Consider the following 70,600-nt stretch of genomic DNA (forward strand, 5'->3'; position numbering starts at 1 on the left):
CCACCTCCCTCTCACACACATATACCCAGCCCGGCCCCAGCCACCTCCCTCTCACACACACATACCCAGCCCTGCCCCAGCCACCTCCCTCTCACACACATATACCCAGCCCGGCCCCAGCCACCTCTCTCTTACACACACACACATACCCAGCCCTGCCCCAGCCACCTCCCTCTCACACACATATACCCAGCCCTGCCCCAGCCACTCCCCCTCACACACACATACCCAGCCCTGCCCCAGCCATCTCCCTCTCACACACATATACCCAGCCCTGCCCCAGCCACCTCCCCCTCACACACACATACCCAGCCCTGCCTCAGCCACCTCCCTCTCACACACATATACCCAGCCCGGCCCCAGCCACCTCCCTCTCACACACACATACCCAGCCCTGCCCCAGCCACCTCCCTCTCACACACATATACCCAGCCCTGCCCCAGCCACCTCCCCCTCACACACATATACCCAGCCCGGCCCCAGCCACCTCCCTCTCACACACACATACCCAGCCCTGCCCCAGCCACCTCCCTCTCACACACATATACCCAGCCCGGCCCCAGCCACCTCCCTCTCACACACACATACCCAGCCCTGCCCCAGCCACCTCCCTCTCACACACATATACCCAGCCCTGCCCCAGCCACCTCCCCCTCACACACACATACCCAGCCTTGCCTCAGCCACCTCCCTCTCAGACTCACACACATATACCCAGCCCGGCCCCAGCCACCTCCCTCTCACACACACATACCCAGCCCTGCCTCAGCCACCTCCCTCTCACAGACTCACACACATATACCCAGCCCGGCCCCAGCCACCTCTCTCTCACACACATATACCCAGCCCGGCTCCAGCCACCTCTCTCTCACACATATACCCAGCCCGGCCCCAGCCACCTCTCTCTCACACATATATACCCAGCCCTGGAGACTAGGACTGACTGGGCATTGTGGTGCCATCAGTGGGGAGAATACATGGTGCAGGGAGCTGTATGAGCTGGTATCCCAGGCCAGGACACAGGAACAGGGCCACTGAGAGGGGGGGGGGGGGGGGGGGGGAAAGCGGGTAGTAATTACCCGAGCCTAGCCTGTTGGAGGGGCCCGGCGGGGGCCCTGGTCTGACACCCCCCCCCATATCTTCCCCCTCCATACCTCACAGGCAGCAGCACACACCTACAGCATGTGCTGTGCTGACAGAAGGCTCAGTATGACAGCTGAGAGCTCATGGCCTGATGTGAGCACAGCACATGCTGTAGGTGTGTGCTGCTGCTTAGGCGTAAAGTTGACCACCCCTTACCCCTCCACATGCCACTTGCCGCCTTCCCCTTACCCCTCCGCATGCCACTTGCCACCGCCGCTGCATTCTTGGCTGGTCCGTGGCTGAGCCGGGACCGCACAGACAAGTAATCAGTGAGTTCCGGACACAGAGGCTGCAGCGGCGTAACCATAGACCGCCGGCGCCCACACTTTCTCAGCGCCGCCCTGCCGCCACGAGGTCTGCGGGGCTATTGTTACGCCACTGGTATAGTGTTTTTCACCCACCTAAACATTCTGGGGGCGTGGTCTAATCGCAGGAGGTGGCCACACCTCCCACGATTAGGCTACACCCCCAAAATTTTACCGGGGCCCAGCATACCTCTCGGTGGCCCTGCACAGGAATACTGCCGGAAGGTAACAGCATGAGACCACAGACATCCGCATCATATCCTACGCCGGAGACCTAGTCAGCGACACACCACCCTGGCTGGGAACTGTTCATGTGATAGTGTACAATGTGTGTTTACAATAAAGGGCATTTGCCATCTAACTACCTGTTTCCCTGAGTGATGAGTAACTGAATGAATGGGTAACACACTACGGCGGTCAGTAAGGTGTGGCTGCACCTGCAGTATGAGGCGCAAAGTACCGATGTTTGCTTGTGAAAACAGAGGCGACTGGCATTTAGGGCTAGGACTCGGAGGCGGTCGGAGATTGCCATTGGAGGTTGCCTGCTTCTGCGACAGGTGCCATAAAATCACCCGATGGTGATGAGGTTGACGTTGGCTTCTTATTCACTTCTTATTCGTGATCCAGCTTCTTATACAGAAAGTGTTCATATTAAAACAATAAATTAAGCAGGATCATTAAATTATTATTGAACAAAATAAAATATCCATGACACAAATCGCAATTATATTTTGCCCGTGCCAATGCGATTTTATCATGAAATAAGCTGGCAAGGGGGCAAAGGTCCCAGATTTCATCATTTTGAATTAGTAGCTGGTGTCCTGCAAGGGTTAAACCCAGGGTTGCCGACTTTCAAAAAATCCTCTCCGGGAGAAGCCCGGAGAGGAATCTTGCATTACGAGTTTTGGGCGCGGGGCTTAACTGTGACGTCATTAAGCCCCGCCCCCATTACGGCAAATAGCTGAAATAACTGATGTCCATGGAGGGGGCGGGGCTAAAATGACACGATTGTGCCGTTTTAGCTCCGCCCCCTCCCCTGAGACCCGCGGATTGCGGCATATAAATGCCGCGATCGGGGGGCTCAGTGGGGGTCCCCCTGATTCCGGGAGGGTTGCCCACCCTTCCGGGGGCCGGGAGGAAGGACCCGATTTTCGGGAGACTCCCGCAAATTCCGGGAGGGTCGGCAACCCTGGTTAAACCGCGTTGGTCAAAAAATATTACACTTGAAACCCGCACAGGGGGGTCACTTACATATGACCCACTTGCAATTTCAGATGTAGTGACCCCCCTGTGCGGGTTTCAAGTGTCATAATGTTTGACCAACGCGGTTTAACCCTTGCAGGACACCAGCTACTTATTCAAAATGATGACATCTGGAACCTATGCCCCCTTGCCAGCGTATTTCATGATAAAATCGCATTGGCGCGGGCAAAATACCATTGACATTTGTGTGACGGATATTTTTTAATTTAATGATCCTGCTTAATTTCATTGTTTTAATATGAACATTTTCTGAATAAGAAGCTGGATCAGGAATGAGCAGTGAATAAGAAGCCAACTTCAGCCTCGTCCGATGGTGGGAGAGAGATCCGATGCGGGTACAGATGGGATTATTAATGCAGCAGCAGGTGTCTGCATGTAACAGATGCCCCCTGCTGCATCACCGTACAGTGCTATCAAGTCTAACCGCACCTGAATGACACACACACCCCCCCCCCCATCCTTGGCTGCAGCACTTGGAAGTTGCTGCCTCAGTAACAGAGCTGCAGGTTACAAGTTAGGGGCTGTCATAAATAGTCACGTCTCCTGTCCAGTGAGTGTCTCCAGGCTGGAGGGAGGGGACGGGGAGTGTTCTGGCCGCTGAGTGGGGTGGAAGGGGGAGAGGGGAGACTGCTGCACTTTGATTCCAGACAGAATACAGTAGCAGTGACTGCAGCATGGCCACTGTCAGCCGCATCTGCAAGGCTGGGACCCATGTGCGCAGGTATGCCGTGGCAGCTGTGACTCTAGGGCCCTTTGGGGGCCCCCTCCCTACATGCACACTACGGTGGGCCTCGCACTCCGCACTTGGGGGTTCCTCGCCGGCCTGCGGAAGCAAGTGCGCAAATCTCCAGTCTCCTCCTGTGCGCAACATCTCAGGCACCGCGTTCAACTTGCCTCCAAGTCCTGAAGATGTTGGCCATCCGGCTGGCATTTGCACCATGATGAAGTTACCCTACCAGGAGTCTCCCGAGGGTCTGGATGCGGCCTTTATTGGGGTCCCGCTGGATACTGGCACCTCTAACCGACCAGGAGCAAGGCAAGGACCATGTAATGCTGCTGCAGCAGAACTGACAGTATGTTCTCTATAGGTCACCCCAAGGGGGGAAGAATATATAGGGGTACATGCTTCACATGCATCAGATCCACTAGTATTCCCTCCACAGGAATATGAGCAAATGTGAAAAAACGGAACCGGACTCCGGAACGTCAGACCTGACAGACTCCATTCATCAAACTCTGCATTTCGGAACTTGTACTGTCTGGTTTGGGGTGCACTGTCGGGTAGGGTAGGGGGGTTTGCCTGTGACAGGTTTCATCAGGGACATGGGGAAGGGGAGATTAATCCTCCCCGGCACGTACACACGCGATTTCACGTAGCACAAATGCCAGGCCCGATTCGGTGGTCCAGTCCGTCCCTGCAGGTGTCACGGGCACCTGGGCACTGCAAGCACTGAAATGTCAAAGATTGATGAACAGATACGGTCCGGAGTTCGGGGTACTGTCCTGTTTCGGTTTTTACCCATACCCTGTAAATTCGTTATTCTGTAGAAAATACCACCATAACACATAACAACAGCGCTTATATATAGCATCTGAAAATGCTGGGTCGACATGGGCAAGGTTTTTCACTGTTTTTCGACCTGAATGTCAGCACGGACACAGTTTGAAGTGCACCGCATCCCCTCGCATCGCTCACGATGGTAGGGCGCTGTGCCTCGCTACGCTTGGCACACTATTTTATTCTCCCACCACATCCTAGTGGATGGTAGGGCATGAAATACCGCCTTGTCGGCACATGTTGACCCAAACAACAGTGAAAAACAGTGAAAAACCTTGCCCATGTCGACCTAAAGCTTGTGTCGACCTAATAATCTGTCGACCTATACCCATGTCGACGTTGTTGCCTGTCAACCTAGTGGTGTCGACCCAATGCCTGTTGACCTAGTTGCTGTAGACATAATGACCGTATCCCATTCAGGATCATGTGGGCAATGCAGCTGTCAGGACTCGGTATGGGGGACCTCCATGTCACATGACTATAGGACGGGGGACTGTTACCCCAATATGCTGAGAACTTTCCCTTACTATCTGCCAGGTTTGGGCCTCGTCACATCAGGGCAGAGTCCGCTATGGTCACTGGATACAACGTGGCCAAACGGGCCGATCCCTTCAACTCGCTCATGGTGGCCGACATCGGCGATGTCAACGTGAATTTATACAACCTGCCGGACAGCTGCCAGAGGATCAGGAAGGCCTACCAGAGGATAATGGCGGCCGGGTGTATACCGCTGACACTGGGTAACAGCACAGCCATTGCGTCCTTCCCTTCCGGCACAGGGAGAGAGATAAAGTACCAACCAGCTTACACAGCCTGTAATGACAGAAGCTGATTACTTGGTACTTTACCTCTCCCCAAAGCTGGAAACCTCTCCCCCATCGTTTGGTCCCAATAGGATGTAGTTATCATTATTTATAGGTGATATACTGTATAATACATGCTGAGAATACCTAATATCAGGGCAAAACCAATTATTTGGGTCACAGTGGAGGCGGTTTCTGATTGGCCATTGGCCCGAGAGCTCCAATTGGCTCCCGGCCTTCTCCATATGTGAAATGTCGGTGGCGCCGTCTCTGTCTGCTTGCCACCCGGTCCGCCAGCTGCAAGTCAGCTGCCAGTGTGGAACCATACCAAGCAGGGGCAAAAACATAACCAATTTTTTTTTTTCTTATACAAGGGGCCGCCCCAAACACCATTAAGCCCCGTCCATAAGGTTCTGATTAACCCACTGGCCAGTCAGCTAAATAAAAGGGATAGCCATCGGTAGTGATATTTAAGTCCTGTTGGAGAAAGTGCGCTATATAAATGATACTTACTTACATCACATAGTATGCTACCATCGATGGTCATTTGCATTATAGCCATCGATGGCAATCGTGTCAAGACCATCCCTACTCGCAACTTTAGCTTCCGCAGATTGGGAAGGGGGCATGACCTTGTGTAAGAAAGGGCGTGGCGTCGGGGTGGTACGGACCTGTTTTTGCCATTTTAGTGGCATGCCCAGCTTCCCCTCAGGTGATTAAAGTTACCCCCAACTGGGTGGGACAGTGGGATAGTGTCTGAACAGCAGGACTGTCCCACTGGTATGAGGACACTCACACAGACAGTCGTCTCTAAGTAAATTCCAGGGAAGAGGGGGCAGCGAGGGTTTTTGCATAAGGGGTGTGGCGACACGATACTGCTACGGTACAGAAAATACACGCCTGGCCTGTACACATATGGGGTGGCAGGCTATGATGGGGCCCCTCAGACCCCCAGCTTGTGCGCTGTAGCTGCAGGGGATGCGAGCGGTTGCAGCTACCGAGCACATACGGAGTCTGAGTGTCTCCATAGCAGCCTCGCCCCCTGGTATAGATGGGGGCGAAGGAGACTTGGTCAAAAAGTGACTGTAGCGCCAACTATTTATAATACTTTCATCTTTGTGTGTTTTGTGTAGGTGGAGACCACACAATCACTTATCCCATCCTGCAAGCTGTAGCTGAGAAGTAAGTATCGCACTGTCGTTCTGTAATAACGGCTTGTCCACATTAATAATCAGGCCCAGGGCTGAATTAAGCCTTGGGGGTGCTCGGCGTATTTAAGACAGAGGGAACCGGTGGATGAGCGAGTGAGAGAGAGAGAGATACAGATCTCCCAACATGAGCCATTCCAGGAAGGACAGAGGCTCTCTACCTGGACTTCACTCTCATTTTATGATTGGCGTCACCTGCGTTGAACTATTTAATTGATAAGAAAGATTTCAACACCAGCGATTGCAATCATAACTTAACCCTTTGAGTGCACACGCTGCGGCGAGAGATGTGCAAAATATACGCTTAAAACACCAGGGCCGAAGTCGAGGAATATGAACCACTTCAGTTACTGCCGGCAAATGATCTGAAGTCGATTTATTGAGGGTTTGTTTAGTATTGCGTCAAAACGAATAGTCGACGCTGGTGTTTTTAGGGCATATTTTGCACCTCCCTCACAGTAACGTTGGCACGGAAAGGGTTAAGCTGGATGTCCAGGTATAGCGCATTGTGACCCTCCTGGAATAGGACATGTTGGGATTTATGGATTAAGCATCTATTAAATTTAAAAAAAACACTTTATTAATGCCCAGCCGGGTAGGAGGTAATCACCCGGGTCTCTTCCAGCTCTCCTCAGGTCATGCAGCACCACCGTTTTCTCCTGAAACCTGATACTCTGCTGTTTCTAGAACACAGGATCTCAAACTCGGTCCTCCGGACCCCACACAGTGCATGTGGACCTTTTAAAATGTGTCAATGAGTAATGAGTGCACCTGCCGGGTGATCTGGAAAACGTGAACTGTGTGGGGTCCTGAGGACTGAGTTTGAGAACCGCTGCTCTAGTATAACATCTGATGGCGTACATGCCCCCCCCCGGCTCTTGGAGAATGTTTGGAAAAATAAAATGTAATTTGCTAATATACAGATTACTGCGAGAAGTAATCGCCCTGCTGCTAGTGATTAAAGGGTCTGATCCCAGCGTCTCAGGAGGTTTACAGAAAACAAACAATGGTTAATCGCTGCGTCTGGAGGGAAAATAGATTTATTTAAAGGATAAAATATCATAGCACTTTGGTCTGTTGTTCCAAACAAAAGGGAAACTTTGATAAGAAGTATGGTAGTGGTACAAATATAACACAATATGACAAATAAAACCACATCTAATGATATATAACAACTAGGTGATTCATCGCGCCCTACGGGCGCTCTTCACACCGGCGTAAGGGGCTACGCCCCTTAATTTGTGAACATTTGTATTGTGAGAAATAGGGTTAGAATTGTATGAAAGATGCCCTGTATTGCAGCTTCTGGCAGTGGGTGAGGGTCCAGCGTGGCAGCACAGGAGTACCGGACGGTGGCCCTGAGTCAGTGTCTCCTCCTACTGGGTGGGAGTTAGGGTGCATGAGAGCAGGAGGCTGGGGTATGAGGCATGATAGGGGCATGTGGGCAACACAGCGTCAGCGATTACCCAGTGGTGGAAGTTACGGTTCAGGAGAGCAGGAAGCTGGGTAGTGATAGGGGTGTGTGGGCATACGGGGGACTAAAGAGGGTGGTGGACACTGTGCAGCTTCTGCCAGTGGGTGAGGGTCCAGCGTGGCAGCACAGAAATACAGGAGTCAGTGTCTCCTCCGACTGGGTGGGAGTTAGGGTGCATGAGAGCAGGAGGCTGGGCGGTAAAGCATGATAGGGGAATGTGGGCAACACAGGGTGAGCGGGTCTCCACTGGCGGAAGTTACGGGGCAGGAGAACAGGAGGCAGGGCAGTGTCCTCCCACATTGATGGCAAAAGTATTCAACATCGGCCATAAACCATCGATTATTTGAAAATCATTGATGGTCAATGGGCATCCCTAGAACTGGAGGAGGGTGGGGGACAGTATGCAGCTCCCGGCAGTGGGTGAGCGTCTCCTCCCACTGGGAGGGAGTGAGCGTGCATGAGAGCAGGAGGCTGTATAATAGTGGTATGTGGGCAAGACATTGATAAAAGTTGTGGCGCTGGTGCAGAGGGCAGTGGGGAAACCTGCAGTGCGGCAGCCAGGGCCGGATTTCCCACCTAGGGGTGGTACCTGCTTGTGGTGGTACAGGATCCCCCATTGTCACGTGGGTACGTGAAATGCGGGAGCGGGGGCCGCTGGGGGGTGGAATTGCCGGAAGGGGGTCTGGGGGGTCTGCAAATTGCGGGAGGGGGGGTGGTGTGTGGGGATCCGCGGTTAGCGGGAGGGGGTCCGCAAATCGTGGGCAGGGGCGCGGGGGGGCTTGAATCGTGGGAAGGGGGGTCCGCAAATTGCGGGAGGGGGGTTGTCGGGGTTAGTGAATTGCGGGAGGGGGGGTTGCGGAGGTCCGTGAATTGCGGGAGGGGCGCGTGGGGTGCCGTGAGTCAAGGGGGGTGGTGCGGGGGTCCGTGAATCACGGGAGGGGTCATGAATCGCAGGAGGGGGGGGTCGTGGGGGGGCTGCGAATCGCAGGAGGGGGGGTGTGGGGGGTTGCCGTGAATTGCATGAGGGGGGCGTGAATCAAGGGAGGGTGGGCGCAGGGGGGTGATGCGGGGGTCCGTGAATCGCGGGAGGGGAGGATGCAGGGGTCCTGCGAATCACGGGAGGGGGCTCGCGGGAGGGGTCGCTGGGGTCCCGCGATTTGCGGGAGGGTCGCGGGGGTCCCGCGTTTCGCGGGAGGGGGTGGTCGCGGAGGTCCAGCGAATCGCGGGAGGGGGTGGTCGGGTCTGGGACGGATATTAGACAGCACTTACATCGACAGCCATTACATCGACACCATTAGTTCGACAGCTCAATAGGTCGACATGGTTTTAGGTCGACATACCATTAGGTCGACATGTCATTATGTCGACATGTCATTATGTCGACAGCTCATTAGGTCGACATGTTTTTAGGTCGACACTGCCATTAGGTCGACAGAGTCTATGTCGACAGTCAAAAGGTCGACATGGGTTTTTTCACTGTTTTTTTGGCCGAAATGTCGACACAGTCGACATGGACACAGTTTGAAGTGTATCCCAGCAGCCGCTCGCTATGCTTCGGGCACGGTGCCTCGCTGCGCTCGGCACACTATTTTATTCTCCCACCACGCCCTAGTGGATAGTAGGGCATGAAATACCACCTGTCGGCACATGTCGGCTCAATAAACAGTGAAAAAACCCATGTCGACCTTTTGACTGTCGACATAGACACTGTCGACCTAATGGCAGTGTCGACCTAAAGAGCTGTCGACCTAATGAGCTGTCGACATAATGACATGTCGACCTAATGGTATGTCGACCTAAAACCATGTCGACCTATTGAGCTGTCGAACTAATGGTGTCGATGTAAGTGCTGTCTAACAATAGTCCGGATACCGGGGTGGTCGCGGGGGTCCCGCGAATCGCGGGAGGGGGGGTCGCGGGGGTCCCGCAAATCGCGGGAGGGGGGTCGCGGGGGTCCCGCGATTCGCGGGAGGCCCCGCGATTCGCGGGAGGCCCCGCGATTCGCGGGAGGGGGGGGTCCCGCAAATCGCGGGAGGGGGGGGTCGCGGGGGGTCCCGCGAATCGCGGGAGGGGGGTCCTGGCAGAGGGTAGGGATGTGCTGGAGTAATGGTGGATGGTGGGCGTGTACTGTAGCCCTGGCTGGGCGGGGGGAGGTGATGTCAAGGGGGTGGAACGTCATACACATGAAAGTGAAACTGTTCTACACAGGAACGTTCTCCACAGGGGTTGAATGACAGATCTGGCTAAATATATAAGAGATAATATGTCGCTTTGTTTGGAACAACAGACCAAAGTGACCAAAACCTGACCATCTCTCATCCTAACCTGTTTATACTCACTTCTTTCCCTTCTGTGTCACCCCTGTCTGTCTAATCCTCCCCTTTAGAATGTAAGCTCTCACGAGCAGGGCCCTCTCTCCTTATGTGCCTTTCTTAGAATATATAAACTTCTGCCACCCTGCTGATTGCTTCAGTGTCCTGTCCCCTGATGCAACTATCCATATTTACCATGTACTTGTCCTAAACTGTCTTGTACTATAATTCGGTATGGGTTTTTGATTATAACTATGCTCTGTAAAGCGCTGCGTAATTTGTGTGCGCTAAATAAGAAACTTAATAAATAAATAAAGTGCTATTCTATTTGAAATAAATAAAAAGATATTTGCACTCCAGACGCAGCCATTAGACATTTTTTTTGTTTTCTTCTTGACAGGGTGTAATGTAGCAGACAGGGTCACATGGTTAATATGCGCAGGGTGTAATGTAGCAGACAGGGTCACATGGTTAGAATGCGCAGGATGTAATGTAGCAGACAGGGTCACATGGTTAATATGCGCAGGATGTAATGTAGCAGACAGGTTCACATGGTTAATATGCGCAGGATGTAATGTAGCAGACAGGGTCACATGGTTAATATGCGCAGGATGTAATGTAGCAGACAGGGTCACATGGTTAGAATGCGCAGGATGTAATGTAGCAGACAGGGTCACATGGTTAATATGCGCAGGATGTAATGTAGCAGACTGGGTCACATGATTAATATGCGCAGGATGCAATGTAGCAGACAGGGTCACATGGTTAATATGCGCAGGATGTAATGTAGCAGACAGGGTCACATGGTTAGAATGCGCAGGATGTAATGTAGCAGACAGGGTCACATGGTTAGAATGCGCAGGATGTAATGTAGCAGACTGGGTCACATGATTAATATGCGCAGGATGCAATGTAGCAGACAGGGTCACATGGTTAATATGCGCAGGATGTAATGTAGCAGACAGGGTCACATGGTTAGAATGCGCAGGATGTAATGTAGCAGACAGGGTCACATGGTTAGAATGCGCAGGATGTAAGGTAGCAGACAGGGTCACATGGTTAGAATGTGCAGGATGTAATGAAGCAGACGGTCACATGCTTAATATGCGCAGGATGTAATGTAGCAGACAGGGTCACATGGTTAATATGCGCAGGGTGTAATGTAGCAGACAGGGTCACATGGTTAATATGCGCAGGATGTAATGTAGCAGACGGTCACATGGTTAATATGCGCAGGATGTAATGTAGCAGACAGGGTCACATGGTAAGAATGTGCAGAATGTAATGTAGCAGACAGGGTCACATGATTAATATGCGCAGGATGTAATGTAGCAGACAGGGTCACATGGTTAGAATGCGCAGAGTGTAATGTAGCAGACAGGGTCACATGGTTAGAATGCGCAGGATGTAATGTAGCAGACAGGGTCACATGATTAATATGCGCAGGATGTAATGTAGCAGACAGGGTCACATGATTAATATGCGCAGGATGTAATGTAGCGGACAGGGTCACATGGTTAATATGCGCAGAATGTAATGTAGCGGACAGGGTCACATGATTAGAATGTGCAGTGTGTAATGTAGCAGACAGGGTCACATGATTAGAATGAGCAGGGTGTAATGTAACAGACAGGGTCACATGATTAGAATGAGCAGGGTGTAATGTAACAGACAGGGTCACATCATGGTTAGAATGTTTAGGGTGTAATGTAGTGGACAGGGTCACATGATTAGAATGTGTAGGGTGTAATGTAGCAGACAGGGTCACATGATTAGAATGTGCAGGGTGTAATGTAACAGGCAGGGTCACATCATGGTTAGAATGTGCAGGGTTTAGCGTAGCGGACAGGGTACCGTGGCTAGAATGCGCAGGATATAATGTAGTGGACATTGTCACATGATTAGAATATGCAGGGTGTAATGTAACAGACAGGGTCACATGGTTAGAATGAGCAGAGTGTAATTTAGCAGACAGGGTCACATGGTTAATATGCACAGTACGTAATGTAGTGGACAGGGTGACATGATTAGAATGAGCAGGATGTGATGTAGCAGACAGGGTCACATGATTAGAATGTGCAGGATGTGATGTAGCAGACAGGGTCACATGATTAGAATGAGCAGGATGTGATGTAGCAGACAGGGTCACATGATTAGAATGTGCAGGATGTAATGTAACAGACAGGGTCACATGGTTAGAATATGCAGGATGTAATGTAACAGACAGGGTCACATGGTTAGAATGTGGCAGAATGTGACAGATGATAGCACAGGACACATTAATGTGCCGGTTCCAGACACGGACCTGTCGGCTTGATACACGTGGATGCCCACACTGACACTGGGGAGTCTGCTCTGGGAGAGAAGATCTATCATGGAACACCGTTCAGACGCTGTGTGGAGGACGGATTGCTGGACTGTAAGCGGGTTGTACAGATTGGGATCCGAGGTTCTGCCTACAGCGCAGACCCTTACAAGTTCTGCAGAGATCAGGTACAATAAAAACTCTTACTTTTGATGACTACTGAATCTATCGTCCTCAGAGAAGTAAATGTTGCTTGCTGTAAGTTTCCATATTTCTGTAAAATACAGTGGCACAGGCATAAACAGAGGTTTTTTGCAATTAGAAATGCTTGAATAATTAGAAGCTAATTTCACCTGGATTGTTTAAGGGCGTTGGTACAAGTGTCTGGAACCGATCGTCCCGTATACTATGATTCCCCAACTTGGTCTTAAATGGCCAAAATTCCTGCCCTGTTACCTACATGGGGGGAGCACAGGCGTAATGCGGCCTGTAGGGGATAATAAAGACATTATGCTGTTGGGGCCCGTAATGCTGGCCGCCAAGGTGACCTCCTGAGGTTGCCACCAAGGACGATGCCCACTACGTATTTTATCAGGGCTGCCATTAAGTTTCAGCATCTTCCTCGTACAGTCAGTGCATGTAACGATGGAACAGCATTTTCGTCATTAAGAACCTTCAAAAGCTGAGACCAAGGTGCCCTACGCACTGCGGGGTCCAGCACCTGACCTCACCGGCCTCTTCTGTCTCGTAGGGGTTCCGTCTTGTCCTTGCGGGGGACTGCTGGTACAAGTCCCTGGTCCCGCTCATGGCCGAAGTGAGGATTCAAATGGGAACACAACCGGTTTACGTCAGCTTTGATATCGATGGGATTGACCCAGCGTTTGCCCCTGGCACAGGAACCCCAGAGATTGGTGGTCTCACAACGCACCAGGTAAGATATAATAAGTGCATTTACGCCATGTCCACTTATGGGTACTAATCCCCAGTATAACAATGAAACGGCCCCCGAGGCCTTAATAAAGCCGGTCTGCCTGGCGCACAGAAAAGCGCATTCAGTTCCCATTATGCAAAGCGCACTGTGCAAATCTTTTAAGCAGCAATTAGATTGCGGGTCCAGATTTAAATGCTCAGTGTCTTACCCCTTTACCTATATTAGACCATCACCTCTGTTCCTGTTGCATGTTCCTCCTTGTTGGTGTGATTACCGCGGATCTGCCGTCTCTATCTACCACTACTGTACATATGAATGGTCTACACTCCATACAATGTATCCAGTCTATGAGCCACTCACTGACCTCCCTGTGCTTCCTGCCATCAGGCTCTGGAGATAATCCGCGGCTGCAGGGGGCTGAGCATCGTGGGCTGTGACCTAGTGGAAGTGGCGCCTGTTTACGATCAGTCTGGTGAGTGGCAGCATCAAGTGAAGGATTCTGGGTAATGGAGCAAATCTGCACTGCTTGGGGAATATTAGTAATCTAACAAACGCATTTCGCAGAGTAAATTCCTGGGATCCGGATGCACCATGTCGACAATGATAAAAGGTCAACACTGATAGGTTGACAATCAAAAGGCCAAAATGAGCTTTTCATGATTTATTGGGACTTTTTCATCCACGAGGACTTTGGTTGGGTGCAGTGAAGTGTGCCAGGCACAGCAGTAGTGGCGCAAGGCACCTGGCCAGCAGCATGGTGGGTAAAGCAAGGGTAGGTGCTACTGTTATTGGGGATCTGCGTGCTCGGGTGAGGACATGATACAAAAAACCATGACAAAGTAATGTTGACCATTTGTCACTGTTGACCTAGACATAGTCTCTGAGCGGTACCATTACTGCTGAGATTTGGACTGTATTAAGAAGCACAAGCTGGGACGGTGGCTCCAGAAAGATGGCGTCCACCAGAGAATCTGTACTTTTTGCATTTCAGGAAACGAGAGCAGTAAGGCCGACTGGTGGTGAGGTTGGGTGGGATCAGCATCTTGCCACTGATGGCTCTTGGTAATCCTGGCCACTCAGAGGTCTTCCACTGCCTGGTATGGACTACTGGGTCAATGGAAGCAGCTCTGTGACACTGTGGTGTTGTAGTTGTTGCAGACGGGTCTTATTACAGCCCAAGCATACGCTGGTGTCAGGAGTAAGGCATGCTGGGATTCTACTTTCTTAGGCACCAGTTCTTGCGATGGACATCACATCACGATGGTTAGCAACCATCTATGTTTTCCACCCGATGGCGGTGGTTTTACAATCTATAGCACATCTTGATGTTTGCTGCCATTGAACATCGGATGGTCCCATCCCCAGGCAGCCACCCTGCAGAGGTTTACCTTGGCACATATGAACTTGATTTCCTATCAAATTCTTTTGAAGCGATGTTCAATTACCCTTATATCGAAAGACTCAATGGAGGATGCCCACCCATGATTTAATGGTGGGCTTCTGATGTCCACCCCTAATCGGAACACACAACTTATAAAACATACTTGGTCCTGTTAATAAATGACTATTTCCCTGTGTTCCAGGTAACACAGCACTGACCGCTGCTAACCTGCTGTTTGAGATGCTGTGCGTACTTCCCAAAGTGAAGTTCTACTGACCGGGACATGACGGAGGCTGAGCAGCAGGGGGCGCCCCATCAGCACTTGTACAGTAACAGACTCTCTGTACTCTGGCCAGGGCACCACAAGGAGATAACCTGCCGGAACATGGATTGTACCAACCAATTATCACACATTAACAATAATCAGACCGTTCTGTAAATAACTTAGGGTGGAATGTAGACAAGTAGTGGCCCATAGAAATAGTAGATTACTATTCCCTAATAAACAATTACACACCCGCCAGTCTGTGTGGTTTCATGAGATCAGGTGTAACTGGTTCTTATGTTAACCATTAGCAATGAGAATCTCAAATTCGGATGCCAGGGTGCCTGCATTGGCACAGCCACAGGCTCTGAGCTTGCAGGGAACACGTGAGACCGCTCTTACCGCTTTATAGAAGCAACACAGGTAGACTGTGGGGATTGCCAGCAATGGTACCCTAACACTGAGCGCTTCACACCTAGGATCTGCCCTTCTAGGGGGAGCTGAAGAATCTGTACCCCAGGGAAAAGCAGTGTCCAACCGTTGCAGCGGGGGAATACTTCAGTCCGTTCCGCCTGTCCAGCAAGCACCAACATATAAAACCTTGCCAAGAGACATATTTGTAGGAGGGCGCACATTTATAACGCGCAGGGGAACCCCCTAGCACTAGCCTTGCATGTACAACCTTATTCACTCCAACCCGTCGTGCCCAGTGCTCCCAGTCCAGAGCCAAAACAAGACACAGACAAGGAGACCTTGCGGTCATGATTGTACGCCCGCCGTCTTACACCCAACATAGAACCATGTATACGTCACACAGTAAAATAGTTTATTTCAGATTCCAATGCAGTAAAATTATCTTTAAAACAGAAAAAAAAAAATATACAAAAAAAATGACCATATAAATTAAATATAAAAAAAAAATACTAATTAAAATAAGTTATTTTCTTTATTTCTACAAAAAAAAAAAGTGCAAACTGACCTGCCAGATATAATCTAACAGTATTTCTGGGGGTTCTCTAAATGAGGAAGGATGTTTGCTTGGGGGGGGGGACTTGTTTTACCCTTTCAGCGGTAAGAAAATATCGTGCAACCATTCCGCCCCCTCTCCGTAACATCGCCCTGCAAGCGGCCATCGTACGGCCCATGCGTGGAAAATGGAGCGGACAGAACGTTTATGTATGATCACTAGACACAGCAGGGGCAGGATGAGACGGGCGGACGCTGGCTGCAACGTCCAGCAAACCTGCAGCTCAGGAGGAGTTTATTAAATAACAATATAAAAATCACCTAGTAGCAGCTTGTTAGCAGCCAGACGAGGAGCTGTGACCATGGAGAAATATCGTACATTACACTAGGGTCCGGCAGTGGGAGGGTAGCTGCCTGTAGTTATATGGCCGGCGTGTTTGATTGCTAAAGACTCTCTCTCAAGAAAAAAAAAACATAACAGAGAACAATAGCACATACATTTTCAAGCACTTGATCCAATCAAAGCAACTGATAAGAGGGGAGTTGCATTCACATCTTCAAGCATTAGATAGGTGGGCACCAATCCCCATCCACAGCACAATGAAGGAAATATTGGCATTCAATGAATAAATATGCTAATTTTAAGTCTGAAATGAAAACCGGACAAGAAGAAATGACTGCAATACCCCAGGCTGGAACATGGCGCTGTGTGTACCGTTAACAGATCCTGAACACAAACCAGCTCCCCCCCATCCCCCACCCAACAAAAATAAAGTCTACATTCAACTCTTGCCGTTATAATTCTGGTAAATCTGTAATAGAACAATAATTTATAGATCTCGGTGCAGCTGTGAGTAAAACCACTAAATACACAAGTGACAAATCCTTCCTTAATGCAAACACGGTGTAGTAGTTGCAGCTCAGTCCCAGCAGGGGGTGCTGCACACTTACCTTCGATTAGTCACTATCTATGGGGACATCTAGACACGTTCTAAGACAGACGCGAGAATGGTCTGAGGTTTGCAATGGCGTAATGATTGCAGAGTTTTTCCTAAATCGTTAAAACCTAGAAATATTAAAATCTGTATGAATGAGCGGCTTCCCGCAGACTTGTGTAGACTTTCGCGGGGCAAAGATTTAGGCAAATAAATCACAAGAGGATGACCCTGCAGTTTTGTTATTGCTAGTCTATAAATGACCCAAAAGAGCCTCTATGGAGTAACGTGATGGGGTGCAGCAATTATCGGCCTGGTGTAGTGATGATGATGGTAATGAGCTCTTAAATCAAGAGTCCTGGTAGCGGGAGGTAAAAGAGTAGAGGAGGAGATTTCAAGGAGCCGCAGGAGGGTGCAGAACCTGTGTACTCCAGCAGGTGGAGTCATGAGGCAGCTTAAAGCTCTGATGCAGTTGAAGACAACTTAAGAGAAAACGCAGGCAGTATCCGGCATAAGTCAATGGCGTTTACGAGAGAGTGCTCACCTTCACACAACAAGGCGAGCCCCCCTCCACAGTCTGTATTTGCCACCCAGAAGGTTTTCGGGAACGCCATGACAGCGTGTGGGCCCCCCCCCTCCGGCAGGACAAACCCCCTAACGTTCACAGTTTAAGTGGGACTAAACGTCCTCTTGAGTTTCAGTCCAGTGAAGGCCAGGAAGGGATGTAGAACCTCTGTAAAGACCCTTCTAAAAGGCGTTCCATCCACAGGGATAGTTTATTTAATTTCTTTTTAATGTGGCCCGCTCCGGAGCCCAGCGACACCTTCCGTAGCGTGTCGCCGCTGGCAGGGCCCAGTTTGATTTCATCCGACAGCTTCTCGTCCTCCAGCGTGGACTGCGCTTTGAAGAGGCAGAAGTATTTCTTGTGTCCGTTCAGCGCCAGCACGTAGCCGGTGTAATCCCGCTCCAAGAAGTGTTCATCGTACTGGTAGGCGATGGTGGCGGCGTCCTGGGCGAACTCCAGGAGATATTCCAGCCACTCCCGATGCTTGTCTAGGTTCAGGAAAGAGAAGTGTAGGGAGCTGCTCCTGTAACACAAGACAACTGGGTCAGGCTTAGTATTTATAAAGCACCAATCGCATCACGCAGCGCCGTACACGGTTTCTAAAATCATCCCACATGTTGTGGGGTGTGGGAGATCATAAAAACTCCACACAGATGGACCCTTTTTTAGGTCAAACCCATGAACCCTAGCATTGAGAGGTAGCGATACTGACAACCGTTAATGTTGGCAAACATTAATTCTAGTTCTAGGTGACAAATAAACTCAGGGACAATGTCACAGAAAGCAGACCTACATCCAACAGGGTACATGCCGAAACTGATGACGAAGCACAACGACTCATGGCTTGTCTAAGGTCAGCCTCCAGTCACATGGTCAGGTCAGCATGACAATGACACGGAATAATGCTACGCTATCCTATGCATGAAGCTTGTTACTTGGGCTATTAAATAATAGTGGCATTGCCATATTTCTGGTTGCACCCACTTCCTTGCTGTAACAAGCAATATCCAGTCTCCTATATCTACATACAGATAGAAGAAGCCATCGGCGAGTCCTGTGTCCCGCACTCACCCTGTAAACGTGTACACTTCCTGGGCAAACCTCTGCAGCAGGCTGGCCTTGGTGGAGCTGGAGAGGATGAGGACTACATTCAGGTGGCCAGGACGCAGCCTGACCAGGTTACTCATATAGTTCACATCCGTTAATTCCGTCACCTCCACAAAGCCTTTCTTGGGGACCCTGCCAGGAAGGGAGAAATCGCATTAATGTACATACAGATTATGGGCAGATCCTTCTCCAACCAGTACCGACTACCTTACATGCTCATTCCCCATGCGCTACTCCCTCCAAGGTGTCCACTCGCCGCGTGCTACTCCCTCCAAGGTGTCCACTCGCCGCGCGCTACTCCCTCCAAGGTGTCCACTCGCCGCGCGCTACTCCCTCCAAGGTGTCCACTCGCCGCGCGCTACTCCCTCCAAGGTGTCCACTCGCCATGCGCTACTCCCTCCAAGGTGTCCACTCGCCGCGCGCTACTCACTCCAAGGTGTCCACTCGCCGCGCGCTACTCCCTCCAAGGTGTCCACTCGCCGCGCGCTACTCCCTCCAAGGTGTCCACTCGCCGCGCGCTACTCCCTCCAAGGTGTCCACTCGCCGCGCGCTACTCCCTCCAAGGTGTCCACTCGCCGCGCGCTACTCCCTCCAAGGTGTCCACTCGCCGCGCGCTACTCCCTCCAAGGTGTCCACTCGCCGCGCGCTACTCCCTCCAAGGTGTCCACTCGCCGCGCGCTACTCCCTCCAAGGTGTCCACTCGCCGCGCGCTACTCCCTCCAAGGTGTCCACTCGCCGCGCGCTACTCCCTCCAAGGTGTCCACTCGCCGCGCGCTACTCCCTCCAAGGTGTCCACTCGCCGCGCGCTACTCCCTCCAAGGTGTCCACTCGCCGCGCGCTACTCCCTCCAAGGTGTCCACTCGCCGCGCGCTACTCCCTCCAAGGTGTCCACTCGCCATGCGCTACTCCCTCCAAGGTGTCCACTCGCCATGCGCTACTCCCTCCAAGGTGTCCACTCGCCATGCGCTACTCCCTCCAAGGTGTCCACTCGCCATGCGCTACTCCCTCCAAGGTGTCCACTCGCCATGCGCTACTCCCTCCAAGGTGTCCACTCGCCATGCGCTACTCTCTCCAAGGTGTCCACTCGCCGTGCGCTACTCCCTCCAAGGTGTCCACTCGCCATGCGCTACTCCCTCCAAGGTGTCCACTCGCCATGCGCTTCTCCCTCCAAGGTGTCCACTGCCCATGCGCTACTCCCTCCAAGGTGTGCGACCACCTAAGCTGTCTATTGCCCAACCCATAATTCCTCCGGGATGTGTGACTCCCTTACATGCTATTTCCCCACCTGCTCCTCTCGCTCAGGTGTGCACCCACCTTACCTGTCCATTCCTACCCACACTACACCTCCCAATGTGTGTAACCACCTGTCCATTCCCCTCCAGCTCCTCCCCCCCCCGCTCACCTGGTACTCTCCTTGGTGTAGTTGGCCTCGGAGTTCTTCTCCTTGTCACTATGATCTTCTTTTTCTGATGCCGCAGAATCTCTCTCATCGCTGGAGTCGCTGCACGGAGACCAGGTACACAATCATCAGCAACGTCTATATACCCCACGTAATTTACCCCACCAACTGTATTCCACATATCATCGTGTCCGTGACCGCCATTTACCTGAACGCCTGCACTATGACTGTCCCGAAGAGGATGAAGAGAGCGGAGAAGATCAGAGAGAGCAGAGGCATCATCTCCCTCCTGTAAAGACAGAGACACGTCATATACCAGACTCCCCGCCGGAGCCACCAGCAGCGCCCCCCCCCCCCCCCCCCCCCCAGTGTGACACCTACCAGTTATTATGGAGAACACTCTCCCACACATCAGACCAGTAGTCAATCGCAGTGTACACCCAGCGCAGGAAGAACACCTGAAAACAAGGAGTGCAGCTTGTCAGGAACATTTACAAGGGAGCACATTACAATAGACGTCTGAATAATCCTGATCAGCATTTCCCAGGCCTACGTACCGGTGCCAGCTCATCATTCAGATCCAACAGTTTGGTTTCAGAAGACAGGAGACTCGGGTCTTTCCTCAGTCCATCCAGGAAGTCCAGCAGCGCAAACTTGTTTTCCTCGCTGCCGCTCCAGATAGTGGCCAGGGTCTTGTACACTGTTCTGCCGGCGGAGTTACGCCGTTCCAGAATCGCCACCTGCCAGGAGGAAGGACAGACGTCACGGTTACACCCAGCGTCTGGCAGGCACATGGCTTTGCCTATACAGACACGAGACGCGCAGTTTGTGTAAAGCCCAAATTCTAGATCATTTCTGATTGAACCAAATGAATAAATGTTCCATAATATTAGTCTATCGCGTGACCTTTCCCTTTGAGCGATCCATGAGAACTCACCAGCAATACATTTAATGAGTACATTAGCCTTTTATGCTGATCATTGCAAATGCTTATCGTTTGTGGGGTAAAGGGAATAGGGGGACAGAGCAGTGCACAGGGCTGAGTTTCTGATCTGATTTCCACAATTAGGTTTCCTATATAAAGAGAGAATAAATAGCCTCTGTAATAGTTAGGAGTGTGGAGGTGCCCCCTGAGAGTCAAAAAAGTATTTGGAGAAAAAAGGAAGGAAAGAGTCGGATAAGCAGTACACTCGTGGCAGTTCCAGGTCCCACCCTCGGGCTGACGTACAGGTGCCCCCGGTCTCCTCCCCACTCCTTTTCCTTTTTCCACAGCAGGCACTGACTCGCTACTTACATCTAAGCTGTAGTGTGTATTGTATTGTTGTGCTCTTTGTTATCTGTACTCCGTTTTGTTATTTACTGTAATGTTAAGTTCTGTCTCCCTGTACTGCGCTATTGTGTGCCCTCTGTACAGCGCTGGAAAACACTTGCGGCACCTTATAAATAAGACGTAATAATAGTAATAATGTCAAAACTCCAGCCCAAAACACAAATACATACGGAAGAGTGTTCCAGCTGTATATCCTCCCCCAGAAGGGCGGCAGAAAACTCGCCCTGGCGCTCCTTGAAGACGTGGACGAATCTAACCGTGTCCTTGGTGTTGGCCGAGGCGAATGCCAGGAAGGACTCATAGGTTTTCCGGAACGGTTCACCTTCCCCGGTCAGCAAAACAACACAGTACCTGTAAAGTACAGTCCATAATGTCATCAGCAGGCGGCACAGTGCAGAGGTAACAAACAGACAGTATATTCCGCATACAATACAGCATGTCTGCTGAGAATCCTGTGCATTTGTGAGACCGGATTCAATAGTGGAAACACCAATATACTGCTGTATAGGATTTAGAAAACTGTAACATAACATCAGAATATCTCCCCTTACAGTGTATAGTTATAGTGTTTATAGTAATTGCCTTTCAGCCATTGTTCTGGTAGGTGTAAAAAGAGAAAGCGTGATTGGTAAAAGGTCAGGTGACCAATAGTGCTCTTCTGCACCCTCTGCTGGCTGACCAAGCTAACTGCATACCTGACAACACATAACAGAAGGGAGCTGGGCACCAGGCACCTCTAGAAAGCCAAACACAGGTCCCACAGGGCAGAGATGATGCCACCCCCACAGACTCGCACCCTTGGCAGTGGCTGCAGCAGCCTCGGTGACCAAGGTCTGACAGGTGAGGCTTCTGTAGATACATGCACCAGTCCATCACTCTGCTAGGGGGGATGTTATTCTATAGATCATCTGTGGTATAATGTATTGAGGGAAGCGACAACATTTACCATGCACAGCGCAAGTACAAACATGAGTGGAAATATATTTATCTACCAACGTCACAACTGGTCAGGCATTTACATGCGTCCGGCCCGTCGCGCTGTCAATCACCGCCGCCTAGCACTGATAGGTCTGTGAATGTCGTCGTTCATATACAAGTTACCGGTACACACAGGACCAGCAATATATTGTCCGTTCATATTGACCAGTGTGTACCCAGCATGACACAAATTACTAGCGAGACAGAACCGGGAAGCAGGATGGATGGTTGTACAAGGCGTCTCTGACTGGTCATAAGCTCTGCTGCGCCAAATTAAAGGTCAGACCCTGAGAGATCTGGGCTATCAGTATACAGGTCTGTGCCCTTCTGGTTTACATTATACCTTGCAACTACAATGGGCACATTTGTACCAGAATATTCTATAAAAGAATAAAGGGTTTATATATATAATTGTACACATAAGGCAGTATCAATAATGGCACAGATGACCACCCCTACAGTCAGGCTCAGCAATGTTGTAGTCAGCACAAGCAGGAGACGCAGGTCATCCTTTGCTTTGTCACCTAAAACGTCTCACTCCGGTTCCTACACATTGTCTCATACAGCTACGTGGCTAAATCCATTATCTTGCTCTAGAACGCGGCAGCCACTACCCATGTTAATGATAACTGCGTGACCTGTATAGAGGTACCCACTTGCGCTGACGGTGAGACTTCCTCACTGGGCACAACTCCTGGAACAGTTTCTGATTGGTCAGCCGGGCTGCCAGGAGGAACTTGTTGGTGGAAATGAAGTCATCGATGACCTGTTTCTTCATCCCTCGCGCCTGGAGAGAGAGAGAGAAAACATTCACTCTACCCGCAATCAGATTCCGTTCACGGCCCAGCAGCCCTGGAGAGCAGATTATAACAAGGTATAAGAGGAGGAGCACCCAGCACCTACCTGCACCACGTCCGCTGGCTTGTTAACATGCTCTTTGAAGACCAGCATGGTGGGGGCATACATGTTAATATTGTACTGACTGCTCATCTGCTCCGTTTCCCTCCGACCAAGGTCCACGTAGCCGAATGACAAGTAATCTTTATAGGCGAATGCTGTCAACTGCGGGGGAACAAGAACACGAGGTGAATCCATATTTGGTGCGGTGTTGTACCAATAACCTATGATGGGTCTCGTAGGACATTTTATGTCATGAGGTCCAGAGCACCTTGTCTAATAGGACTGAGCTCTTACCTTGTAGATTAATGGTACAGGCGGCATCTGATCGAAGAGGAGCACGTGCGGCTTATTTTCTTGCTGCCAGTTGGAAAGGAACCGGATGTAGTTTTTATCGTTTATCTGCAACAGGAGACGGTGGTTACAGGAATATTTCATGGGAACGCAAACCACTTTCCTTGGTCCGGAACACTGGGCCGGTCGGTCTCACCTGGTCCACCAGATTTCCCGGAAGAAGACTTTCCACAAAGTGCCGGAGGTTCTCCCGTAACACGGCGTTGTGAAAGAAGGAGATCTTCCCGTTAATGACTCCTAGAATGGACGGGGTGCTGTGTGCGCCAAGATGGTGAGCGAGTCGCCTCTCGTACCCAGCATGCACCACTCCAATGCCGACACCTGGAAGGGCAGAGGTCACTTCAGATACATTTTTTCTGAATGTGTTTCAATGTTTAAAAAAAAAAAAAAAAAAACTGTGCACAAAGAGAAGTCCGTTATCGGTAATGGTCAAACCACCCCCGTTTAACGTGACCTCATGGAGGTCAATTTACTAAAGCTTCTAAAAATGAGACACTGTATCCGTTGCTATGGGCAACATCACACTCATTTGAGTAGCTGTAGTAAATTTTCCCCACAGTCGTAGTTTACAGAATATTGCTTTCTGATCATCTAGAAACTATTATCAGAGGTCAGAAACTTTAAATACACAAATTCTCCTTCCCCTAAATGTGAATAAGCTGATATGCAGAATGTTGGTACTCAAGTTCTGCTGCCTTGTAGAATGAAAATATGTAATTCCCTTCAGAGGAACCAAAGGAGGGATCTACGAGAGCCTAGGACAGGGGTGGCCAAACCTGTCCTCAAGATCTACCAACGGTGAATGTTTTCCAGGCAACCTGTGGATCTATAGTAGGAATGAATGCAGCAGGTTTGAAAATGTGACAGTTAGTAATGACTACAGCTGTGCACCAGCTAGGTAACCTGGAAAACGTGGACCGTTGGTATAACTCGAGGACCGGTTTGGCCACCCCTGGCCGAGGAGATTTATTGGTCCAACCAGACCCTGTGTTTATAACAATGCACCAAACCACAGATCTGCTGCTTAACCAACATTTTGGACATTGTCATTTAGAGCTGGACATAAATTTTTTAATTCTACCCTAGTCTACATGCCTAATCTCACAGTGTCCCAGTCTGGTCTGCATATCAGTGCTAAAAAAACAGGCCACACTGTGCTAGAATCATGTAAAGCAGAGAGCGACTCCCCAGGCAAGGCAGAGGAACTGCAGGGATGTGGAAAGATGCAGGGTGCTATAGTGAACACTACACAATGGCCCTTATTCTAGTTGACTCGGACGGATGCGTATTTTCGGGCGGCCACCGAGTGTTCTTAGCCCGGCCTACAGTACGGATCGCTCACACCGTCCGAATGCAGTAAGACGCTGAGCGAACGGACTGCGAGTGGATGTTTGATGTGAACACCTCCTCCATCTGTGGGAACCTCCCCCATCCCCCGATGGACCGAGCGGTCAGACAGCTCCTAGTGCTCCAGACCACTCGGACATGTCTCCGTATGAAAGCAGGGATCTGGGCGGGCAGCTGGCATCCGGCGATGTCATATGTCCGCCCCCCACACGTGCGTCACGGCCGCATTACCATACGTACGCCCAGCGTTGTCATGGAAATGCCCATGAAACGCGGGGCGTACTCATATGGTAATGAGCCCAAACATCCCTTCACGCCCCTCTCCACCCCCTGCTCGGATGGTTCCATACAATCCTTTTCTGTACGGAATTCACGCCGTACTCGGATGTGCGCGGCGTTCGCACATGCGCAGAAACGCCTACGCGCAAACACAATACATCGGCTGTCTGACCAAACATGCAGCCGTCCGACTCAACCAGAATAAGGGCCAATCCTAAATCACAGCAAGGTCCAATCAGCCACCTACCCAGCCCCTCCAGCTCCTGTACCACCTCCTTCCACACCGGCTCAATGTGGATGCAGCTGAAGCACCAGTCGGAGGTGATCTTGATCAGGTAGGGCTTGCGGAAGCTGTCCGGGACCACCTCGTTGATGTAATGGGAGAACTGCAGCAGGTACTTCTCGTCCGTGGAGTCCCTGCGCTCCGAGTTGAAAGGGAAGTGGAAGAACGACTCGTCAAAGTAGAAGCTGTCGTGGAAGTGGTGATGCTGTTGCTGTGAGTAACCCTGGTTCTCACCAACGTCTCCGTACCGGTCATAGTTGGTCCTCTTCTCCTCGTTGGAGAGAATCTAAAGGGAAAATAAAATAAAAATAAATTAAGGGTAATATCAAAAATGATATTGGTTGTGCGCGATAGGTAATCTGAGCGATTTAATCCACCCGCACAATTTGCTGGGTATCTAACACCACGTGATGTAACAAGGGCTAGTGACCGCAGCAACTGCTGTAACTCTCTATCTGGTGCACCAAACAGCACTGAGAAACCCTAGGGCACATTCTGCCGCTTGCCACCACTCCAGGGCTGGACTAGGCCACAGCTTCCCAAACTCAGGGGCAGATTTATTAAGCCTGGCGAACTGATAAAGCGTCCAGTGGTAAAGTACCGGCCAATCAGCTCCCAACTGACCATTTATTTTTTAACTAGGTGATTCATCGCGCCCTACGGGCGCTCTTCACACCGTCGTAAGGGGCTGCGCCCCCTTAATTTGTGAACATTTGTATAAAAGAAAGATGGTTAGAATTGTATGAAAGATGCCCTGTATTGCAACTTGAGTTATAGGTGAAATGTGTTAAATAGAGAGCATATGATGTGGAAGGGGGGTGTATTGTTTTGTTTAATTAAATGCGGTTACAGAGTAAGATGTACATTGATAGTGTGGATGGTACAGTGACATTTGTGGGTGTGGGGGGGGGGCTGTGTGTGCATGTTGTTTAGGTGTGTGTGTGCAATAGTATAGTAGGGTGTTTTTGAGTCAGCGGCTCCCCACTGGCGGAGGTCACGACACAGGAAAACCGGAGGCTGGGTAGTGATAGGGGTGTGTGGACATAAGGGGGACTAAAGAGGAGGGTGGGAGATACTGTGCAGCTTCTGCCAGTGGGTGAGGGTCCAGTGGGGCAGTACAGGATGGTGGCCCTGAGTCAGTGTCTCCTCCTACTGGGTGGGAGTTAGGGTACATGAGAGCAGGAGGCTGGGCTATGAGGCATGATAGGGGCATGTGGGCAAAACAGCGTCAGCGACTCCCCAGTGGTGGAAGTTACGGTTCAGGAGAGCAGGAAGCTGGGTAGTGATAGGGGTGTGTGAGTATACGGGGGACTAAAGAGGGGCTTAGGGGTGCCGTGAATTGTGGGAGGGGCGTGGGGGGTGCCGTGAATCAAGGGAGGGAGGGGGCGCAGGTGTCCGCGGATCGCGGGAGAGGGCGGGGGTCCGCAAAGCGTGGGAGGGGGCGTGAATTGCGGGAGGGGGGTGTGTGCGGGGGGTGACGTGAATCAAGGGAGGGGGCGTGAATCGTGGGGGGGTGCGCGGGGGGTCCGTGAATTGCGGGAGGGGGGGGGGGCACGGGGCGCGATAAATCACCTAGTTGGTTATATATTCTTGTAGAAGGATGGTAGGATGTTGCTGTCATTCAGAATGCATTTACATAAACAGTAATAGTAGCAGTAATGCATTTACATAAACAGTAATAGTAGCAGTAAAAGATCGGACTTAAAACACCTACAGTAAAACAGAACAGGTGTTATATATTATACAAAGAATTGGTTGATGATGTGTAGGTTGACGTGCACATAGTTGTCACTGTAAAAAATTGCTACAAGAAAAAATCAACACAGAAAGGTCAACACATGTAAATGTTGACATAAGTGTGGCACTTCATTGGTGTCCATGTCGACACATGAGAATGAATATGAAAACATTGAAAAAGTGAAAAATAAATCTTCAAAAACTCATGTCAACCTTTTTCATTGTCGACCATAGCCATGTCAGTGTTTTGCATGTGCCATTTAATCGTGGGGATGCCGTGAATGGGGGGGGGGGGGGGGGGGGGGGGGAGGTGCATACCCAACATGACCCTCTCCAGGAGGGACACATTGCTCTGTTTCTGGACTTTCTTCTTAATTTATGGATTACCATCACCTGTGCTTAAACACCTTTCTTATCAATTACCCTGTTTAAAACAGGTGATGACAATCATAAATTAAGATGGAAGTCCACAAACAGAGCATTCTGTCCCTCCTGGAGAGGGTCATGTTGGGAGGTATGGAGGTGTGGGGCGCTCACCTGGTGTGTCTGGTGAGTAGCTGTGTCTTTGCTGTGTAACATTGAGAGGCAGAGGGTGTCTGGCCCTGTGGGCTCACTGGGCTGGTTCTCTGTCGAGTCAGTCATGTGAGTCAGAGGCTCCACCCAGCGTTACAGCTTCAGGCACACTTTGAGTGACAGATGTAGCCAAATATATAAGAGATCCCAACCTGCATTTAGGCAGTTGGGAGCTGATTGGCCGGTACTTTATCACTGGACACTTTATCAGTTCATCAGGCTTAATAAATCTGCCCACAGTCCTCAGGCGACTATCAGGTTTTACGGATATCTACGGCGGAGCACAAAATGCTTCATTCAAAAAACCTATGGCACTAATCAATTCACCAGCGCCCAGCCAATGGGAGCCTTAACCACTGCGGTGGTGTGCCCCAAAGTATTCCGGGCTCAGCCGCGCTAAGTATTTCTGGGACAGGACAAACCTACCCTGGTAGGTTTGTCCTGCCCCAGAAAAACTCACCACTCATGGGGTTGAGGCCTGGACTGAGTAAGTGTGGCAGCCAACACCTAGTGCTCATTCTATCACCTTCTGCCTCTAGCACAGGGCTGAGGAACCTTTTTTGGGCCAAGGGCCAATTGTATGGTGGAAAAATCCTTCGGGGGCCATATGTAAAAATTTCTCGGTACTTGTTTCCTAGCACGGCCACAATCGTGGGCATTTTTAGTGGTATACGACGAGACCGACGCGATGCCCCCGATTTTCCCATTGAAATGCATTGAAAATAGTCAAAATCGCGTTGGTCGCGTCGTATGCGGCTAAAAAAGCCTTAAATGGTCCAGACGCGATGCCCACGATTTCCCCATAGGAAACAATGTTAAATGGCTCAATGTACCCGATTTCTCATGGGGAACAATGTTAAATACCTCAATTTCACCAAATCATCATAGGGAACAATGGTAAATGGGCCAGAAAGCCCCAAAAACACCCCAGAACAGTGAAATGTCCCCCCAAAAGTACTTTACGCCACCCCACGATCAACGCGAACCCGAAGCGTGGCGAGCGCAGCGAGCCCGCGAGGGGCGGCGGTACGCGTCCTCCGACCTTTTCATACCCCCACTATCCACGCCGGCGTGGAGTTCAGAATAGAATAGTGTGGCGAGCGCAGCGAGCCCCGCGAGGGGACGCGGATACCTTCACAGGTAAACGCGTCCCTTCGCGGGCTTCACAGGTATCCGCGTCGGCTCGCTGCGCTCGCCACACTATTCTATTCTCAACTCCACGCCGACGTGGATAGTGGGGGTATGAAAAGGTCGGAGGACGCGTACCGCCGCCCCTCGCGGGCTCGCTGCGCTCGCCACGCTTCAGGTTCGCGTTGATCGTGGGGTGGCGTAAAATACTTTTGGGGGGACATTTCACTGTTCAGGGGTGTTTTGGGGGGTTTATGGCCCATTTAACATTGTTCCCTATGATGATTTGGGTAAATTGACCCATTTAACATTGTTTCCTATGGGAAATCGGGGGCATCGCGGCTAAATTGAGGCATTTAACATTGTTCCCTATAGGGAAATCGCGGGCATCGCGTCGCGAGCATCGCACCCGATTTTTTAGTGCTTGCGATGGCCCCGATTTTTCCTCACGATGCCCACGATCATGATCGTTGTGGCCGTGCTAGGAAACAAGTACCAATGTCTCTTACGGATTGTCCTGCTACAGCCGTCCCACGCTCCGGCGGCTATCGCTGAATAGGACTGACCGTCTCCGGTTGCTGTTGATTAAGAGGAATCTCGCAAGAACTACAGACCTCTCGCAAGAAGTCCCCTTTACTTGACTCCAAGCAAAGCCGCCGGGTGGGTAGGAGGGACACTCAGACCGGCTACGGGGGCCGCATACGGCCCCCGGGCCTGAGGTTCCCCACCACTGCTCTAGCACCTTCTGCCTCTAGCACATATATAGTCTGCATATCAGTGCTGAAATACAGAGCACCCTGTGCTAGATGCACCACAGCAGAGAGAGGCACCCCAGGCACGGAAGAGGAACAGCAAGGGGTTTCGGAGATGCAGGGAGCTACTGTAGAACGAGCACTAAATACCCATGTAGTTAAGAATGAGCAGGACAACCACGATTCTCTTAACTCTGCTCTGAATAAAGTAACATTAAACAAACCCTGATGCTAAGAGAATGAAGGCCACATACCTCGTAGGCTTTGCTGACTTGGATAAACTTGTCCTCCGCCCCAGGATTCTTGTTTTTGTCTGGATGCCTGAAACATACAAGACGTTTGTGCTATTACTGGTCATGGCGTAAGCTCCCAAGTCCCTCATCTGTGTACGATGTATGCAGGAGCCCCAGAGTGAGGAACGGACATTATTAGGGTATATACAGGCGTGATTGTTAGATAATATACGCACCATTCCCTGGCCAGCTTCTTGTAGGCCTTTTTAATATCAGCCTGGCTCGCTGTCCGGCTCACACCCAGGATGCGATAGGGGTCGAAATCGGCGGCTGACAGGATCTTCAGAGCTAGGACTAGGAATACCAGAACCCGCCAGAGGAGGCGCAATTTTCTTTGGCCCATAACTCACGTTGTCTCGATGGTGCCTGGAATGACAAGAGGCTATTATGTGGAATCATGGAATCTGACAGCTCATAAGAACCAATTGCCACATCTAGTCTTCCCTTATATCGATATGATAGATGAAGATCAGATACATAGAAGATATATAGATAGGAGGTACAGATATAGTGATCACTCACACACTGATCTTTCAAACCCCTGATCTTTCAAACAGCACCCCAGTTCCTGTTCTCAGCCTGGGGTGCTGCTCTCTGCTTGGAGACTTCTAGCTGGTTCTGTATGTCAGTACTGATGTACAGGCCAGTCTGCGCTAGATGCACCAGAGCAGAAAGAGAACCCCCCCATATACACACACACACTTTTCTTCTCTAAATGTATTGCAAAAACCTCAGGTCATCTCAAGCATCTTTTTGCCACTGTCAACACCCTCATTTGCCCGCGACTGCCTAGGCTTCCCCTCCTCACTCTCTGCCCTTGACTTTACCAACTACTTCACATCCAAAACGGACCCTATAAATCAGGGCATTAAACCCCACCAGTTCTTCAGCAGGCTGCTGCCTCCTCCTTCCCTAGCCTACGCCTTGGCATACCCCTATTAATACCCCTTTTACACCAACGAAAAACCCAGGTCGGACCCAGGTCAGTGTTGGTGTAAATGGGACCAACCCAGGTCCATTGACACTGGTCTCCTACCCAGGTCCTGACCAGGGTTGAACACTGGTCGGACCTGGGTCGTGAGCGGTGTAAATGGTCCCAACCCAGGTCAGGACATCTGGGTAGTGCTGAAAGGATACCAGAAGCATGGGACGCCTTTCCGTAAGTCAGTACCATGCATTCCACAGTGCATTGCAGCAGCAGAAGACAGCAACCCGTGCGGACAGTGCACACAGGCTGCTACCTGGCACTCCACAGTTGGACCTGCCACAACCCTATCTGGCACTAGGATGCAGCGCTGTCAGGCAGTAGTGGGACCAAGAGCTTAAAGGAGAAGGTTGCGTGATGTGCCTCCCACTCCAGTGACTCCATTTTTTAAGGGATATATACCCTACCTACAGAAATCATTTATGTTTGTTTTGGGGGGGCTGGGGGGAGGGGTATGGATTGTTCGGTCGACCTAAAGATTGTCGACAGTCATAAGGTCGACATACTGCAAGGTCGACAGGTGTCTAGGTCGACATGGGATAAGATCGACAGGTCATCAGATCGACACAAGCATTAGGTCGACATGGTCTAGGTCGACAGTCAAAAGGTCAACATGGGGCTTTTCATTGTTTTTTTTTTTTACCCGAATGTCGACATAGTCGACATGGACACAGTTTTAAGTGTCCATGCACTCGGCACACTATTTTATTCTCCCACAATGCCCCAGTGCAGTGATGGCTAACCTTGACACTCCAGCTGTTGTTGAACTACACATCCCAGCATGCCCTGCATCAGTTTTAGCATGGCCAAATAGTAAAACTGTAGCAGGGCATGCTGGGATGTGTAGTTCAATAACAGCTGGAGTGTCAAGGTTAGCCATCACTGCCCTAGTGGATATTAGGGCATGAAATACCGCCTGTCGGTATATGTCGGCTCATTAAACAGTGAAAAATCCTATGCCGACCTAATGCTTGTGTCGACCTAATGACCTGTTGACCTTGTCCCATGTGGACCTTGCAGTATGTCGACCTACTGGTTTCGACCTAATGACTGTCGACCATCTTTAGGTCGACCAACTGACTGCTGCTGCATCACTGAATATAACTTTTTGACAAAATATTTTGCTAAATAAACCAACCAACATTTTTCAATGCTAACTTTTCATGTCTTTTAATTTTTATTTAAATCATTGAGGGAAGGTTGGCTGGCAGTTTATCAGTCCTAAAATTGAAATTTTTAATGTCATCCATAGGGAAAAGCAGGGCTGACCCAGGTTCAGTGTAAATGGTGCAGACCCAGGTCCGACCCAGGTTGAAGTGCTGTGTAAATGGGGTATGAAGCAGGGTCCGACCCTGGAAACTTCCGTGTTCAAAGACCAGGGTCCGACCAGGGATTTTGGTGTAAAAGGGGTATTAAGTCTGCCTTCTTTTCACATGTGTCTGGAGATGAAGTTCTAACCATCATCTGGTTCCCACCGTTCGACCCTATGCCCTCCTGCCGGTTCAAATCTTGCCCACCTCCTCAATCTCACCCATGTCTCCCCTATTCTTAAATAAAAAACAACCCTTGACCCTAACACTCTCTCCAACTACTGACCCATCTCTTCCCACCGCATTTCATTCCTCACACTCTGTGCCTGACCCATATCAGCCTGGCTTCAGCCGCTCCACTAATCTGCTCTGGAGAAAGTGCAATGACCTCTGTGCTACCAAATACAAGGCCCACTACCACCTGCTCATTCTCCTGGATCTCTCTGCTGCTTTTGACACTATGGACCACCCTCTCCTAGTGTTCCTCTCAAGGATTGTTTTAAGGGAAGGGTGCTGATCACCAGGTAGGGCACATTTTAAATTAAATTTATATTAGGGGAAAAGAATGACATATTATTCCACTTAAGTGCTCATTGCTATGGGTTTCTGGCTTGATGCCAGGCAGGGGCACCATTACAGGATCGTGGATGAGGGAGGTAGAGATGGACAGGGAATGGCAGGGAGAGCTGGCAGCAGATGGCCCCGCAGTGGGTTATACTGTGCAATATAACAGCCAGCATGGCGGCAGTCAGCAGACCGGTGCACAACTCTCCCGGCTGCCGCTGTATAAGAGCAGGTCCATGGCGCGGCTATTCCAAAAGTCAAGGGGGCTCACGCCAATCAGGAGCTACCACTGCAGCTTCGTGCTTCAGTTTTGAAGTAGGCACGCTGCTGACCTGCTCTGATACAGCGGCAGCCGGGAGAGTTGTGCACCGGTCTGCCGCTGGGCTGGCTGTTCTATGGCACAGTATAACCCACCATGGGGCCAGCTGCTTACGAGTCTGATAACAGGGGCACCCGAGGCTGCTGTAAGTGCTGATAGGATAACCAGCCACGGGGACCCGCTGCTTATGCAGAGGCTGCTGCCAGCTCTCCCCGCCTCCCCCTGTCCATCTCCCAGCAGCCGGGACAGTTGTGCACTGCTCTGCCGGCTGCCGCAGTGCCTGGCTGTTATATATAACAGTATAACCCAATGCAGGGCCGCTGCTGTCCATAATTCAAGGCACCACTCTGCCCCGGGGGTTCTGCTTCCTGGTAAATCTGGTTGCCATGCCGACCTGGCCCCCGGGTTTTGTCGAGCCCTGCATTATTCCACACACCATAATGCCCATTACACATGATGGCACACACCGAAAGTTCTCAGCGCGGTCGGGGGCAGCGCAAGGGCACACATTGCCACACACAAAGAGGGCAGGGTGCATTTTGCACATATATACACATTGGGCTGCAAATCCTTTACCCCCCTAGTCTATGTGATACTGCCCTCCCCTCACTGTCCTCCTACTTCCCCAACAATTCTTCCTGGGACTTCTCTGATGTCTCTGCTCCACCCGGACACCTCCACCAACAGGTGCCCCACAAGGTTCAGTTCTTTCATCTCTTGTATTCTCCCTCTCCATGTCCTCATCACCTCCAATATCATCTCTATGCTGACGAGCCTCCAATCTACCTTTCCTCTCTCCTGACTTGTATCTCCACTATCGCTTCCTGGATGTCCCAGCGCTTTCTTAAACTCACCCAGGATGCTACAAAGACCCTCATCCACTCACTGGTCATCTCCAAATTGGATTACTATAATCTCTTCCTATCTGGCCTCCCTGACAACTGCCTGCCTATAATCTGTCCTGAATACTGCTGCCCGGCTCATCTTCCTCTCCAAACATACTACGTCCGTTTCCCCCTCTTGCAGTCCCTTCACTTGCTTCTCTTCCAAATGTAACTGAACTTGTCACACTCACAAAGTCCTCACCTGTTCCTCTCTTCCTTATACCTCGGACCTTACCTCCCTTCACACACCCGTCACCTCTGCCTCTAATTACATTCTGCCCGTGCTGCTCCCTACCTCTGGAACTCTCCCCTTAACAGACAAAACTTCACATAGCCTCACAAGACCAACTACCCAGTTCTTCCCTTTAAAATACATAAGTGCTCACAAGGGTTGCGGTATACATGGTAGACAGTTTCTAGGTCAAAAGTCACTAGGTCGACTTAGACATGGCCGCCCTGAATAAGGGCAACAGGAGTTTTTCACGTTTTTGGTGTCTATGTTGGCATGGACACCGTATAAAAGAGTTCCCATGCAGGGAAGTGTGTTATACACAAGGGCCTGACGCACTGCACTGCGTTATGTCCTTGTACACGCCAGTACTGTAACACACACAGCCGGGCAGCATATAGAATCTATATATAGATTCTATATGCAATGAAATGAAATTCCAAGGGTTAACGAACAGTCACAGCCGGGCATGCATATAGATTCTCCATTACCCCCAGGAATTTTGCTTTGACCCCATTTGGGGTAATTTACCCCTGTTCTCTGACCACTGAACTATAGTCTTAAGCTGGGTACACATATGTACAATTTCCTTTTTCTTGCGACCGTTCGATCGACCGAATACACGTTCGGCCGTCCAAAACATACGAGCGTTCTGCGCGTACACATATGTACAATTTTACTTGCGACGTCCGATGTACTCCCGTCCAAACAATCGCAAGAAGAAGTATATGAGAGACCCTGTAACCCTTTGCCTGCTGTTTTAACTAATGTGTGTATAATGCCTCACTGCTCAACACTTTAGACGCATCACTTTAAGACATTAATCAATGTTGAAGTTTTAATAGTGTGTTATGGTGCCCTAAAAAGAGCTTCCAGCCCACTCTATTAAAACTTCAACATTGATTAATGTCTTAAAGTGATGCCTCTAAAGTGTTGAGCAGTGAGGCATTAAACACACATTAGTTAAAACAGCAGGCAAAGGGTTACAGGGTCTCTCATAATGCAGCATACCACCGTGCTTTGTCAAACTGTCAAGCATATCGATCGAACGTGCGTACACACTTCACTTTTGTTCCGATATGGAGCCGTCCTGTCGGATGAAATATTAAGCAGCAAAGAACCTTCGACCGACCGACCGTGGACGGCCAAGAGCGTTTATGGCCGTTTATCGGTCGCACAGCAGCAATTGGGACAGCGTACACACCTATACAATCGAACGGCCGCTTGCCCCCAGATTGGAAGAACGGCCCGACGATTGTATATATGTGTACCCAGCTTTACTGAGAGGCTGTTACAGAAGGCACCTTGCCACGTCCAATTTTAAATTGACAAAATAAGCCCAAGCCTTAAGGCAGCACCGTGCTACTGCAATGCCCTCTTTGCCATCCCCATCAGCAGACCGCATCACCCAGCGGGGTGTGAATGAGCTCACAGACCATGTCAGTAAGTTGACAGTTTGGCATTGACAAAAGGTTGACATGAACTAGGTCGACAATGGTAAAAGGTTGACATGCGTTTTCATGGTGTCAGTGTTGACATTTGAGGAGGGTAAAGCATGAAAAAGACCACAAAAAACTAAGAAAAATCACGTCGACTTTTTGTCACTGTCGGCTTAGTCTATAGAGAGCTTCTGCCAATGTGGAACTATTGACATTTGAGGTAGACATTGATTAATCCCTGTCCAGTGGGTGGGAAAAATGACCATGGGTGAAATGATGCTGTGCAACAGAGAGGGGAACGCGGAGAAGCCCAGCATCTCCGTAAGCACTTGGCACCTCCTCAAGGATGACACAATCGAGGCCATACCAACAGATATCAATACAATAATCCAATTTGTTCCAAACACACCAGAGCAAGTCTTTGTCAACGCTCACAACAGCTGCTCTGCTTCCGAACATTTACACCAGTGGTGTCAAACTCATGGCGCTCCAGCTGTTGTTGAACTACATATCCCAGCATGCCCTGTCACAGCTTTTATATATTGGATTGCTAAAACTCTGGCAGGGCATGCTGGGACATGTAGTTCCACAACAGCTGGAGGGCCATGAGTGTGACACCACTGATTTACACTTATAGGAAGTGTCAGAACAAGTATGGAGAACCACAGCTTGGGGGTGAAAGTTTTTACGTTTTCAGCGGTTTGTGAGGCCTCATGTCAACGGCCGCTGCGTCATCAAAACAAAATGGCTGCTACGGAAAAAACTGGTGTATCATATTGGATATCAGTTGTGTGACATGGCTCAAAAAGTCAGACACATACATACATACATACATACATACTATTACATATCCAGGGAAGTATTCTGACTATATCAATGATAATGACTGGCTTACATAAAATGTTGAAAGTGTCTTTAGTGACCGTGTGTGTGTGATATATATATATACATACATACACACACGTATGTACAGTATGTGAATGTACAGCATGAATATGTGTAGATTATTCATGTGTGTGTGTGTGTCCTGTAGGTACAATATATGTGTACAGCAGGGGTTCTCAAAGTCAGTTCTCGGGACCCCACATAGTTCACATTTTCCAGGTCACCCGGCAGCGCCACAGGTGCACTCATTACTCACTGACACATTTTAAAAGATCCACAGGTGGAGGTAATTATTTCACTTGCGATTCTGTGGGGAGACCTGCAAAACATGCGCTGTGTGGGGGTCCTGAGAACCGAGTTTGAGAACCTGTGGTGTACAGTACATGTATGTGCAATAAATGTGTATACTGTATATATGCGCAATACTGTATATGTATATACTGTATGTACAGTGTGTATGTGCAATGTGTGTATGTATATACCGTATATACTCGAATATAAGCCGAGTTTTTCAGCACATTTTTTTGTGCTGAAAAAGCCCTCCTCGGCTTATATTCGAGTGAGGGTCACACTGCGGGGGAGACGGGAGGACGAAGCTGCCAGAGGTGGGACCCGGCATGTGCGCAGGCTGCCACTCACACTGACAATCCTCCGGCGCAGCCCAGCAGCCGCGTCCAGGAGCGCACAGTCCACCTCCGGGTCACACAGCAGCACAAGGAGGAAGCCGCAGCCCTGACTACCTGCAGCCGCCGGGAGAGAAGGAGAGCAGCCCAGGGCGATTGCGGGAGGGATGGCGTCTCGCATGGCGCTGCAGCACCACAGGCCCCAGCACACTTCAGGTACTCCGCAGCAGCGCAGGTCCCACAGAGTGGGGGGAGAAGGGGAACTACAGATGCCAGCAGAGTTCCACCAGCAGGAGAGGGTGAGGTGGGCAGACTGAGTGGCCTGGAAGCACACACATTGTAGTGTGCAGACATCCGATTGAAGCTGCTGGCTGCTGTCAGTCAGTGGGCTGTGTCGTGATGTATCTTGTGGTAGGTCCTGCTGTGCTGCTAGACCTCCTGCCAGCCTCCGACCGTTACCTGTGCTGCTATCTATTTTGCTGTTGGTGTGTACTACTATTGGCTCTGGCATCTTTACCACTTTCCTCCGCTCCACCTAATCCTCTCCCCATAAATCCTCTCCCCCTCTCCTTTGGCTCCTAGGCTTATACTCGAGTCAATCAGTTTTCCCAGTTTTTTGGGGTTAAATTGGGTGCCTCGGCTTATACTCGGGTCGACTTATACTCGAGTATATACGGTATATATATATATATATATATATATATATATATATATATATATATATATATATATATATATATATATACACATATACACACACACACACACACACACACACACTGTATGTGCGCTGTGTATATACGCGCAATGTGTATATGCGCGCTGTGTATATACGCGCAATGTGTATATACGCGCAATATGTCATATGTGCAATGTGTCTATATGTGCAGTGTGTATGTGCAATGTGTCTATATGTGCAGTGTGTATGTGCAATGTGTCTATATGTGCAGTGTGTATGTGCAATGTGTCTATATGTGCAGTGTGTGTGCAATGTGTCTATATGTGCAGTGTGTGTGCAATGTGTCTATATGTGCAGTGTGTGTGCAATGTGTCTATATGTGCAGTGTGTGTGCAATGTGTCTATATGTGCTGTGTGTGTGTGTGCAATGTGTCTATATGTGCTGTGTGTGTGTGTGCAATGTGTCTATATGTGCTGTGTGTGTGTGTGCAATGTGTCTATATGTGCTGTGTGTGTGTGTGTGTGTGCAATGTGTCTATATGTGCTGTGTGTGTGTGTGTGCAATGTGTCTATATGTGCTGTGTGTGTGTGTGCAATGTGTCTATATGTGCTGTGTGTGTGTGTGCAATGTGTCTATATGTGCTGTGTGTGTGTGTGTGCAATGTGTCTATATGTGCTGTGTGTGTGTGTGTGCAATGTGTATATAGGTGCTGTGTGTGTGTGTGCAATGTGTATATAGGTGCTGTGTGTGTGTGTGCAATGTGTATATAGGTGCTGTGTGTGTGTGTGCAATGTGTATATAGGTGCTGTGTGTGTGTGTGCAATGTGTATATAGGTGCTGTGTGTGTGTGTGCAATGTGTATATAGGTGCTGTGTGTGTGTGTGCAATGTGTATATAGGTGCTGTGTGTGTGTGTGCAATGTGTATATAGGTGCTGTGTGTGTGTGTGCAATGTGTATATAGGTGCTGTGTGTGTGTGTGTGCAATGTGTATATAGGTGCTGTGTGTGTGTGTGTGCAATGTGTATATAGGTGCTGTGTGTGCAATGTGTATATAGGTGCTGTGTGTGCAATGTGTATATAGGTGCTGTGTGTGCAATGTGTATATAGGTGCTGTGTGTGTGCAATGTGTATATAGGTGCTGTGTGTGTGCAATGTGTATATAGGTGCTGTGTGTGTGCAATGTGTATATAGGTGCTGTGTGTGTGCAATGTGTATATAGGTGCTGTGTGTGTGCAATGTGTATATATGTGCTGTGTGTGTGCAATGTGTATATATGTGCTGTGTGTGTGCAATGTGTATATATGTGCTGTGTGTGTGCAATGTGTATATATGTGCTGTGTGTGTGCAATGTGTATATATGTGCTGTGTGTGTGCAATGTGTATATATGTGCTGTGTGTGTGTGTGTGCAATGTGTATATATGTGCTGTGTATGTGCAATGTGTATATATGTGCTGTGTATGTGCAATGTGTATATATGTGCTGTGTATGTGCAATGTGTATATATGTGCAATGTGTATATATGTCATATATGTGCAATGTGTATATATGTGCAATGTGTATATATGTCATATATGTGCAATGTGTATATATGTGCTGTGTATGTGCAATGTGTATATATGTGCTGTGTATGTGCAATGTGTATATATGTGCTGTGTATGTGCAATGTGTATATATATGCTGTGTATGTAGATCAGGCTGAGCGTGCGGCAGTGACAGGACATGATGTAACCCGTGGCTGACGTCGGGCACCGCCAGCCATCACACCCCGGCCTCCGCTCCTCACCTGCCCGGCGGCAGCAGGCACACGTGTCCTCCTGTGTATCGGGCCCTGCTCCGGTTCCCTCCGTCCCGCTGGGTGTCCCCGGTCACTGCCCCATCGCCGGCCTTGGCTTCGCCTCCCTCACACACGGAACCGGAAGCTGCACACCGCGGACCGCCCACCAGCATCTCCACTGACAGCCGCTTTCTCCAATCAGTGGCCAGGTATCCTGACTGGCAGCTGCGTCTCCCTGTCAGCATTGCTATGGATACCGGCTCGTGCCGGCCCTTAGTTCCCACGTGACCGCTTCCCCCAGCGCCCTCTGGTTACCGTAGTAACGGCCCTGACACAGTGCAGTCTCCATCTTATGTGTTCCATCCTCTGTAACCCCCAATAATGTATATACCCACCCTGTGCCAGCCTCAGTGACCCCCAGTATACCCTCATCCAGTGCCAGCCTCAGTGATCCCCAGTATACCCTCATCCAGTGCCAGCCCGTGACCCCCAGTATACACCAGCCCTGTGCCAGCCTCAGTGACTCCCAGTATACCCTCATCCAGAGCCAGCCCTAGTGACCCCCAGTATACCCTCATCCTGTGCCAGCCCCAGTGACCCCCAGTATACCCTCATCCTGTGCCAGCCCCAGTGACCCCCAGTATACCCTCATCCAGTGCCAGCCTCAGTGACCCTCAGTATACACCCGCCCTGTGCCAGCCCCAGTGACCCCCAGTATAACCTCATCCAGTGCCAGCCTCAGTGACCCCCAGTATACCCTCATCCAGTGCCAGCCTCAGTGACCCCCAGTATAACCTCATCCAGTGCCAGCCTCAGTGACCCCCAGTATACCCTCATCCAGTGCCAGCCTCAGTGACCCCCAGTATACCCTCATCCAGTGCCAGCCTCAGTGACCCCCAGTATAACCTCATCCAGTGCCAGCCTCAGTGACCCCCAGTATACCCTCATCCAGTGCCAGCCTCAGTGACCCCCAGTATACCCTCATCCAGTGCCAGCCCCAGTGACCCCCAGTATACCCTCATCCAGTGCCAGCCTCAGTGACCCCCAGTATACCCTCATCCAGTTCCAGCCCCAGTGACCCCCAGTATTCACCAGCCCTGTGCCAGCCCCAGTGACCCCTATCCAGTACCAGCCAGTGACCACAGCCCAGTATACAACCCAATCTTGCCTACTTTTGAAAACTAGTTTCAGGTAGATTATATTTGGTAATACAAATTTGCAAAGCGCCCGTTAATGGGGCATGTCATGCTCCACCCAAAGGGTGTGTCTAGTTCCATATGTGAAGAGATTGTGAAAAGAGATTATGAACGTGGCACATGGTTGCCTACCTGACCCTCTCCTTCAGGGAGAAAATGCTCTGTTCCTGGGCTTCCCTGGTAATGTATGATTGCCAGCACCTGTGGGGAGCTAGGTAATTGATAAGAAAGGAGTTTCACTACAGGTGATGGCAATCATACATTACCAGGGAAGTCCAGGAGCAGAGCATTTTGTCCCGCATGGAGAGTGTCAGGTAGACAAGTATGCCATGATGTGGCACCTAGAATCGTGGGTGTGTACTGCTACATCTGAGAGGAATCTTTTAAAATGACTTCTATCCAAATGTAGATGAGCCCCAAACCATTTTGTAAGAGCTACTATACTTGGTAAAGTGCTGGGGAATGGTGCTGATGATGCAATGTAAATGTATCTCTCTCTCATTCCTTTTCATAAAAAAATGTAACATTATAATGTGGGCTAGGTGACATGAGGGAGATTGCTAGACTAATGAGGGAGATTGCTGCTATGTCAGGGAGTCTCCTGCATAATGCAGGAGGGGAGGTAACTATGATTTAACAGTGTAATGTGGGCTAGGTGACATGAGGGAGATTGCTAGACTAATGAGGGAGAGAGGGAGATTGCTGCTATGTCAGGGAGTCTCCTGCAGAATGCAGGAGGGGAGGTAACTATGATGTAACAGTGTAATGTGGGCTAGGTGACATGAGGGAGTTTGCTAGACTAATAAGGAAGAGAAGGAGATTTCTGCTATGTCAGGGAGTCTCCTGCAGAATGCAGGAGGGGAGGTAACTATGATGTAACAGTGTAATGTGGGCTAGGTGACATGAGGGAGTTTGCTAGACTAATAAGGAAGAGAAGGAGATTTCTGCTATGTCAGGGAGTCTCCTGCATAATGCAGGAGGGGAGGTAACTATGATTTAACAGTGTAATGTGGGCTAGGTGACATGAGGGAGATTGCTAGACTAATGAGGGAGAGAGGGAGATTGCTGCTATGTCAGGGAGTCTCCTGCAGAATGCAGGAGGGGAGGTAACTATGATGTAACAGTGTAATGTGGGCTAGGTGACATGAGGGAGATTGCTAGACTAATAAGGAAGAGAAGGAGATTTCTGCTATGTCAGGGAGTCTCCTGCAGAATGCAGGGGGGGGGGGGGGGTAACTGATGTAACAGTGTAATGTAGGCTAGGTAACAGGAGGGAGATTGCTACTATGTCAGGGAGTCTCCTGCATAATGCAGGGATGTAACTATAATGTAACAGTGTAATGTGGGTATGATAATTGTCTCCCAACAAAGTTAACCCTACAATGTCTGTGTGTGCGTGTATATGTGGTAGGGAATATATATTGTAAGCTCCACTGGGACAGTGATTGATGTGAATGTTCAACTATACTCTGTAAAGCGCTGCGGAATATGTGTGCGCTATATAAGAAACTGATAAATAAATAATAAATTGCCCAGTACTACTTCAGTCCTATATAGGTAATGGAATTCTCAGTCTCTGTTATTTCTCTATATGCCGGGACAATCGCCCAGTACCACTTCTGTTCTATATAGGTAATGGAGCTCTCAGTCTCTGTTATTACTCTATATGCAGGGACAATCGCCCAGTACCACTTCAGTCCTATATAGGTAATGGAATTCTCAGTATCTGTTATTACTCTATATGCCGGGACAACCGCCCAGTACCACTTTAGTCCTATATAGGTAATGGGATTCTCAGTATCTGTTATTACTCTATATGCCGGGACAATTGCCCAGTACCACTTCTGTTCTTCGTAGGTAATGGAATTCTCAGTATCTGCTATTACTCTATATGCAGGGACAATTGCCCAGTACCACTTCTGTATGCAGATGGTAATTTTCACTATTTGTTCTTATTTTATCTGCAATTGCACAGTACCACTGATGTTTAGTATAGGCAATGCAATTCTCATTATCTGTTCTTATTCTATAAGTAGGGATGAGGGCACAGTACCACTTATGTATATGTGATGTACTTTTCTGCATCTGTTCTTACTGCATGTAGAAGCAATTGCACAGTACAACTTATGTGTACACAAAACCAGATATGATGGCTTCCTAACAGCGCAGTCATCACCTGATATAATTGGCGTAAAGAATAAAGTCTCCTTGTTAGATTTTCCTTCCTTCTTCTCTCCTTGTCCTCCAAGAAGTATATGAAAACAACAAGAGAGGAAGAAAAGATCTTTTCCCTGGCAATCGTTTACAGTACTGCGCATATCGTTATCGACATATCGCTCAGTATGTACCCAGCATTAGAGGTTGGGAAATCTGCGAGTGAGGGTCCCAGTGATGAGAATATAGCTAATGAAACTGACAACATTGTCACATTACAACCAGCCCTATTTACATAAGTCCATTAACAAGTCTCTCTGTAAATAGTGCTAAGATTATTAGAACCAACCAATTAAACACTGGCTGAGTTTACGGGCTGGGGACCTCTTTCCACAATATCTGTTTGCCATTCACACGTAATAAAAGAAGTACAAATAAAATAACACAAACAACAAAACAAAGTCAATAATAAACCAACATTTTTTTTTCCAAAACAAAACCCTTTATTATAAGTTATAAGAAGGTAGAGAAGTTTGGGACTGTTTCAAAACAAGATAAATGCAGTAATTGAATGTATTTAACAGTGTAATAGGAGACCGAATGTAAAATACCAGCAAACCTGGGATTTAATTGTTACGAGCTAGAAGGAAGATGCTTGTTAAAAAACAAACAAAAACAAGAATAAAACATGAAGAGGTTTATTTGTTGTAGTAGGAGAGCGAGCGACGGAGGAGAAGCAGGAAAACAGCAGGAAACGCCGTTAGCTAAAGGAAAACACAACAAACTCTTCACAAAATGCGTTTATTGGGTAAGGAAGAGGCCTGAGCCCCATCTATAAACAGCAGAGGGACAATAAAGGTATCACCTTCGCTCCAACCCCTGCTTCCCTAATATCACACATTAAAAGAAGTTACAAAGAAAGATGTAGGAGGGGAGATGCGCCGGCCAATCCACAGCCCGATGAAATCCTCCTGGGTTTACCACACCCTCTACAAAGCTTTACAAGAAGTGGAGACATTCATCAGGCGCAGTTCTATATTCTATTGGGGACCTTGAACAACCCCTTTCCTCTCTTAGAATGAAACAATGTTCTTCAAATGCGGTCTATTCCGGTCACCCCACAGATGATATAACTGACCTTTTGATAATGCCCTATTTTCGTAATAAAGGTTTCTTTTTAGGACTGGTGACAAATCACTTTTACTCTTCCCCAACCAGAAGAATCATCACAAGGATATTTTTGAAATATTGCATCCACAACGGGCTTCAACTCCCCTCCAACAGAGGCCCTATGTGCACCAAGAGGTTTCTTTTTGTTCTTCCCCACAGATTAACAGATTCTTAGGAGGCCTCCACAGCAAAAGACCAAAATACAAAAAGGCAATGTATAAAATATACACCATTAAAAAGCAAAATGTTTTGAGCCCAAAAAACAGCTTGAATCTACCACCTCCACTCCAAATCCGGATTGGGGTAGGGATGACCATCGATGATTCAAAATAATCAATGGTCCATTGCCGATGTTGAATACTTTTGCCATCGATGGGGGAGAACCAGATGGTTTCCCGCCATCGATGGAACAGCAAAACGATGTTTTTTTTTTTTTAAAGTGCCGGGACACAGAGCATAGCTCCACCCCCACAAAGTCCCACCCCCGTGTTTTGATTGGCCCACAGGCCAGTCAAACAAACACAATGGATGATCACCGATATGTAAAAAGATCGATGGTCATCCATTGCATAGTTTAGCACTATCGATGGCCAGTTGCAGAATTGCCATCAATGGCAAACATGGCCATCCCTAGATTGGGGTGAAAAAGTGGGTACCAGATGAAAAAAGTTAAGACTCCTACCGGTTTAAGGCTCTTCTCCACAGACCAACATGTTTCGGGCTGTAATAGCCCTTTTTCAAGGTGTGGAGAACCCTCAGCCCCTAGTCAGGTATTTATACCTGACCAGTGCTGGTAGATAGTAAAATCCGGAATATACCAGAATAAAACAGACCCTACTTCTATCAAATACATCATAAGTCAGCCTCTCTACCTTCCGTGCTGACCAGGCTTGTCTACATTGATTAAATCTCCCCTATTTACTGGAATCGGTACATCTGTCAGAATGAACTTAGGTCTACAGTCATTAGGTCGACCCCACTAGGTCGACTGGCAGGCAGGTCGACATTACTTAAGGTCGACATGGGCCAAGGTCGACACGACTTAAAGTCAAATTTGCATAAAGGTCGACATGAGGAAGGTCGACTGGACATAATGTCGACATGGGTTTTTCACAGTTTTTTTTATCCGAATGTCGACATGGACACAGTTGGCAATGAAATTCGGACCCTCGCAATGCTTCGGGCACGGTGGCTCGCTTCCCTCGCCACAGCTTTAATAACCTCCTCCACGCCCTAGTGGATGGTAGGGCATGAAATACCGCCTGTCGGCACATGTCGGCTCAAAAAACAGTGAAAAACCCCATGTCGACCTTCATGCAAATTCGACCTTAAGTCATGTCGACCTTGGCCCATGTCGACCTTAAGTCAGGTCGACCTTCCTGCCAGTCGACCTAGTGGGGTCGACCTAATGACTGTAGACCTAAGTTCATTCTAATAGATGACCACATCCCTATTTACTATTGGTAGTCACACCGTGAGGGCAGAGCCCCTGTGATTAGATTAGAAGGAGATGGGTTAGGACTTTCTGTGGGTTTCTCAGCACGCGGCTTCCGGAACACTAGAGGTAGAATGGCAGCAGAGACAGCGGGACCTTCTAGAGAGATCTGTGATGTGTCTACGTGTTGCCTGTACATAAGACTGACGGGTACTGCCTCCGGTCACCCCTTATTCCCCCCTTCTAAGCGCTGGGACACAATGTATTACAATAGAAGCAGTGACACAGACTGAACACAAAATAAAGAATTGACTGAGTGACTTGTGAGGAAAGCACCCACTAACCCACCCCCTCACTGACTGAACGGAAGGGTACTTGCAGCCTTCTTCCCTGCACTAGAAGTCTGCTGTGCGCAGGAAAATAGCTTCCCCCATGTATACTACCCGTCTATTGGGGTAGAATGCACAAGAAAAAAATAAAACCAGGCCAGCCATTAATGCACAGTAACACCACAGGTTGTAAGGATATCCCTGTGTGTGCGCAGACTGTAGAATCCAAAATGACTGAGGTAATATTGAAGTAACTTGCGCTTCAGCTGGATTATCCTTTACACCTGTCATGTTCAGGGACCTGAAGGACTGCGTTTAGGAACTGCTGCTATAACATCTCTCTCATCTGTCCGCTAGTAAACGGAGCAGTCGGCATGGATTGCAGCAGACATTTTATTTTATGTACATACAGTAAGTCTGTGGTAACAATTCCTTGTCGTACATAGCACTGGCCTGTGCGCACATTGTTACAGCTGCGTACACAATATAGCTTGTATGAAATATGCCACAGTCAACATCATAGTCGACATATGAAAGTGTCAACACATGGCGAGCGTAGCGTGCTTTGGGAAAGGACACAGTGCATACATTGTGGATCCATGTAATGAAATCTGCAAATGAACACAAACAAAAAAACCTCACACCGACCTAGACACTGTCCACCTTTTATACCAGGCAGAGGGAATCCTGAAACCACACATCCCAGCATGCACTGCCACAGTGTTACATTCCATGACAGCAAAACTGTAGCAAGGCATGCTGGGACTTGTGGTTTCCCAACAGCTGGAGCGCCACAGGTTGGCCCTGGCCGGCCCTAGACCATAACCTATATATAAAAAAGGGAACATAATGTGCAGCTATATGGCGAGAACGAGACCAAATTCAAAGAAAAATACAATAGTGAAACCGCCGGCGCATAGAGCTGATGCCCGTTTCAGTCAGACGGCGGCCATCTTAGAACACGACCGTAGACTGTTTTGTGAGTAGTAAAATCAGGTTATTAACATCCTCTTTTATGAGCTTGACCCTTCAGGGGGTAATATAATCATTTTTTCACCCACGCTCCCGTCACTAGAGGGTAACATCTGGCGGGCAGGGGTAACGGAGTGCCCATTACTTTTTGCGCATGCCAAGCCCAAATGAGTTGATTTTGGGAGTGTAAAACCCTTAATTTGGAGACGGAACAATCCCAGAATGCATCAGACCCTTCCGCAGCAGCTGCAGCGATGTGATTGGTTGGACATTACTTGAAGGAATGAACTCAATATTCCCAATTGTATTAGAGGATATAGGACAATTCCTGGCCCTTGCTGCTCCCCCAGCGGACGTCCTTGTACAGAAACGGCATCACCGGCCTTCGGTGTAAACTGCAAAGAAATGAGCTGAGCTCACAGACAAGGCCGTAGTCTAGGCCACGGGTAGATTCCAACATAACGTCCACAAATACACAAGGGTTGACACTGGAATTCGGCCTTACGTCCAAAGTCCAACCGGAGAGCAGAGGACGTGGAACGTGGGAGCAGTAGAGGAATCAGACACGGCGGTATCACCTAGAAATTCCATTAGTTACAGCGACACCCGCCCAACTCTACTGCACCAATATGGTGGCACTGCCGCACATACAGCCATCATTAGATTATATAGGACAAAGCACATCATAAATCCCGTATATACCTCTTCTGCCCACAATCCACGTATCTGCGTGAGCTCCCACGGACACACGGCTGGGAGGGTCACAATTTATCCTGTCCGCTACAAGCACCTTCCCATCGACCAAAACAGCCCAATGTATATGTAAAACTCAACTCCTGCTGCCCGACGCCCTCTGCAGCGCCGTGACCGCCACGGTCCATCGATCACGCCACTGACGGAGGGTTAGACCACCTCTCTGCTCCGATGGCAGACACTGCTGCGCCGGCTGCTCCCACCTGCGGAGAAGGAAAACCAAAAATCAGTCACACGGGCGAGAGATGGCCTAGAATGGGAGGAGCCGGTCAGCGTTCACACACAGGCTACGGTCACTGATTTATTATGGAAGAGAGGGGAACGCCAGCCGCAGAACTCATGTCTCTGGCACCAGGTACTCACCAGTCAGTGACGGTCGCCTGCACCTCCTTCCCGTATTCCTGGCTCTTCTCGCACTGCTCGATGAGGCGCTGGAGTACAGGGATCAGATGGTCCATTTGCTGAGCGTAGTGATCAGACAAGAGGCACAGAAGAGCTGTGGGGGATAAGGGAGGCAGTCAGAAACAAGCACACAAGGGGGAACGATTTGGGTGGAGGGGGCAGAGAATAGGCAGGGGACTGAAGAACAAAAAAGCTTTGTCTTCTACATTTATATTTTGCTGAGTTTGGCGGGGCAGCGGCTACCTGCTCACCAGGCTCCGAACCCTCGCAGCCCAGCCGTATTTCAGGTCCAGCGGGCGGTGAAAACGCCACGGATCAGGAATAACGCACTTACTGTCCGTGTCGGGAGTCTGGCTCTCGTGGATCTGCCTTTGGATCCTAGAAACCGCCTGGTTGCGGCCACAGAACTGAGCGCGCAGGAAACGCATCTGCTTCTTGATATCAGCGACGTGGCACAGAATGGTCTCCGGGGCCTGCAGGACAGACAAAGGCTCATTCAGAGATCTAGTATCTGTGGGCATCAGTGGGTCATGCTCAACGTGGTCATCAATGTCGGGCGACATCATGACCGATCCTCACGATGTATCGGGAAAACAGATAATTTTACTGATTTGTGCTGAAGCTGCAGTTACCGCATTTACCATCTACAAGACGTCTTAGATGGTAAAGTCGCAGCCGGAATATCTGACCAGATCCTGGACACGTTCCCTATATATTTGCGGACATTTACCGCAGATTAGTCATTATCATTAACCCTATAGACAGATCTTACCTTATACAGAGAGAGGCCAATGCTGGTGTAGATCCCCTTGTAGATGTTGTAGTACAGACCGTGCGAGTTGGAGACGCGGTTTATGGAGAGTTCCTGAGCTGGGACCAGGGTCACACTGTACCAGAAAACAGATCGTAGGGTTATAAATCAGGGCGTGGGGTAGTTACCGTAAGCTACAGGTGGGGGGTTCCAGGCGCCCCATATTAGAAGAAGTAGCTTAGATTTCTGGGAACTTTTGATGGAATAAAGATTATTTCTACCTTTTATTCTAAAACATTAACTTCAGTTTCTATACTCTACGTAACCCTCTAACTCTTCCGGGTCCCTTGCAGCGCAGTACTGGAAGAGAGACCCCTACAGGCCAGCTAGGGGATGGCAGGGATGCGCCACTGCGGTATTATATACAGTAATGTTCTCACCCGTCTGCGCACACTTTCTGCAGCGCTGGGAGGGAGACGGCGGAGAAGTGCTTCACGTCTTTCCTGATGGAGTCCTGGAGGCGCTGAGACTCCTGGGCGATCTCTGCCGGCCTCGGGAGCAGCTTGTCCTGCACATATTTTTGCACCTTGCAAGATTAAGAGAAATGAATCAGATCCCTCCTCCCTAGTGAGGGCCATAAATGTCTCCCAAAATCACATTATCAGCTGCTCTTCCAAAGTAGAATTAGATAACAATGTAGTTACGCATAGGTTTATGAAAAAAAAAATATTTGCAGACCCCCATACTGCCATATTTTTGAAAACATCTGGCCCAGGAGAGCAGGGCTACCGATCAAGCACGTCCAACCTTGGCCCTCCAGCTGTTGTAAAACTACACATCCCAGCATGCCTTGCCATGATGTTTGCATTTCCTAATAGCAAAACTGTGGCAAAGCATGCTGGGATGTGTAGTTTCACAACAGCTGGAGGGCCAAGGCCGGACATGTCCGATTTAGATCAACCCTTCATATCATAGAAGTGACTGATCGCCCCTTCACCCTCAGCCCCTGTAGTCTACGAGCTGCACTTTGCACATATTACCAGGAGTGGGATCCTTAAGATCCCTCCCCGGCAATGACCAGGAGTGGGATCCTTAAGATCCCTCCCCGGCAATGACCGTTCGTGCATTTGCAATGAGACCTAGAGCACTAGACAGACGCCCTGCGCTCATCCCTCTCCTGGCCCAATATCTGCCGGAACCGTGCTCGGCCTCACCTCCAAGCTGCTGCGGCAGATCTGCGATTTGGAGGAGGAGTTTCCCCTAATGAGCACCTGGATCTGCTTCTGCTTCTTCTCCTGCAAGACACAAACCAGAGAGGGTGAGGAGAGCGCCGCATCCACCCCCGACCATCATACGCCCACTGGCAGAGCGCAGCGCACACCAACCAGCAGAGCGCAGGATTCCTGGATGTTCCGCTGTTGCTGCTGGAGAACCTTCACTTCTTGCTTCCTTTCTGCCACCTCCGCCTGCAGCGCCCGGCATTCCCGCAGCAGAGCATCCTGACACCCATGCAGCAGAACCAGACGGAGCTCCGCGTCAAAGGCAGCCCTAACGAACACCCCAAGGGTGACAAGTTACACCCAGAACACAGGAAAAAGCGCAGCAAGTTTGTCATTTTAATGGGCATGATGCAAACTTTACTAGGGTGCAGTATATTGGTAAAGTCTGTAGATGGCGCTGCAATCCTTTATATGGATGCTGCAATGAGCCTGCACAGAGATCAGAGCTTTATGGGTGGAAAACGCATACCAAACAGTCTAGCACCACCTACAGTTTCTAAGGAGGTACTGCACGCAGCAGATGTAGCACCTCCTGTCTGATACATGCAATGGGTGATAATCGCAGCGCCCTGAGACAACCTGCCTGCCATCTGCACTACATACACATGGGGGCGCCACCAACACTGACCTGCTGAGCAGAGACGCTTCACTTCCATCCGACAGAGTCCCGTGTACCTCCTGTATCCTGGCGGCCAGCCGCTCCGAGAGCTCCCGCATCTCATGTTGTACCAGGCGCAGCTCAGACAGGAGCTTGATGGACTCCCCCCAACCCTCCTGGGGCGACAAGGGAGAAACCAGCGTTACTGCGGAGCTGCCAATCCCCTGTGCGCCATTGTATTCCCATCAACAAGCGCTGCCAGGGGGTCTACGCCTCAGGCTACCCGCATATTATACAGTATATTTATATACAGCAGTTTGGTTTTAGCTGCCCCCCACAGGTGGCAGCGTGGCACCACCCCTGGGACCCCAAGTGCCACCGGCGCAGATCACACACACACGCACGCACACACACCTGTATCAGGAATCGGTAGGAAGGGAGAACGCTCAGGGAATCGGAACGACCACAGAAAGACCTGAAACACACGCAAATAAAGGACGATAGCGAATCAGCAGAGAGCGGAGAACACTGACTCCGCCTCCAATAAGATGGCGGCACAGAGTGCGCTAATAGACCAACGCGCTCCTATAAGATCACCGTGCGCGTTTCGAGGTCTCCAAGACGTCTTTAGATCCTTGGGCATCACACGTGGTCTCGGACAGGCTGCAGGAAGTCTCTGTCGGGTCCACAACGAGAGAAGTCTGAAGATGTCTCATCTCCCGGGTGGTCTCTAGTGCGAGATGCTCCAGGGAGGAGATGATGTGGTTGGGTGGGTAAGAGCTCCAGACTTTCTGCAGAACAGAGAGAGATTTATCTGCACCGGAAGAGGATTAGTACATAGGAGAGAAACGTGTGAGCAGGTTGTGTAGTCTGTCCCCTGTATATATGTATGTATGTGTGTGTATGTGTGTGTGTGTGAGGATTAGTACATAGGAGAGAAACGTGTGAGCAGGTTATGTAGTCAGTCCCCTGTATATAAGAGGTTAGTAGCCTGTATCAGCGATATGTCACAGTATGCTGGGTATAGATGGTATAGGCTGGGCATTACTAGGGCAGCGTGCTGGGTACAGATGGTATAGGCTGTAAACATTATATACAAAGTCACTTGTCTCGTCCCAACCCTCATCTCACCTCCGCCATGCTCATCCATTGCTGGTGCGCCAGTGATCGTAGCTCCTCCCCTCCAGTGCTGCGGAGAGATGGGAGAGCACAGTGAGCATCACCTACATGTGGGAGTCTCTACAGCAGCACCAAGCAACTTCATTGGTGGCCAAAAGGGAAGGAAGCGTACAGACAGGAGTAGTGGATAGACGATATTCTCTATGCTTACAGTAACAAAGCTCATGGGGAGCAGTGAGACCAGACATGACTAGGAGAAGGAAGATCATCTCTACACTTACAGCATGGAGACCAGACATGACTAGTAGAAGTAAGATCATCTCTACTCTTACAGCAATAAGAATGGAGACCAGACATGACTAGTAGAAGGAAGATCATCTCTACTCTTACAGCATGGAGACCAGACATGACTAGCAGAAGAAAGTGAATCCCTACGCTTACAGCAATAAGAATGGAGACCAGACAGGACTAGCAGAAGGAAGATCATCTCTACACTTACAGCATGGAGACCAGACATGACTAGCAGAAGAAAGTGAATCCCTACGCTTACAGCAATAAGAATGGAGACCAGACAGGACTAGCAGAAGGAAGATCATCTCTACACTTACAGCATGGAGACCAGACATGACTAGCAGAAGAAAGTGAATCCCTACGCTTACAGCAATAAGAATGGAGACCAGACAGGACTAGCAGAAGGAAGATCATCTCTACACTTACAGCATGGAGACCAGACATGACTAGCAGAAGAAAGTGAATCCCTACGCTTACAGCAATAAGAATGGAGACCAGACATGACTAGCAGAAGGAAGATCATCTCTACACTTACAGCATGGAGACCAGACATGACTAGCAGAAGAAAGTGAATCCCTACGCTTACAGCAATAAGAATGGAGACCAGACAGGACTAGCAGAAGGAAGATCATCTCTACACTTACAGCAGGGAGACCAGACATGACTAGCAGAACAAAAGGAATCGCTAGACTTACAGAAGCGAGCCAGATATGGAGTCATCATAAAGAGACCGCAAGAACTTCATCCGCATCTGGCAGACGTCCCTCACATCTCTCTGGCAGGGGACAAGGACGTAGCATTATACGGAACAGGAAATGGTTATTACAATAAGCAGCGAGTTGCAGACATTTGCACATACCAGGATCTCGGGCTCTGAAAATGTCGCCATGGCTGAGCCTGCATCCAGCGCTGGGAAGATCAGCTCCCGCTGCGATGCTCTGCAGGAGTGAAGGACGAGCATGTTATGGCAGACAGACTGGCATCCTGCCCTCAGAGCAACACCGGCAGCAGGGGGCACCATCCGGCCTGTGCCAAGTACCGCACTCACCGGCTGACGTCCTGCAGCTGCTCGCAGCGATACTGTACCCGCGAGCTGCTCCCCCGCAGAACCTCGCACTCCTCCTCCCTCTTCTTATTGAAAGCGCGCAGCAGCAGCGAGCGGCGGCGGAAGTCCTGCGATTTCTCGTTGTTCAATTCTGATGGGAAATTACACAGAGCGCGACCATTACCTTGTGTATGAGCAGCGTCCATCCCATAGATAGTTATACCAACTGCCCCCTTGTGCCCAGCGGTTACCCTGGGAGACGACCTCCTTTTCTGCGCTGTGGATCTGCTCCTGCAGGTGCTGCAGTTCTGACCGCAGCTCCAGGATCTCCTGATACATCTGCTTCTTGTGCCGCTGTTCCTCCTCCTCTACGGAGCGCTGTGCCTGCCGACAGACGGGAGGAAGTCAGATTACACCACGGCATAGATCTGGATGGTACAGGACGCAGGCATCCTACCCACATGGCAGCATTAGGGAAGGGTTTAGGCTGCGGTTCGCGTGGAATCTGACCCAGAACACTAGCAAAATGGGACGTTGGACATGTCGTCAATCGACATTCCACATACTTCTTGTCGACATAATATGCAATACACAACTGGACACCCTCTACACCAGGCATGTCCAACCTGTAGCCCTACAGCTGTTGTGAAACTGCACATCATCTGGAGGGCCATAGGTTGGACATGCCTGCTTTACACCATAAAATGCATTAGCAGAACCTGTGGCACCCCAGCTGCGGAGGAACTAAACATCCCAGCATGCCCTGCCACAAATTTTCCATGAAGGCATGCTAAAATTGTGGTAGGGCATGCTGAGATGTGTAGTTCCCCAGCGACTGCACACATGACAAAGTACAGGAATGACCAGCACAGAACATGCTGCCCCAGGACAGACATCAGGAGTAGCCGGGTATCTGGTTACTCACCACAGAGTGCTGCAGCTGCTGGTACCTGCTCCAGAGTGAAGGAGGATACGCGGTAATGTATAATATAGAGAATATTATTGGCCTGCAGACTGAGGGTGCCGCGCATCTATGTGTGCCGTACTATGGGGGGCAAGCAGCAGCCCTGCTGGGGGGAGGAGTGTCCGCGCAGAGGGACAGCGGCGCCAGGGGGAGGAGGAGTGGCCGCGCAGAGGGGCAGCGGCCCCAGGGGGAGAAGTGTCTGTGCAAAGGGGCAGCTGCCCCAGGGGGAGAAGTGTCTGTGCAGAGGGCCAGCAGCCCCGAGGGGGGGGGCGGAGTGTCCGTGCAGAGGGCCAGCAGCCCCGGGGTGAGGAGTGACTGTTCAGAGGTGCAGCGGCCCAGCTGGGGGGAGGAGTGACCATGCAAAGGGACAGCGGCCCCAGGGGGAGGAGTGGCCATGCAGAGGGCCAGCAGCCCCGCCGGGAATGGGGGGGGGGGGGGGGGCAGAGTGACTGTTCAGAGGGGCAGCGGCCCAGCCGGGGGGCGGAGTGTCTGTATCTATAGAAGATGGATCAGCAAACTACTGCAGGAAGGATACCACATGAGATTGCCTTCTATGTTCCTCACAGTCCTGGAATATAAGAGACATTTCATGAAAACGGAATACAATGAGCCGCTGCTGTGCTCTAGTAGCTGCTGTGCTGTTCTATTCTGCATCATTATGAGTCTAGGGTGCTTTTCCACACACAGCTACAAAGTCTGGTGTAATAACTGCCACGCTGTGCTTTGCTACTTGAGATTATTGGCCTGTGTCAGCAACTCCTTTACCTACGCTGCAATGTTTAATAAACTATTAGCTATATATGCGTTGCAGAACTGCTGGGTCCCCGCAGGAACAGACTCACCTCTGGCTGCGCACGTGCCGGATCACATATTTCCAGATGTCAGCACACTGTCCTATGAACAGCCTGCAGGAGAGAGAACGTGGTATGAGATTTGGGGTGTACAGGGGAACACCTTGTGCCTGGCCGGGGCCTCCTCTCCTCACCTCTGCAGCATTTCCTCAGAGGGGGCTTTCTGCTGGGGGAGACCCATCTCCTCCACCACCCATTTCCGCAGCTCCTGGGCCAGGTTCCTCCGGTCCATCCCTGGGAAAACAAAGGGGAATATCAGGGAGCCGACGGGGTAGAACGCTGACTTATCTGTCAGATGCTCTGCGGGTGTGGAGTCCGCTGTGTATAAGATCAGACCGTGCACTTACAGTATATACAGGACACTTAGTTATGAGACGGCAAAAAGCTGAAACAACAAATCCTGGCACATTAGTTATTTCACATCAAACTCGGACACGGACGCCATTCACCAAACCAAACGCTCATAAATCCCTCTATTGGTACACAGCAAGTCCAACCCCATTGTGGCAAATTCAGGATTGCTGATCTGCTGTTCAGTGTGACTCTTCTCAATTTGCATCACCAGCAAACAGGATCCCAATACATGCACCCAGTGGTTTGTCAGGACTGGACATACATGCAGTATATGATATCCAGCTGCAGCAGGGAACAGTGCCACCAGCTGGCTGACATGGAATACTGCACCCCATTGCCCTGACTACAGAGTCGGTGCCGGCTCCCGGGCGGTACTCACCGCTAAATCCCCCGCCGGTGACTTCAGCCCGTTATCACCCGCCCGCAGGTTTAAGTTCTCCCGCCAGTCGCGATCTTTACGTGTCACCTCCGGCTACTTCAACGTTACGATAGCGCAGATCCACCACCAGGGGGAGCCCGCACAGCGCCACAGAGCCGGCGTCACCCGCTGCACTAGGCTATGGCTTTCGCCCATGTTGTGCGCGCCATCTAGTGGCCGGTAAGGAGAACTGCTAAGGAGAGCTGCGTGTGCTCTCGTTAAATAACGTTTCATTGGGTTTTCATTTGTTTCCTGCAGCAGAGAAAGGCGACAGTTTTCAAAAATGACATCAATTAAGTCGCACTAAACAAAAAAGTATTTCACAGACAAAATTTAACGGTACTTGTTTCCTAGCACGCGCGCCCATCGTATGCCATCTCATACCACTAATTAAGGTATGCAATGGGATGCGATGGGACCCGATTTTCGGGTCTTAGATTAATGCAGCCCACACACGCACCGTTCCAGCGTGCGTTGTGGGCTTAACTAGCACACATAGCATCGCATCGTATGCCTTGTGCATACGATGTGCATGCGATGCAATGCTGTGCTAGAAAAAGCTAGTACAAAAAGTATGTGCAGCACATACTTTTTGTACTGTACGATGAGGTGCCGCGGGAGCGCGCACCCCATCGTACAGCATCGCACCGCCGGCATCGACGCGTGTGTGGGCTGCATAAGACCCGCACTGTACAATTTTAATATTGCGTTGCATCGCATGCCATTACAATGGCATGCGATGCGATCAGACCCGATTTTTACATACATGTGAAGTAACCCGCTGCGCTCGCCACACTATATACAATCAACTCCACGCCGACATGGATATTGGGGGTATGAAAAGGTCGGAGGATGCGTACCTCCACGCTTCGGGTTAGCGTTGATAGTGGGGTGGCGTTAACAATGGGGGTGCATGATTAAAAATCGTGTCTGATCGCATCGCATGCGATTGGGTCACATGCGAAACAATCGAAACAATGGCAATAGAAACAATGGCAAAAGATTGCCATTCATGCAACAGTCATATTTGAACTAGCATCACTGTGATTAGTATACTGCTTTGTCTTAGGTAAAATTCCATTCATGCAACAGTCATATTTGAACTAGCATCACTGTGATTAGTATACTGCTTTGTCTTAGGTAAAATTCCATTCATGCAACAGTCATATTTGAACTAGCATCACTGTGATTAGTATACTGCTTTGTCTTAGGTAAAATTCCATTCATGCAACAGTCATATTTGAACTAGCGTCACTGTGATTAGTATACTGCTTTGTCTTAGGTAAAATTCCATTCATGCAACAGTCATATTTGAACTAGCATCACTGTGATTAGTATACTGCTTTGTCTTAGGTAAATGTACAAATTTCTTTTTAAAATTAGATAGTGACTTAAAATTGACTAGTGACTTGGACATGGTCTGTAACATCTCACCATTTGCTTATCTCAGTTTTATTGCTCACTTTCTCTAGTGGGAGAGGGGCATTGGGTGCGGTCTTAATTACTGAAGTTAGAAACAGCTTTTACAGACCTACTTATTAGAGTATAGGAGGCTGACTATAGAAATCTGGCTTTAGAAATATTGTCAGAATTCAAAGTAGGAAGATTCTAAGTAGGAATATACAACTGCATACTGTCAGCCTAGACTTAGCCTGGACTTAAACTGGACAGAAACTGAAGGAAACTACAATCAACATAAGTGCAACTCTTAACTGCTAAAACTTTGAATATTACTCTTTCTGCTTGCATATGCACTGTCTGTTTCAAAAATGCACAGCTGTACCTCTAATGACTTCACCTCTCCTGCTCTTCCATTGATAATAGGTGTCCCCCAACATTTAATTCTTGGCCCTCTTCTTCTCTATCTCTATATGTCCTCTCTGGGTGAGCTTATTTGCTCACTTAACTTCCACTACCACCTCTATGCAGGGCCGGCGCCACCACTAGGCAAATCTAGGCATTTGCCTAGGGCGCCGGCCACTGGAGGGCGGCATTTTGCCGCGGGGGTACCTGACTGTCCTGCGGCGCTGTGTAGTTAAAGCTTGCGGCGGCAGCGGGGAGTCCCTGCCGCGGGGGTACCTGACTGTCCTGCGGCGCTGTGTAGTTAAAGCTGGCGGCGGCGGCGGCAGCGGGGAGTCCCTGCCGCGGGGGTACCTGACTGTCCTGCGGCGCTGTGTAGTTAAAGCTGGCGGCGGCAGCGGGGAGTCCCTGCCGTCAATAAGAAGAAATAACCAGCGCTATCCGCCGGGCTATGCGGAAGCGCTTCTGTTGTGAAAACCCTGTCCCCCGCTGCCGCCGCCGCCAGCTTTAACTACACAGCGCCGCAGGACAGGTACCCCCCCCCCCCACCTCCCCCGGCACCGGGGCGCCCCCACCCCGACTCGCCTGGGGCGCTCAGGTGCCTTGTGCCGGCCCTGCCTCTATGCTGATAATACTAAAATCTACCGATCCTATCCTGATCTCTCTCCCTCTATCCTCACTCATATCTCCTACTGTCTCTCTGCTGTCTACTCTTGGATGACCCAGCGCTTTTTTAGACTTAAAATATCAAAGACTAAGCTGACCTCTTCCCACCCTCCTGCATAAAACCTGACCATCTCTCAACCTAACCTGTTTAAGCTCACTTCTCCCCCTTCTGTGTCACCCCTGTCTGTCTAACCCTCCCCTTTAGAATGTAAGCTCTCACGAGCAGGGCCCTCTCTCCTTATGTGCCTTTCTTAGAATATATAAACCTTTGCCACCCTGATAATTGCTTCAGTGTCCTGTCCCCTGGTGCAACAATCCGTATTTACCATGTACTTGTCCTAAACTGTCTTGTACTGTAATTTGTTATGTGTTTTTGATTATAACTATGCTCTGTAAAGCGCTGCGGAATCTGTGTGCGCTATATAAGAAACTGTTAATAAATAAATAAATAAAGATGAAAATCGTGGGCGCCATGCTAGGAAACAAGTACCTATTTAACTTTTGGCCATGCAGTAGTGCGTTAATGCTAAGCGAATTGTATTGATTTGAATTAGTATTTCTAGTTGAGCAAGAGTTAAATAGCCTTGGGTTATATATTTCACATTTGCAATTAAAGCACCATACACACTAAAGGCCCATACACACTGGGCGACTTTGAGCTGAAAGCTGCTCAAAACAGCAGGTTTGAGCAGCTTTCAGCTCAAAGCCGCCCAGTGTGTATGTCCCATCGATGAGCGGTGAGTGCTGCTGCGCGCTCCCGCATCATCACCGGGAAAGCCGTTCATCTGCTGGTTATACCAGCAGATGAGTGACTTTGAGGACGGCTTTGCATAGCGCTGCGCTATGCAACGCCGTCCTCCCCCCTCCGTCAGCACCGGGCAGGGGGGAAAGCCGCTCAGAGTGTATGCACTGAGCGGCTTTCCCCCCAGCGATGAACACAATCATCGCTGTCCATACACACTGGGCATAGTCGCCCAGTGTGTATGGACCTTAATCAATATTACAAATGATATTGCTTATTTTGGCCCCTCTGAGCATACCTCCCAACATCTGGGACCCCAGCAGCGGGACAGGGTGCCCCCATATTTTTGGGGGCATGGGCCCCCATTTTCCGCCGCGGTGGGGGCATGCCCAGCAGCTCTGTGAGTTGCTGGCCAGCCCCTCTGCCCACAGCGTCTATTCATGGACTACAGGGGGGACTCCCAACTGCCCTCCCCCTCCCACCGCAGGACACTGCCAGCAGCGGGAGGGACGCAGGAATGTCCCAAAATATTGGGACATTCCCGCGATAAGCTCTCTCTGAGCGATATAGTTTGATTTATCAATTAGGGGCCCATTTATCATTTAGTATGTGCGCCTAAATCCCAGAAAACAACCGTGCGGAGATTCCAGCAGTGCAGGAATATATGATCCCCCTGCTCCGCTGCCGACCGCATCCCCCATAGGTTACTATGGGGGTATCAACATCAGGCAGCATCGCAGTGGGTCCCTGGGCTACCGCCATTCTTAGCCTATGGGCTACAGATCGCACTGCCACCAGGCCTGTGGGGTCGGCGCGGGGTCAGTGCGAAACAGAATGGGGGAAGTGTGGGTGGGAATGTGTTTGCACGCACCTTTGGTGCAGAAGAGGGCACATGGTCTCAAAGAGAGACAGTGAGAGGGAGGGGGAGAGAGAGAGAGAGAGAGAGAGAGACAGACAGATGAGGGGGAGGGAGAGATGGTGAGAGATAGAGAGAGCCAGGGAGGGGGAGAGAGATATATATGGTTGGGGGGGGGGGGTAAGAGAGGAAGAGAAAGAGAGAAACAGAGGAAGAGAAAGGAGTTGGGGAGGAAGAGAAAGGCGTGGAGAAGGAGATGGGTGGCAGAGTGACAGAGAAGGAGAGGGGGACAGAGAGATAGGGAGAGAGAGAGTGAAACGGGTGGACTTGGAGGCGGGGCCCGGAGCACCAAGCAGGGAAGTGTGTTATACACAAGGGCCTGATGCACTGCACTGCGTTATGTCCTTGTACACGCCAGTACTGTAACACACACAGCCGGGTAGCATATAGAATCTATATATAGATTCTATATGCAATGAAATGAAATTCCAAGGGTTAACGAACAGTCACGCTGCCAAGACACAGCTGGGCATGCATATAGATTCTCCATTACCCCCAGGAATTTCGCTTTTACCCCTGTTCTCCGACCACTGATCTCTAGTCTTCCTGAGAGGCTGTTTTAGAAGGCACCTTGCCACGTCCAATTTTAAATTGACAAAATATGCCCAAGCCTTAAGGCAGCACCGTGCTACTGCAATGCCCTCTTTGCCATCCCCATCAGCAGACCTTACAGACCATGTCAATAAGTTGACAGTTTGGCATTGACAAAAGGTTGACATGAACTAGGTCGATAATGGCAAAAGGTTGACATGCGTTTTCATGGTGTCAATGTTGACATTTGAGGAGGGTAAAGCATGAAAAAGTCATGGGGTAAAACTAAGAAAAATCACGTCGACTTTTTGTCACTGTCGGCTTAGTCTATAGAGAGCTTCTGCCAATGTTGAACCATTGACTGTTGAGGTAGACATTGATTAATCCCTGTCCAGCGGGTGGGAAAAATGACGCTTAGCAATCACCACGGGTGAAATTATGCTCCGCAATAGAGAGGGGAAAGCGGAGAAGCCCAGCATCTCTGTAAGCACTTGGCACCTCCTCAAGGATGACACAATCGAGGCCATAACCAGGGGCAACGCAGGATTTTCAGAAGGGGGTTTCCAGAGGGGCGGAGCAAAGCACGGAGATGGACACTTAGGTGACTCAGTATATGCTGGGTCAGTTACAGTATTATAGATAGACCAAATGAATAGCGTTTTGTAGTCCTGGCACTCACTGCATATGTAAGTACAATGGGTCTGGTGCCTTCCGTGGAGCCCTCCGGGCAAACAGCCTGGGAAGATCCTGTAATATAGGTCGGTGCGGCGGCACTCAGTCACAATAGAAACTTGACAGACAGCCTATTCAGACGCCAACGTTTCAATATTTATTCATATTTTCGTCAGGGCAGCTACGACGAAAATATGAATAAATATTGAAACGTTGGCATCTGAATAGGCTGTCTGTCAAGTTTCTATTGTGACTGAGTGCCGCCGCACCGACCTATATAGACCAAATGTATATAAATAATAATAATATATGTATATATACACACACACACACACACACACACATACATAACAGCAGTGTAGACCCCTGGGCATAGCAATGTATTGGGGCCCCTACCTATCCTCCAGCGGTAGGGGTGGGGGGTGCTATGAGCGGAAGCTTTGATGTCCCGCGGGTGGTAGGGGGAATTATATCAAACGCTCAGCATGTAGGGCCTGGATCAGTAATTTCCACTAATTACCCCTTTACTGCACAGATGGTGGGAGATGGCGTGGGAGAAGGGGGTATTGGGCTGAATGAAGGGGCCCTGATACATAACTTCCAGGGTGGTAGAGGATGTTTAATATGCAGAGGAGGGGTGTATAGTGGAGTGGGCTTATTATTCATAATTTTCTGGTGGGAGGACAGCTTGCTTGACTGCAGATATCTCCAGTTCCCAGAAATAGATTTCTTAGCTTTTAATGGAATTACAAACTAGAGAATCCCACCTACCAAATGGTATTGGGGACTAGGGGATCAGAATTCAGGAGGCAGAGTAATCTGCCAATGAGGATATAAAACTACATACCAGGTGTGTGGAGGTGGAGCAGTAACCAGCTGCTCGAAGGCTGATATCTCTGGTTCTGGGACCAATAGAGACAAGCTACTAGAGTCCATCAAAGGGGGAGAGTCCCAGCTTTTGGAATATACCCTCAGAAAAACTCTACGTCAGACAGAACCTGAAATATCTGACTGGGAAGAGCACTGCTTTGAAGTCAGATATCTCCGGTTCCCCAGGGCCGATTTTTTAAATTCTTGTACCCATGGAAAGAGGGGACCCTCAGCTTTCATATTACGGCCCTCATATTCCTGGGGGGGGGGGTTCTGGGTACTCAGAAACCCCCCCTGCGTGCGCTACTGATACCAACAGATATCAATACAATAATCCAATTTGTTCCAAACACACCAGAGCAAGTCTTTGTCAACGCTCACAATAGCTGCTCTGCTTCCGATCATTTACGGTAGAGACTAGAACCACTTCAGTTTTGATTACAGGATGTGATGTTCAGTGAGGGCGGAAGTTGTTAGATGCCTTCACGTTTTGTATTTTATCTGTAATTCACGTAGGTGTAGGTTATTTTGTTTTATTTTAGCTGCATTGTACCCACGCCACAGATTTATATTACCCCTCCAGGTATACGTGGACCCAGGGCATGATGGGAAAATTGTCAAAACTGAAGGGGATCTAGACATTACCTTTCTTTTTTTTTTCTGGCTTCGCCTCCCTCACACACGGAACCGGAAGCTGCACACTGCGGACCGCCCACCAACGTCTCCACTGACAGCCGCCTTCTCCAATCAGTGGCCAGGTATCCTGACTGGCAGCTGCGTCTCCCTGTCAGCATTGCTATGGATACCGGCTCGTGCCGGCCCTTAGTTCCCACGTGACCACTTCCCCCGGCACCCTCTGGTTACCGTAGTAACGGCCCTGACACAGTGCAGTCTCCATCTTATCCATTCCATCCTCTGTAACCCCCAATAATGTATATACCCACCCTGTGCCAGCCCCAGTGATCCCCAGTATACCCTCATCCAGTGCCAGCCTCAGTGATCCCCAGTATACCCTCATCCAGTGCCAGCCTCAGTGACCCCCAGTATACCCTCATCCAGTGCCAGCCTCAGTGACCCCCAGTATACCCTCATCCAGTGCCAGCCTCAGTGACCCCCAGTATACCCTCATCGTGTGCCAGCCCCAGTGACTCCCAGTATAACCTCATCCAGTGCCAGCCCCAGTGACCCCCAGTATACCCTCATCCTGTGCCAGCCTCAGTGACCCCCTGTATACCCTCATCCAGTGCCAGCCTCAGTGACCCCCAGTATACCCTCATCGTGTGCCAGCCCCAGTGACTCCCAGTATAACCTCATCCAGTGCCAGCCTCAGTGACCCCCAGTATAACCTCATCCAGTGCCAGCCTCAGTGACCCCAGTATACCCTCATCCAGTACCAGCCTCAGTGACCCCCAGTATAACCTCATCCAGTGCCAGCCTGTGACCCCCTGTATACCCTCATCCAGTGCCAGCCTTAGTGACCCCCAGTATAACCTCATCCAGTGCCAGCCTCAGTGACCCCAGTATACCCTCATCCAGTACCAGCCTCAGTGACCCCCAGTATAACCTCATCCTGTGCCAGCCTCAGTGACCCCCTGTATACCCTCATCCAGTGCCAGCCTCAGTGACCCCCAGTATACCCTCATCGTGTGCCAGCCCCAGTGACTCCCAGTATAACCTCATCCAGTGCCAGCCTCAGTGACCCCCAGTATAACCTCATCCAGTGCCAGCCTCAGTGACCCCCTGTATACCCTCATCCAGTACCAGCCTCAGTGACCCCCAGTATAACCTCATCCAGTGCCAGCCTCAGTGACCCCCAGTATACCCTCATCCAGTGCCAGCCCTAGTGACCCCCAGTATAACCTCATCCAGTGCCAGCCTCAGTGACCCCCAGTATACACCCGCCCTGTGCCATCCTCAGTGACCCCCAGTATACACCCGCCCTGTGCCATCCCCAGTGACCCCCAGTATACACCCGTCCTGTGCCATCCTCAGTGACCCCCAGATTTAAAGTAGTAGTGACATACCTCCCAACATTACCCTCTCCAGAAGGGACACATTGCTCTGCTCCTGCACTTCCTTCCTAATGTATGATTGCTGTCACCTGTATTGAAGTACCTTTCTTATCCAGTAACCTGTTCAACACAGATGGAGGTAATCATGCATTACGCAAAGAGTCCAGGAGCAGAGCAATGTGTCCCTCCTGGAGAGGGTCATGTTGGGGGGTATGTAGTGATACTGTCACATTGCCTTTTATTAGGAACATGGTATGGTGAGTGAGGAGTGGACTCACTGGGTGCACAAACATGGCCGCCAATACCCATAGCGAGGAACACGCAGGCGCAGTGAGGACGCCGCTCGCGCAGGCGCAAAGAGGACGCCGCCCGCGCAGGCGCAGTGCCGTGTTGCCGGAAGTAAGCGCTGACACTTGGGCTGCTGGTGTGAGGAGGATGGAGGAGCGGCACCGGCAGAGGCTGCGGCGGAACCGGATGGCTCTGGTCACCTCCATGCAGGTGGCCGATATCTGGGACCCTCTGGTGGAGAAGGGGGTCTTCAGCAATGACATGGTGGAGGAGATCCAGGTGAGGCGACATTGGGGGCAACAAGAGAGGGGGTAATAGTGGTATTACTGGGAGGGGTGGGACTATATGTGCTCTTATGGTAACGGTGGTATCACATAGGGAAGAGAGGGGGTAACGGTGGTGTCACATAGGGAAGGGAGGGGGGTAACAGTGGTATCACATGGGGAAGAGATGGGGTAACTGTGGTATCACATAGGGAAGGGAGTGGGTAACGGTGGTATCACATAGGGAAGGGAGGGGGTAACGGTGGTATCACATAGGGAAGGGAGTGGGTAACGGTGGTATCACATAGGGAAGAGAGGGGGTAACGGTGGTGTCACATAGGGAATAGAGGGGGTAACGGTGGTGTCACATAGGGAAGAGAGGGGGTAACGGTGGTATCACATAGGGAAGAGAGGGGGTAACGGTGGTGTCACATAGGGAAGAGAGGGGGTAACGGTGGTGTCACAGGGAAGAGAGGGGGTAACGGTGGTGTCACATAGGGAAGAGAGGGGGTAACGGTGGTATCACATAGAGAAGAGAGGGGGTAACGGTGGTGTCACATAGGGAAGAGAGGGGGTAACGGTGGTGTCACATAGGGAAAAGAGGGGGTAACGGTGGTGTCACATAGGGAAAAGAGGGGGTAACGGTGGTGTTACACAGAGAAGAGAGGGGGTAACTGTGGTATTACATACAGAAGAGAGGGCGTAACGGTGGTGTCACATAGGGAAAAGAGGGCGTAACGGTGGTGTCACATAGGGAAAAGAGGGCGTAACGGTGGTGTCACATAGGGAAGAGAGGGGGTAACGGTGGTGTCACATAGGGAAGAGAGGGGGTAACGGTGGTGTCACATAGGGAAGAGAGGGGGTAACGGTGGTGTCACATAGGGAAGAGAGGGGGTAACGGTGGTGTCACATAGGGAAGAGAGGGGGTAACGGTGGTGTCACATAGGGAAGAGAGGGGGTAACGGTGGTGTCACATAGGGAAGAGAGGGGGTAACGGTGGTATCACATAGGGAAGAAAGGGGGTAACGGTGGTGTCACATAGGGAAGAGAGGGGGTAACGGTGGTGTCACATAGGGAAGGGAGGGGGTAACAGTGGTATCACATAGGGAAGAGAGGGATAACTGTGGTATTACATAAGGAAGAGAGGGGGTAACGGTGGTATCACATAGAGAAGAGAGGGGGTAACGGTGGTATCACATAGGGAAGAGAGGGGGTAACGGTGGTGTTACATAGGGAAGAGAGGGGGTAATGGTGGTGTCACATAGAGAAGAGAGGGGGTAACGGTGGTGTCACATAGGGAAGAGAGGGGGTAACGGTGGTGTCACATAGGGAAGAGAGGGGGTAACGGTGGTATCACATAGGGAAGAGAGGGGGTAACGGTGGTATCACATAGGGAAGAGAGGGGGTAACGGTGGTATCACATAGAGAAGAGAGGGGGTAACGGTGGTGTTACACAGAGAAGAGAGGGGGTAACTGTGGTATTACATACAGAAGAGAGGGGGTAACGGTGGTATCACATAGAGAAGAGAGGGGGTAACGGTGGTGTCACATAGGGAAGAGAGGGGGTAACGGTGGTATCACATAGAGAAGAGAGGGGGTAACGGTGGTATCACATAGAGAAGAGAGGGGGTAACGGTGGTATCACATAGAGAAGAGAGGGGGTAACGGTGGTGTCACATAGGGAAGAGAGGGGGTAACGGTGGTATCACATAGGGAAGAGAGGGGGTAACGGTGGTGTCACATAGGGAAGAGAGGGGGTAACGGTGGTGTCACAGGGAAGAGAGGGGGTAACGGTGGTATCACATAGAGAAGAGAGGGGGTAACGGTGGTGTCACATAGGGAAGAGAGGGGGTAACGGTGGTGTCACATAGGGAAAAGAGGGGGTAACGGTGGTGTCACATAGGGAAAAGAGGGGGTAACGGTGGTGTTACACAGAGAAGAGAGGGGGTAACTGTGGTATTACATACAGAAGAGAGGGCGTAACGGTGGTGTCACATAGGGAAAAGAGGGCGTAACGGTGGTGTCACATAGGGAAAAGAGGGCGTAACGGTGGTGTCACATAGGGAAGAGAGGGGGTAACGGTGGTGTCACATAGGGAAGAGAGGGGGTAACGGTGGTGTCACATAGGGAAGAGAGGGGGTAACGGTGGTGTCACATAGGGAAGAGAGGGGGTAACGGTGGTATCACATAGGGAAGAAAGGGGGTAACGGTGGTGTCACATAGGGAAGAGAGGGGGTAACGGTGGTATCACATAGGGAAGAGAGGGGGTAACGGTGGTGTCACATAGGGAAGAGAGGGGGTAACGGTGGTATCACATAGAGAAGAGAGGGGGTAACGGTGGTGTCACATAGGGAAGAGGGGGTAATCGGTGGTGTCACATAGAGAAGAGAGGGGGTAACGGTGGTATCACATAGGGAAGAGAGGGGGTAACGGTGGTGTCACATAGGGAAGAGAGGGGGTAACGGTGGTATCACATAGAGAAGAGAGGGGGTAACGGTGGTGTCACATAGGGAAGAGAGGGGGTAACGGTGGTATCACATAGGGAAGAGAGGGGGTAACGGTGGTGTCACATAGGGAAGAGAGGGGGTAACGGTGGTATCACATAGAGAAGAGAGGGGGTAACGGTGGTGTCACATAGAGAAGAGAGGGGGTAACGGTGGTGTCACATAGGGAAGAGAGGGGGTAACGGTGGTGTCACATAGGGAAGAGAGGGGGTAACGGTGGTGTCACAGGGAAGAGAGGGGGTAACGGTGGTGTCACATAGAGAAGAGAGGGGGTAACGGTGGTATCACATAGGGAAGAGAGGGGGTAACGGTGGTGTTACACAGAGAAGAGAGGGGGTAACTGTGGTATTACATACAGAAGAGAGGGGGTAACGGTGGTATCACATAGAGAAGAGAGGGGGTAACGGTGGTATCACATAGAGAAGAGAGGGGGTAACAGTGGTATTGTAGTGTTCCAACAATAATACTATATCCAAACTGTACAACAGCTAAAGAGAGATACTTAAAGTTACTTATGTGAGTGACATCATCGCTAGTCTGTGACCACGACGTGTACATCCTATAGCACAATGTGAGTGACATCATCACTAGTCATTTTATCGCACAATGTCAGTGACATCTTCGCTAGTCTGTGACCACGACGTGTACATCCTATAGCACAATGTGAGTGACATCATCGCTAGTCTGTGACCACGTGTACATCCTATAGCACAATATGAGTGACATCATCACTAGTCTGTGACCACGTGTACATCCTATAGCACAATGTGAGTGACATCATCACTAGTCTGTGACCACAACGTGTACATTCTATAACACAATGTGAGTGACATCATCACTAGTCTGTGACCACGACGTGTACATCCTATAGCACAATGTGAGTGACATCATCACTAGTCTGTGACCACGACGTGTACATCCTATAGCACAATGTGAGTGACATCATCACTAGTCTGTGACCACGACGTGTACATCCTATAGCACAATGTGAGTGACATCATCGCTAGTCTGTGACCACGACGTGTACATCCTATAGCACAATGTGAGTGACATCATCGCTAGTCTGTGACCACGACGTGTACATCCTATAGCACAATGTGAGTGACATCATCGCTAGTCTGTGACCACGACGTGTACATCCTATAGCACAATGTGAGTGACATTATCACTAGTCTGTGACCACGTGTACATCCTATAGCACAATGTGAGTGACATCATCACTAGTCTGTGACCACAACGTGTACATTCTATAACACAATGTGAGTGACATCATCACTAGTCTGTGACCACGACGTGTACATCCTATAGCACAATGTGAGTGACATCATCACTAGTCTGTGACCACGACGTGTACATCCTATAGCACAATGTGAGTGACATCATCACTGGTCTGTGACCACGACGTGTACATCCTATAGCACAATGTGAGTGACATCATCGCTAGTCTGTGACCACGACGTGTACATCCTATAGCACAATGTGAGTGACATCATCGCTAGTCTGTGACCACGACGTGTACATCCTATAGCACAATGTGAGTGACATCATCGCTAGTCTGTGACCATTGCGTGTACATCCTATAGCACAATGTGAGTGACATCATCGCTAGTCTGTGACCACGACGTGTACATCCTATAGCACAATGTGAGTGACATCACTTCTCTGTGACCACGACGTGTACATCCTATAGCACAATGTGAGTGACATCATCGCTAGTCTGTGACCACGACGTGTACATCCTATAGCACAATGTGAGTGACATCATCGCTAGTCTGTGACCACGACGTGTACATCCTATAGCACAATGTGAGTGACATCACTAGTCTGTGACCACGTATACATCCTATAGCACAGTGTGAGTGACATCATCGCTAGTCTGTGACCACGACGTGTACATCCTATAGCACAGTGTGAGTATCGCTCTGGCGCAGTGTATATAGGCGGTAGGTGTACATGTCCCAGTGCAGTGTATATAGTCGGTATGTGTACATGTCCCAGTACAGTGTATATTGTCGGTAGGTGTACATGTCCCAGTGCAGTGTATATAGTCGGTATGTGTACATGTCCCAGTGCAGTGTATATAGTCGGTATGTGTACATGTCCCAGTGCAGTGTGGGTATCTCAGCTGCTCTGGGTGTGACTTGCAGACCTGCCATCTCTTCTTTGCCTTCTTACAGAGCGCTGGGACGCGAAGGGATCAGGCTAGAAGATTACTGGTTGAATTGGAGACCCGGGGCAGTCAGGCGTACCCCCTATTCCTGCTGTGTCTGAGGGGCACCGGGCAGCACAGCCTGGCAGACCTCCTACAGGACAATGGAGGCAGCTATGAGGTGAAGCCAGCTGAAATGATGCCAACACCAATTCCAAGGCTCCCCGAGGAGAAACGTAAGCTTAGTTACACACATGGTAAAGTCTGGGGGGCTCAGTTACACACATGGTGAAGTCTGGGGGGCTCAGTTACACACATGGTGAAGTCTGGGGGGCTCAGTTACACACATGGTAAAGTCTGGGGGGCTCAGTTACACACATGGTGCAGTCTGGGGGGCTCAGTTACACACATGGTGAAGTGTGGGGGGCTCAGTTACACACATGGTAAAGTCTGGGGTGCTCAGTTACACACATGGTAAAGTCTGGGGCGCTCAGTTACACACATGGTAAAGTCTGGGGCGCTCAGTTACACACATGGTGAAGTCTGGGGGGCTCAGTTACACACATGGTGAAGTCTGGGGGGCTCAGTTACACACATGGTGAAGTCTGGGGGGCTCAGTTACACACATGGTGAAGTCTGGGGGGCTCAGTTACACACATGGTGAAGTCTGGGGGGCTCAGTTACACATATCGTGAAGTCTGGGGGGCTCAGTTACACACATCCTGAAGTCTGGGGGGCTCAGTTACAGACATCGTGGAGCCTGGGGGGCTCAGTTACACACATGGTGAAGCCTGGGGGGCTCAGTTACACACATGGTGAAGCCTGGGGGGCTCAGTTAGTTTTGGGTGTACGTCTGTTTCTTTTTATATGTATCGATCTATATTGTCATTTATTAATCATCCAAGACTCCATTCTCCATTGTGCGTATGTAGTATACTTAGCTATTATATTGTATAATTGTGGCACAAACATTACTGCGTACAAGCTGGACACATCTGCCGGTGCATCAATCGGAATATACTGTATACACAGAGTTTATATTTATTGTGCTTGCATCCCCCTGTCTGAGTGAGCCCCATTGTGTGTTTCTCTTGTCATGTGACATTAGCCTATTGTTCTTTTGTATGATATTTGTTTTCCTCTCATAGACTAATAATAGACATATTTCATTTCTGCTTTTCCCCAGGCATTGTTCACCAGACACCTAAATGCTGGGACACAGAAACGGTGTGTATTGTACGTCCATTGCCTTCTATATGTAAACTGCATTACTAATGATCACATATTAAAGGGGTTTCGGTTTGATTTTGTCGGCTGATTGTGATGGGCCAGGTAGATATATGAAAAAGAGATGGAACGTTGTAGGGCAGCGAATGATTGGATGTAAGTTACAGAAGGTAAAACACGATTGGTTACCTATGGTCCTGTCCTATCACTCGCCCTTCTTCATGACCAACAGCCCCTCCTCCAATTCCTGACCCAATCACAAGGTATTCCAGCTTGCTGTGATTATACAGCCCTGTGACGCACATAATAAGCC

General features: G+C 49.9%; 5 protein-coding genes across 7 annotated transcripts in view; 3 read left to right on the forward strand and 2 right to left on the reverse strand.

Annotated features, from left to right (window-relative positions):
- LOC146042424 (uncharacterized) overlaps positions 1-1,809 on the forward strand; it is a 3,750-nt gene extending 1,941 nt beyond the window's left edge. The window contains exon 5 of the mRNA XM_083162410.1: positions 368-1,809. Coding sequence (XP_083018536.1) covers positions 368-1,038 — 671 coding nt within the window. The 3' untranslated portion in view covers positions 1,039-1,809. The remainder of the gene's footprint in view (positions 1-367) is intronic.
- Positions 1,810-3,347: 1,538 nt separating this feature from the next.
- LOC146042043 (agmatinase, mitochondrial-like) lies at positions 3,348-16,668 on the forward strand. The gene is made up of 7 exons (XM_083161949.1): positions 3,348-3,747; positions 4,807-5,009; positions 6,206-6,254; positions 12,364-12,559; positions 13,123-13,302; positions 13,690-13,774; positions 14,886-16,668. The coding sequence occupies exons 1-7, from the start codon at positions 3,386-3,388 to the stop codon at positions 14,957-14,959; spliced, it is 1,149 nt and encodes a 382-aa protein (XP_083018075.1). The 5' UTR covers positions 3,348-3,385; the 3' UTR covers positions 14,960-16,668.
- On the reverse strand, positions 15,998-39,743 carry DNAJC16 (DnaJ heat shock protein family (Hsp40) member C16). Its single transcript, XM_083161948.1, has 15 exons — positions 39,575-39,743; positions 30,048-30,237; positions 29,833-29,899; positions 25,353-25,674; positions 23,616-23,800; positions 23,423-23,527; positions 23,132-23,290; positions 22,885-23,015; positions 21,421-21,601; positions 20,478-20,660; positions 20,302-20,378; positions 20,129-20,209; positions 19,924-20,022; positions 18,486-18,653; positions 15,998-17,937 (listed from the first exon to the last, which is right to left on the reverse strand). Exons 2-15 carry the CDS (start codon positions 30,212-30,214, stop codon positions 17,547-17,549), a joined length of 2,316 nt encoding a protein of 771 aa, XP_083018074.1. The 5' UTR covers positions 30,215-30,237; positions 39,575-39,743; the 3' UTR covers positions 15,998-17,546.
- Positions 39,744-45,717: 5,974 nt separating this feature from the next.
- Positions 45,718-55,762, reverse strand: LOC146042044 (HAUS augmin-like complex subunit 5). Of its 2 annotated transcripts, none has more exons than XM_083161950.1 (20): positions 55,609-55,762; positions 55,010-55,109; positions 54,867-54,929; positions 54,560-54,592; positions 53,986-54,010; positions 53,312-53,444; positions 53,064-53,211; positions 52,875-52,953; positions 52,711-52,790; positions 51,737-51,794; positions 51,203-51,396; positions 51,020-51,080; positions 50,636-50,781; positions 50,113-50,275; positions 49,942-50,022; positions 49,168-49,313; positions 48,749-48,863; positions 48,311-48,449; positions 47,938-48,070; positions 45,718-47,777 (listed from the first exon to the last, which is right to left on the reverse strand). In XM_083161950.1, exons 2-20 carry the CDS (start codon positions 55,105-55,107, stop codon positions 47,651-47,653), a joined length of 2,022 nt encoding a protein of 673 aa, XP_083018076.1. In that variant the 5' UTR covers positions 55,108-55,109; positions 55,609-55,762; the 3' UTR covers positions 45,718-47,650. The 2 variants fall into 2 exon arrangements, with proteins under 2 accessions (XP_083018076.1, XP_083018077.1); XM_083161951.1 differs by lacking the exon at positions 55,609-55,762 and adding an exon at positions 55,223-55,451.
- Positions 55,763-64,222: 8,460 nt separating this feature from the next.
- Positions 64,223-70,600, forward strand: part of CASP9 (caspase 9) — a 12,083-nt gene continuing 5,705 nt past the window's right edge. The window contains exons 1-3 of one of the 2 annotated variants that reach the window (XM_083161952.1): positions 64,223-64,423; positions 69,089-69,296; positions 70,247-70,296. In XM_083161952.1, the coding sequence (XP_083018078.1) occupies positions 64,292-64,423; positions 69,089-69,296; positions 70,247-70,296 (390 nt within the window). In that variant the 5' untranslated portion in view covers positions 64,223-64,291. The remainder of the gene's footprint in view (positions 64,424-69,088; positions 69,297-70,246; positions 70,297-70,600) is intronic. The other variant, XM_083161953.1, reaches the window with a different exon arrangement.

The sequence above is a fragment of the Crinia signifera genome, chromosome 19 (genome assembly GCF_055691185.1).
Source record: "Crinia signifera chromosome 19, ASM5569118v1, whole genome shotgun sequence".
NCBI lineage: Eukaryota > Metazoa > Chordata > Amphibia > Anura > Myobatrachidae > Crinia > Crinia signifera.

What these genes read in the sequence shown, in the direction of transcription:
- LOC146042043 (XM_083161949.1), top strand. Translation starts at nt 3,386, where the DNA reads ATGGCCACTGTCAGCCGCATCTGCAAGGCTGGGACCCATGTGCGCAGG. An exon ending in GTGTATACCGCTGACACTGG is followed by an intron (nt 5,010 to 6,205) that starts GTAACAGCACAG and finishes TGTTTTGTGTAG; the next exon opens with GTGGAGACCACACAATCACT. An exon ending in GCCTGTTTACGATCAGTCTG is followed by an intron (nt 13,775 to 14,885) that starts GTGAGTGGCAGC and finishes CCTGTGTTCCAG; the next exon opens with GTAACACAGCACTGACCGCT.
- DNAJC16 (XM_083161948.1), bottom strand. Translation starts at nt 30,214, where the DNA reads ATGGGCCAAAGAAAATTGCGCCTCCTCTGGCGGGTTCTGGTATTCCTA. An exon ending in CGGGAAATCTGGTGGACCAG is followed by an intron (nt 23,528 to 23,615) that starts GTGAGACCGACC and finishes CTCCTGTTGCAG; the next exon opens with ATAAACGATAAAAACTACAT. An exon ending in GAAGTGTACACGTTTACAGG is followed by an intron (nt 17,938 to 18,485) that starts GTGAGTGCGGGA and finishes CTTGTGTTACAG; the next exon opens with GAGCAGCTCCCTACACTTCT.
- LOC146042044 (XM_083161950.1), bottom strand. Translation starts at nt 55,107, where the DNA reads ATGGACCGGAGGAACCTGGCCCAGGAGCTGCGGAAATGGGTGGTGGAG. An exon ending in CGGCACGTGCGCAGCCAGAG is followed by an intron (nt 54,593 to 54,866) that starts GTGAGTCTGTTC and finishes CTTATATTCCAG; the next exon opens with GACTGTGAGGAACATAGAAG. An exon ending in TTTCAGAGCCCGAGATCCTG is followed by an intron (nt 52,791 to 52,874) that starts GTATGTGCAAAT and finishes GTCCCCTGCCAG; the next exon opens with AGAGATGTGAGGGACGTCTG.